Consider the following 72089-nt stretch of genomic DNA (forward strand, 5'->3'; position numbering starts at 1 on the left):
TAATATGTCGGATGCCAAATGGAAATGACTAAACAGGAGTTTTGTCAGTTTGTGATGCTGAACAACAATTAAATTAGTCTGTTCTCTATCAAATGGAGCACCATAATTAGCCTTCTGCACTATATTTGGCTTTTAGTGTTTTATATATATCAAAAATGGAATAATGTGCATGAAATGTTACTTATAATACTATTGCCCCCCCCCCTAAGATGACATCAATAAAACCAGGGGTAATCCAGACCAGGGAAGTGTCCTGTTTTTGCGGCTGTGCATGTGGATGCTTTCACCCAAAGGAGTTCCACTTCAGAGAGGAAGTGAATGTGGAGTCAGAGCCTGTTTTAGAAGTGGGAAAGTGGGTCCTTGTGGAATATGAGACAGAACTCTTCCCTGGGACCATCACACAGGTAAGTAGAACTTGTTAGAGGTTGTGACACTCCATGCAAATGTAACTTAAATGTTTAGTCCTATCCTGTAACTTTTGTTTTACGTATTTACTCTACAGATTGAAGGTGATCAGTATGAGGTGGACACAATGAATTGTGCCGGAGAAAACAAATTCCATGTTCCCTCTATGAAATTTGATGGGGAGAAAGTTTGGTACTTTTTGGAAGACATCAAAAGTATCATTCCAGAGCCACTACCTGTCGCATCCTCTGCACGACATTTCAGTGTTGCAGCTGAGATCTGGGCTAAACACACAAAGAAACGTATGTGAGTGAGTGAGTATTAAATAATTTCATGTTTGAATTGAAAGAGTTCACATGTTTTAAATGTTTCTCTTTTTTTGTTATTTGCAAGTGAAGTGCAAGGGGTTCATAGGATTCACAGTTTTGCACTTCTTTCAGCCCTTCTTTTATTGTGTATTGTGTTTTTAGCACGTTTTTACACTGAACAAAAATATAAACGCAACACTTTTGTTTTTGCTCCCATTTTTCATGAGATGAACTCAAAGATCTAAAACATTTTCAATATACACAAAATAACCATTTCTCTCAAATATTGTTCACAAATCTGAAAAAATCTGTGATAGTGATCACTTCTCCTTTGCCGAGATAATCCATCCCACCTCACAGGTGTGGCATATCAAGATGCTGATTATTGCACAGGTGTGCCTTAGGCTGGCCACAATAAAAGGCCACTCTGAAACGTGCAGTTTTGCTTTATTGGCGGGGTCAGGGGGGGTCCGAAAACCAGGCAGTATCTGGTGTGAGGGTTAGGGGTAGGGTTAGGGTTAGGGTAATGTTGTGAATCGAGTGGCCCATGGTGGGGTTATGGTATGGGCAGGCGTATGTTATGGACGACAAACACAGGCCACTCGATTCACAACATTACCCTACCCCTACCCATCACACCAGATACTGACTGGTTTTCGGACCCCCCCAGACCCCCCCAATAAAGCAAAACTACACGTTTCAGAGTGGCCTTTTATTGTGGCCAGCCTAAGGCACACCTGTGCAATAATCATGCTGTCTAATCAGCATCTTGATATGCCACACCTGTGAGGTGGGATGGATTATCTCGGCAAAGGAGAAGTGCTCACTATCACAGATTTTTTCAGATTTGTGAACAATATTTGAGAGAAATGGTTATTTTGTGTATATAGAAAAGGTTTTAGATCTTTGAGTTCATCTCATGAAAAATGGGAGCAAAAACAAAAGTGTTGCGTTTATATTTTTGTTCAGAGTATTTGTATAATGTTTTAATGCTTTGTCTATCATTTTGTGACTTGACGCTTGATACATTCATCTTATTTACTTATTATTAAATTACATTTTTGATTGTTTATTAAATATGATATTATTGTAAATTGTAATTGTTTGAGTTATATTGTTATATCCTCCTAAGAATGCAAGAATAAAATCTACCATATCAATTATCATTACCGAAATTGTGAAACTAATTTCCGAAACATGTGACAATTATAGGCTATTTATATAATTAACAAATTATATTTTGCGTGCATAATAAGTGAAAAAATGTATATCAGTGTAGCAGCAGGACTTTTAAAATATGTCAAGTTTCCACAAAATATTTAAAAAAAACAGCTTTTGGATCAAAGGGGTGGTTGCGGTAATGAGGTAAATGAGTTAAATGAAATAAATGCATTTATGTAAAAAAACAAAATTCCCTGGGTTTCATGCAAATCTGTACAGTCATATCAAGATTTAATTTTCAAAATTATAAATATTGTTTTGCTTTTCTAATGTTTTGGATGTTTTGTAAAGTTGCGGTAATGACATTTTTCAATTGCTTTTTTTGGCAAATGTGAAATAAATGTGACATACTGTCAATATATAGCTTCCATATTTATAGTCCAAATTACCTAAGATCTTGGTATTTTACTTTTAAAAAAAAAAATGATAATACATTTTTTTAAATTATTCATCTTTGAAATATTTGAAACCAGGATTTCGTGAGAATGACCCATGTACACATTAATTAATCAGGTAAATACCCGTTGCAACCAACAGAATAATGGCCTTCCATCACTTTATGCTGGGGAAACGAGCGTTTGTCCCTTAAACCACAGGTGATTGGGACAAATAAGCAAAAACAAAAATAATTAACTTACTCAAACTATTGGAAAGAATACACATGGAAGATTATGATAGAATATGTTAAGACCAGAGATGGGGTCGTTACTAAAAAAAAGTCATATTACATATTACTTTAAAAAAAAGTAATATATTACACTACTTCGTTACTCTCTACATAAAGTAACTCGTTACTTTACTCGTTACTTTACTCGCAGGGCCGGCCCGCCCCTCCCTACAGGCAGATCACGCAGACTGCGGCGCACCTACAGTGTAAGCGCGCCACAGTTTTGCCTCTGCGAGACTCCACTTGCCCCCCAATTACTATTGCATTAAGGAAGACATAACAAGTCTTTCTTTTTATATGCTCTAAAATAGGCTACCAGCCTACCACAACAAACTAACAGTCTGTCAAACGTCAAGACACTAATTAATGAAACCAGTTCAAGACGCATTATTCTTATCATTCTTTATGAGGGCAGTAACGGTAAGGTATCTAATTACTTATGTATTTAGTATTCCATAACTTAGTAACAGAGATGGTCAAACTAAAGTGGTAGAGACAGAATTCCTACAATGAAGCGGGACATTGAACTGTTCACCCGTGAGAGGGCGATCAAGAGAGCGAGCGGCCCCGTTGAGGGAGTTTACAGATGAAAAGACTCAGCCATGTTTATGCAGCACTGCACGTGGAGATGTGGTCTCGCAAGTCGCGCAGATTACATAGGCCTACATGTATATAAACCTGCGGCGGAAACCCCTCTAGTCTGTCAGTGAGTGTGATTATTTTATAAAAGTAACGAAGTAACGCGTGTCGGGGCAATGTTCGTAACTGTAGTGTGATTACTAAATTATAAAAGTAACGCGTTACACTACTCCGTTACCGACAAAAGTAATATTATTACAGTAACGCGTTACACCCAACTCTGGTTAAGACAACCCATATTCAAAATTAGAAGAAATAAAATGTAACATCAAGATGCTGCTTAGAAAATGTTTCCTGGTATAAAAAGACACTGTGCACACGCACAGATTACACAGTAAATCCATTTATCCCACGCGAGAGTGAAAGTTATGACCAGGATGTTTCATCTGACCATATGACATTCTCCCAATCCTCTTCTGGATCATCTAAATGCTCTCTAGCAAACTTCAGACGGGCCTGGAGTGGACATGTACTAGCTTAAGCAGGGGGACACGTCTGGCACTGCAGGATTTGAGTCCCTGGCGGCGTAGTGTGTTACTGATGGTAGCCTTTGTTACTTTGGTCCCAGCTCTCTGCAGGTCATTGACTAGGTCCCCCCGTGTGGTTCTGGGATTTTCGCTCACCGTTCTTGTGATCATTTTGACCCCACGGGGTGAGATCTTGCGTGGAGCCCCAGATCGAGGGAGATTATCAGTGGTCTTGTATGTCTTCCATTTTCTAATAATTGCTCCCACAGTTGATTTCTTCACACCAAGCTGCTTACCTATTGCAGATCTACAATTTAGTTTCTGGTGTCCTTTGACAGCTCTTTGGTCTTGGCCATAGTGGAGTTTGGAGTGTGACTGTTTGAGGTTGTGGACAGGTGTCTTTTATATTGATAACGAGTTCAAACAGGTGCCATTAATACAGTTAACGAGTGGAGGACAGAGGAGGCTCTTAAAGAAGAAGTTACAGGTCTGTGAGAGCCAGAAATCTTGTTTGTTTGTAGGTCACCAAATACTTATTTTACCGAGGAATTTACCAATTAATTCATTAAAAATCCTACAATGTGATTTCCTGGATTCTTTCCCCCCATTCTGTCTCTCATAGTTGAAGTGTACCTAGGATGAACATTACAGGCCTCATCTTTTTAAGTGGGAGAACTTGCACAATTGGTGGCTGACTAAATACATTTTTGCCCCACTGTATGTGACTGCCCCAATGGTACCATGTTCAAATCACTGATCAGAACTGCGTTTAATGCGTAATTAACGTTGTGTTTTATATATTTTAAGTATTTTGTTTTAACTATGTTTTTATGATTGTGTTCTCTGTAGAGTGTCTTTGAGTTTCTAGAAAAGCGCTCTATAAATAAAATGTATTATCATTAAACAAATGCCTTCTTTTTGACCTTAAAAAAGGTTCTGCTATGTTAAAAAGCAAAACAATACAAAGATTATGCAAAACTTTAGTGTTTCCATAGTAATCATTGTTGTTTAAACTGAAAATACATTGCAGGTCTAATTTCCCTGACCCTCCACATAGTCCTGGGTCTACCAGACCTTGAGGAGCCTGGCGTCCTTATCAGTGCACGTCCTACAGATGTTACAAGCCTCTCCTGTTCAAGAGGACACCAAAATCTTCAAGGAAGAATTCCATTTTCACTATCACTTCCTTTCTAACCCTATCTGCATCTTTGCCCACTAATAGACCAGAGGAGAGAGCTCCCCCTCGAGTTATCTGTATTCTGAGACCGACGTTGTGAAGCTTAAAACTGAAAGGGTTTTTCTTTTCACAAGTTTTCTTCAGTCCCCGAGGATTACGAGACCTCACACATGGGGTCATATTTGTCTTTGAATAGAGAGATTTAGCGGAGGATGTAAGTAATATACGAACAATGAACTATTCATCTTTTTCAAAGTACCTATGTCGCATAGATTGTAAAATCAATAAGGAACTCTCAAAGATTGATAAAGCACTGTTTCTCTTGACATGTCTTAGTACCTAAGGTGTTTTTACTGCTGGATGCTGCATATCTTTCGGCTGTTTACTAAATGAACACTTTTGTTGATTGGAATGCTTTTCCTAATCTTCTATTATACAAGACGTGATTATGGAATAATGGCTCTTTTCTTGGATAACCACTGGTATAATAATAAGAGTCTATGAATGTAACACAAATCTGTATTGGGGTTTCTACTGAAAGTGGGTGAGGCCTTTTACTGTTTTACAGTTGTTGTAGATGATTCACAATATGTTAAATGGTTTTTCTACTGACATTTATAGTCCTCATACATATATGTATACATTACATTTAGCTGCAGACAAAGCTGTATAAATTAAATAAGTATAAGGAGCCTAAATACACTGTTAAAGGTCCAAATGGATATTTATTGGGGGTTCATACAGTGGAAAAAAAATGAAAAATGAAAAATATTTTGATTATTAATATTTGAAAAACTCTTGGAAACATCAGTATTCACTGTTGAGGTACTCCTCTGTTCTCTGCTTTCCATCAAGTCACGCCCGGCAGATCATCCAGTAAAAATAACACCTGTGGAACATCAGACAAGCTCTATCCTGTGCTGCAGACAGTACTCCATGAATACTTGTTTACATTTTGACGTCTTAAAAATATCCTGGGGAGGAGAGGATCTCCTGACATAATTCACTCTGTTAGGTTCAGGAAAAGATTGTGTTTTGGGTTAAAAATTGAGAATCTCAGTATTCAGTTTGAGCTTCTAGTAATCCTTTGTTTGATTGGCCAAACCATCCCACGCAGACTTACTCTTCTCTTAAATAAAAATTAAATGATTATTAATACATGTTTTTTTGCAATAATCCAGTGTTTTAAGTATACATTTTTACATTTTGTGTTTGCTCTGAAGCTCTGAAGAAGTTTCTTGATTGGAAATGTTACTTCCCGTTAGTCAAAGTCGTTATAACTCAATATCAAAATTACCAAAATCGATCCAGTAGTTAAAATTCTGTGGTAAAATACTGGGTGTTTCTCAATGTCAAGGGAGGATCCTTCAGAGCCACTATCTCAAGGATGCTACGTCATCGAATCCCACCGAAGGACTGTTCAAATGTACATGTTCCTTGGAATTCTACTGAGGACATGTGTATCCTCGACGGTCTTAACATTTCCAAAATCTTTGGCGGAAAATGGCTGAATCCAGGCAGAAAGAACGAGATCGCGGATACAAGCGGCCGAGATGGGTTTTCTCCGCAGGGTGGCTGGCGTCTCCCTTAGGGATAAGGTGAGAAGTTCAGTCATCCGGGAGGGACTCGGAGTTGAACCGCTCCTCCTTCGCGTCAAAAGGAGCCAGTTGAGGTGGTTCGGGCACCTAGTTAGGATGTGTTAACTGTGATCGTTATTCTCGCGTCCAGGAAAGAGAAGCTTAAAAAGGAGACTAAATGGAGTCTCTGAGATGTTTTCAAATTGGTACTTTAATTAATAAAAAGCGTGGTAAAGTCACAAACAGGATATTGTTCGACAGAAAAGCAGCTGTCTCTGGCTCTCGCTAGCAGAGGGAAAAGAGGCCGAACCGCTCAGGTGCTGCTGTTATATAGCTTCTGCTGGCTCCTCCCTGCGGGCCGGCCCTCCACATCTTAATGTCCGTTGTTACGTTTAAACAGAGGATTCAGGCATTGTACATTCAATATATACTTAAACACGCCTCTTCTCCTCATATTGTCTTTCATCACTTTTCCTTTAACACATTCTAAACGTTGTAGTTAATATACTAAAAAATACAGAAAATACTTCACGGCTGGTTTGGTTCCTGGTCATTCCGGATGTTGTCACATCTTACCCACGTCTGTAAACAATAACTTTTTTCAAATAAACTGTACCTTCATTTAATATTCAGCAATAATAATACGTCTATAGTTGCAGTGTTAAAATCAGTAGGTTTCGGTGTGCATCACTCCATGTCATTTCGCTACTAAATTAACCTCTATAAGAAATGGTAAACTAGCCACATGCTAACTGCTAACCGGAGATGAACGATTTTCAGAATAAAAGCTTAACAACTGGTTGTGCACAAGAATTTTCTGGTTTTTCAGTATAAAACAGCATTTAACTGACGGTATGTTTAAACTACATATATACCATCAAAACATTGATTTTAATTTCTAACAGTCCCTCCTTACACACCTAAAAGGTGTGTATCTAATACTGAAATCAATGAGTTCTTCATCTGAACTTTGCATAGTACATAACTCATATTACAAACATACAATCAAAATGGAATGGTTCAATAGCCTTAACTTTACAAAAATACAAAAAATACTTTTACTGGACACAAACACAAAAGTTTTCCCTTGTGCTTAACTTCTAGTGTTTACATTCAATATGGTTCTTCAAATTAGCAGCAATGGCTTGGTATCAGAACATGTCTTCCTCCCTCCTTTCACAGAAACCGTTCTCATAATACGCTCAGTGTTAAGGCACTTGTTTTTACAAAGTGAAAAGAAACAACCCATTTTAGAATAGTAATGATTCTAAAATACATTAAATCTACCATATAGAACAGTGACAAATAATAAAAATGAAATAAACTATCTTGTACCAGTGTAATGTAATAATAAAAATAAAAATACACTATCTTGGAATAGTATAATGTAATAATAAAAAAATAAAAATAAACTCTTGTAATAGTATAAGTCAATTGAAATGGATTCACTCCATTTTAGCATTTTATTTTGCTCACTTCTTCACATGATTTCATCATTTAAAGAATCACATCGGCTGGACATCCATATCATTTAACATCATTCAAACTAACTCATCATTTTCCTCGTCATCTGTATACGGGGGTGGGTCGTCTTGTTCTACTAGCATTTGTAACTGTATCCTCATGAGAAATTTACCCTCCCTCCTTTCATACCATTTAAGGTATGAAAGTAATATGTTCTCTAGAAGAGGCCGTCGTGATCAATCGGTATTTTAGGACATGGAATTAATGCAACATTTAGGCCTCCCCTGGGCGCCCTTATGCTATCCTTGTACCCAGGAGTGGAGTGCACCAGCTGGTCGTAAGCTGTGCGTAACTCTACGTCCGACGTAGAACCGAAGGTTAAGACCAAACTAAAGTTATGACTAGTGCACCACTTAGACTTAAGCCCTGTATGCGTTGCGCCCGGGTGTAACTTTTACGCCTAGTATGGAGCAGGCGTAAATCGGAAAGACAGACTAGTATCCATAGTAACATAAAACAGGCAAGAAGGATATTAACGATGGCAGGGCGTCTTGTTTACATGTTTAACAATGAAAGGGCATTAAGAAGAGTCTCAATTTCTCCTTCTCCAGCTCAATTTGTTCGTGTTCTGCTCTCAATTTGACGGTCTCCACCTCCACACGAACGATTTCTTTCTCCGTCAGTTCCCGCTGTAGCTCTGACAAATCCCTCTTTCTCTTTCGGGGTGTGGCCATTTGGGATTCCCCTTGAGTCATCGATGACGCTGTGGGTGTGGGAATTCCCTCTTCTCTGCGGTCCTCTGAGTCTGTAAAATGGCGTTGCTTGGCAACAATTACTGTTTCGCGTGTATTCACGTGGACGTGCATCTTAAGACCAGGCGCAGCTACGCCCGAAACTAGTCAGGCTTGGTGCACTCGGTGTAAATTTGAATCACTACGTCGGACGTAGCTAAGCCCGACGTTAGAGTTAAGCCCTACTTTTTTACGCCCAGCTGGTGCACTCCACTCCAGGAGCCTAAACTCCCCCTGGGACTGGTCTCTTAGCCCTACTGGCTTTGGGGTGTTTCGCCATGTTGATTAAAAACATCACTGGCTGTGCTAGTGCACAGGTCCCAGCCCATTCCTGTGACAAGACTGAGTACAAGGTTTTAGTTCCAGAGTACCACCAAACATCTACTCTGGGATACGGCATTTTAGACGGTCATTTCTGGGAGAAGATTTTGGTCAGTTACAACAGTTGTAGAATTTCATCACTTAAAAGTCCCTACTTCAGTAGCTTTGGGTGGTCTGTTCTAATGCAGTGATAAAGTCCCTGAAATGGTGTGAAAACCGGTGGAATATCACTAACGCATTACACTAATTTATTTTCAATTCTGGTCTACTTAAATAACTATGCTGACCCCCTTTAACAGTGTGTGGAACCTTGGGTGCCCGAGCATGTGATAATTACTCCCTCCTTCATTCAACAAGGACTTTAAAAACAGAAGTCATTTCATTAATGGATTGTAGTTCAATTCAGGAATTTTCACTCATGGCAGATATGTTTCTCCTTTTTAAATAACATCTCTAAATTTCAGGTCATCACTGATTAAATGGATGAGCATTAGGAGGTGGTGGCACTTGTCTTTTAAAACTCATACTCTGGTGCCGTGCGCTCCCTCTGAAGCTGCAAGTAAGATTTAAAACATCTGCAGGGTGGGTTGAGCAACCCCTTCTCCCTGAACGATATTTGTTGTCGAAAATATGCACCATTAAAATGAGTGATCCAAGGCCCCGCATGTATTACTCCCAATTGTACTAGTTTTTTAAAAATTAAAATCTTCAATCGCTCTTTGCCTAGTGTCTTTTTAAAACTCTACATTTTGGACGACAAACAAAGGTTGTTTCCACCTTAACAGTTCTCCTATGGTAACAACTATGCTACAATGGTGAAACCAATACTCTAGATTGGAATACTTTCTTTGGCTTGGTTCCAGCTCTACCTCTTCTCTTTAACATCTACATGCTACCACTGGCTCAGATAATGAAAAACAACAAAATAAGTTACCATAGCTATGCAGATGACACACAAATGTACGTAACAATTTCTCCAGGAGACTATGCTCCAATTCAAACACTGAGTAAGTGCATTGAACACATCAATGACTGGATGTGTCAGAACTTTCTCCAATTAAACAAAGATAAAACTGAGGTAATGGTTTTTGGAGCCAAGGCAGAACGTATAAAAGTTAGCGCTGAGCTTCAGTGTGCAATGTTCAAAACAACAGATAAAGCCAGAAATCTAGGTGTAGTCATGGACTCTGACCTGAGTTTCAACAGTCACATTAAAACAGTTACTAAATCAGCCTACTATCACCTAAAGAATATATCTAGGATTAAAAGACTAATGTCACAGCAGTATTTGGAAAAACTTGTCCATGCTTTTATCTTCAGTAGACTGGACTACTGCAATGGTGTCTTCACAGGTCTCACTAAAACATCTATTAGGAAGCTGCAGCTGATTCAGAACGCCGCTGCTCGAGTCCTCACTAACACTAAGAAAGTGGATCACATCACTCCTGTTCTGAAGTCTTTACACTGGCTTCCTGTGTGTCAAAGAATAGATTTCAAAATACTGCTGCTGGTTTATAAAGCACTGAATGGTTTAGGCCCAAAATACATTTCTGACCTCCTGCTAAATTATGAACCATCCAGATCTCTCAGGTCTTCAGGGACTGGTCAGCTTTCTGTCCACAGAGTCAGAACTAAACATGGTAAAGCAGCGTTCAGTTATTATGCTCCAAATATCTGGAACAAACTCCCAGAAACCTGCAGGTCCGCTGCAACTCTGACTACTTTTAAATCCAGGCTGAAGACTTTTCTTTTTGTCGCTGCTTTTAATTGAACTATTAATATCTTAGACTGCACTGTAACTTTTATCCATGTATTTTTTCTTTTAATGTTTATTTTATTAGCTTTTCTTTTTAATGACTGATTTTAAATGCCATTTTCTTAATCTCTTTCATTTTTTGTAAAGCACTTTGAATTGCCTTGTGTTGAAAAGTGCTATATAAATAAACTTGCCTTGCCCTACCTTTAACATTTTCCATTCAAATAAAGATTTGCCTGCTATCTATATTGTAACAAATTAAATCTTCCCCAAATTCTCACATGAATAAGAATCTCTATAAGAATAGTAGCAGATGGGAATACATTGCAATCAGTTGAAAGCTATTTGCGTCCCTTTATGACGCTGAAGGAGCCTAGGAGCCTCACAACTGGACGCCACGGACACTGACCAAACGTCGCTCCTGGACGCTTAGGGAGTGAGAGTGTGTTGGTATTTACAGAAACTCAACACTTCTAATCTGTGTGACACAAATATGCACGATATGCCAAGCTCCCCCTGGCTCCCCCCCATTTCGAACACTGCTCATATCCCTCTATTCCAGCCCTGTTAGAGAAACGCAGATTTTGGGTCCTTAGCTTGAAAAAAGAGGAGGCGGAGCTAATGCCTAATCAGAATTCTTCCGGAGTTAAATTCTGCTGTGATAAAACGCCATCCTGTTCTAAAACACATCAAGGATTACTTCTGAAACAGTATGGAGCTCAAATGCTTTTTCTCTTGCAGGTTTATCACAAAGTGAGTTCCTTTTTTTATTTCCTGCTTTTTAAACACATGTGCTTTCCAGTACAGTGTTAGCGAGGCTTGCTAATGTAAACAAAGACGAGATTACGTCTAAAACACGTCAGGCATTGTTTCTGATAGCAACTCTCTGTGGGTCCCCCATCCAAAATTACGTAATATCGGCAGCAAATCTGTATCCGCTCGTTGTAACCCCGTTTTTTAAAGATGTGGGTGCGGAGGAAAAGAAAGGGTTTTACTTTCTGACGCTGCGTGAGTTCCCCGTCGCACCGGGGACATATTTATGTATAAAAGACATCAAAAAGTGCATTTTGGATGATAGGTCCCCTTTAATACGCGTCTCTGTATTAGTATGCAAGTGTCATGACTTTACGCTTTTATATGCACATGTACTTTTATGCATCCGTGTGATCAAGGCGAGCAGAGTTAACACTAAGCTTGCTACTGTCTGTCAAAGAGGCTAATCATGGGCTTAATAGAGCAAGAGGAGATATGTTTGATTTTATATACAGAAAGACCCACACACATTTACTACTCACACACACGTATTACATTATGGATTACCAGTTCACTTGCTTTAGATTAGAGTGTGGCACGAGGCAAATAATAGCCTCACTTCTTTAATATGCACAGTGCAGATAAACCATCCGTAATCAGATTCCTGGGAGCTTAGAGATGTAATTGGCCAACAATGACAGCGGGCTTCTACTTTACTTCATTTGAGATGCAGAAAACTTGCAGAATGTACATTTGCAGAGTTTAATGTTGTAGGCTGAGTCAAAGGCATGCAATCTAACATAATTAGACAACTAAAAGCAATAACATAAAAGGATTTCTACGTGCTTAGATCTATGGCAGTGAATTTACTATGTGCTCTCATTAGAGACAGCTGAGATAAGGCGAACCTCTGCATGTTATTTGAACTAGCTGCTGGTAGTCAATGTGTCTGTATTCCTTCACAGGCCAATATATAAAATGACCATGCCTTATAAATATAATGCCATAGTGTTGTTTTCAATTCCTGAAAGTGAGTAAGAGAGGGGTAAAATCAACTCATAAATGCCATCTACACTGGGAACATGTCCCCACCACTTCTTCAAACGGTGGATTTGTCTCCACTTATAACTAGGGCTGTCAAGTTAACGCAAAAAAAAATGAACGCCACTAATTATTTTAACGCGATTAACGCATGTGTATTTTTTTTCCTCGGCCGCACCCTAATTTCAGAGCGCATCGAGTTTAAAATACCATCTACAAGCTGATGCTGACAGCCCTGCTCCTGCCGCCCGCTTGTGGCAGACCACACTTCCACGCTCACCGGCAGGCACCGACTGGCTGTTGGGAGGACCAGGAGGGTGTGTGTATGTGTGGCCCGAGCGAGCGAGAGAGAGACCTTACAGACCACACTTCCACGCTCACCGGCAGGCACCGACTGGCTGTTGGGAGGACCAGGAGGGTGTGTGTATGTGTGGCCCGAGCGAGCGAGAGAGAGACCTTACGTGCATTGTTGTTGTTAGCATCTGGTGCTAGCTAGCTGCGCTAACGGATATGGAGCTGTTTAAATGAAAACAGAGGAGCGACATTTCGCCACAACTGCGCCGAGCACTTGACTTTATGCAGGAAGCCAGACAGTGGGACATTGTACGAACAGTCAGCACACTCCGCACGGATAGTGCGCAACATGATTGCAGCGTCCAGGCAGCTCCCGTTCGAGCATATGCCTTGAGTTGCACATAGCTCCAACGATCCATCACACACACACACACACACACACACACACACACACACACACACACACACACACACACACACACACACACACACACCATTTGTATTGTATTATTGAATGAGAGAGGTTCCAGGTTGAATTGAGGCGAATATTTGTAATATTCAGAAGTTGTTGTGTTTAATATTCATGATAATATTTGTCATTGTTCAAATGATAATAAACATTAGCATAAAGCATATTTGTCCACTCATATGTTGATAAGAGTATTAAAAACTTGAAAAATATTCCTCTAAGGTACATTTAGAACAGATAAAAAATGTGCGATTAATTTGCGATTAATCGCGATTAACTATGGACAATCATGCGATTAATCGCGCTTAAATATTTTAATCGACTGACAGCCCTACTTATAACATTTTTAAAAGTAGGCAGCAAGAAATGCGCTATGTGTTATTTTAGGGGTACAGTGTCCTCGAAGCAGGTAGTTACCACGGTAACTATCTGCTCTGTGTGTGTAGGTGGTGATGTATTAGAATTCAAATGGGAAAATATCTCCCTCTCTCTGTTTGATTCTTGCTCTGTTATTCCCTCTCTACATTTATAATGTAAAATATTTTCCAAGAAGTCTCAGAGCCACCATGAATCTCATTTTTTTAATTTATTTTTTTCACTTACATTTTTATTGACATACAAAACCACATATAGTTCAGTATACACTTGAATTAGAGACCCATTGAAGAAGAAAAAATAAAATACAAATAATAATAAAAACAAGCAAACCGTGACATGGAAGCTTTCTATCCTATTTTAATGCAACATCATGGTCTGGTTCCAACTCTCAATTTGTGGTGTCGTTCATTTTTCTTTTATATTCAACCCATTTTTCCCATTTGGACTCAAATTTCCCTTCCTGGATCCTCATCATGTGTGTGAATCTCTCCATATCAAATATTTCCTGTACTACTCCTAGCCATTGCTCCTTTGTAGGTGGATCTGCTTTGTACCATGCTCTGGTAATTGTTTTCTTGCTGGCAGCCAGCAGCACCTTAATCAGGTATCTGTCCCCACCCTGTGTGTTTTCCTGCACCAGATTCCCCAAGTATAACATCAGGCCGGTCTTAGGAACCTCATAGCCTAATATCCCCTTCAATACTCCCCACACTTCCTCCCAGTATCCCTTCATCTTTTGGCATTTAAAAAAAATGTGTGTGTGGTCTGCCCCCACCTCGCCGCATTGCCTCCAACATGCGTTCTGTTCCGGGGCATACCTCCCTTTTATCTTTGGGGTTATGAAGTATCTGATTATGTTTTTCCACCCAAATTCCCTCCATACCCTTGACCCAGTAGTTGAATGCTGCACTCTACATACATTATACCATTCTTCCTCTGTCATATCAATCCTGAGTTCTTTGTCCCACTTGTCTTTTATATATAGAGTTGAATTCCCCCTACTCTCCAACAGAGCTTGATATAGAGCTGAAATCACCCTGCCTTTCTTCCCTTCATATGCTTCAATCATCCCCATTTTGTTTATTGTTTTTATCCATTTTTATTTATTTTATATAATAGTCTCTCACCTGTAAGTATCTAAAATGGTCACCCCTTTCCAGATCGAACTTATCTTTTAGATATTGAAAACTCTGCATTTCCCCTTTTTCCTTCCACCATCCTACATATTGCTGTGATGCCCCCTCTGGCCCATCGCTTAAAACCTGCATCTTCTTTTCCCGGCTGGAATTTATTATCATTTGTTATCCATCTCAAAATCTTTGTCTGTTTTCCTATTTTGTATCTCTTCTATTACCGTGTTCCAAGTGTTTAAGGTGAATTTTGTGATTGGGTCTAATACGTTTTCCTGTGTCCTGAATAATTCTTTATCCCTGAGTAGTTTTTGAATCTGGTAGTTTTCCCCATTTGTTTCGATGTCCTTCCATTTAGCTACGTATTCCATATTACACCAGCATGCCACTGTTCTGATTTGTGCTGCATAATAATAATCCTGGAAACTCGGCACTGCCAATCCTCCTCTCCCTTTGGGTAGCTGCAGTGTCGCAAGCCTAATCCTGGGCCTTTCCCCCCCCCAAATAAACCTTGAAATCCATTTATCCCATTCCATAAATTGACTTTGTGGAATAGATATAGGTAGTGATTGGTAAAGGTACAGTAGCCTAGGCAGTATATTCATTTTAACTATTTCAATCCTTGAACTCAGGTCTAAGGTCTGTATTGTCCACCTACATAAATCCCTCTTGATATTCTGATTGATCTGCGTATAATTTGCATTGTACAATTTGTCTAATCCTTTTGTGATGTTAACCCTAAATATTTAATTGTATCCATGTCCCATCTAATTCTGTATTTGTCTTTGATCTCTGGTGTTGGTGTGTAGTTTAGTGCTAAAAATCTGTGTCTTTGTCACGTTTAGTTTGTACCCTGAGTATTGTCCATATTCCTCCAGTAAATCCATCAGTATCGGGAAGCCCACGTCTGGTTGCCCCATGTATGCTATCAAGTCGTCCGCAAATAGTCCCAATTTGTGTTCTAAACCTCCTGCCTCAACCCCCTTTATATTCTGGTTCTGCCTAATTGCTTGGGCCAATGGTTCGATGAAGATATCAAAAAGTGTTGGGGAGAGACAGCAGCCCTGTCTTGTCGACCTCTCATTTAATCCGATCCGTCAGACTACCGTTCACTTTCACTCTAGCTGTTGGTTCATGATACAATGATTTTATACATTTGATTGACTTTTCATTAAATCCAAACTTTTCTAAGACATTATACAAATAGACCCAGTTCACACTATCAAAAGCTTTTTCTGCATCTATACTCACTAAAATTGCACCGTCTCCCCTCCTTTGGGCCTCCTCCACTATATGAATTGTTTTCCTTATATTATCTTGTGTCTGTCTCCCTCTAATAAAACCAGTCTGGTCCTCATCTAATAATGTCGGGCATGAATGTCTCAAATCTTTTCGAAATTATGGACGTATACATCTTGTAGTCTACATTAAGTATGGATATTGGTCTAAAGCTACTACATCATTCTTTATCCTTGCCTTCCTTGGGAATTGTAGTAATGATAGCCTATTTCCATGACGGGGGAGTTTTGTTCTCTTTCATAGTATATTTAAATGATGCCAACAGTAAGGGGCTTAATTCCGGATGGCAGCCCGTCGCTGCCTGGTGACTTGCTATTTTTCATTCTACTAATTGCGTCCCCCATCTCTTTTTCTGTAATATCTGAGTTCAATAACCTATTCTGTTCTTCTCCTATCGATGGTAGGTCCAGCCCCTCTAAAAATGCCTTCATACTCTCTTCCTCTGCTGCAGTTGGTTGTGCGTATAGTGTCCTATAATAATCCTCAAATGCTCTCTCTATTTCCTCCGGCTCTCTTAGTAACTCATTGGTTTTAGGATTCCTAATCTTATGTATAGTGTTTAATGTTTGTTGTGCCCTTATCTTTCTAGCCAATAATCTATTTGCTTTGGGCCCCCCTTCATAATATGCTTGCTTTACAAACCTAGCTTTCTTCTCCACCTCTATTAATAATATATTTTCTATCTTCCCTCTAATGTCCTTAACCTTCCTAAGTGTCTCTGGGTCATTTGTATTGTTATGTTGCCTCTCTAATTCTTTTAGTTGCACAGTTACATTTTGATAGAGTTCCAGTCTGGTTCTCTTAAAGGAGACCTATCATGCTATATTTAAATGATATAGTGTATGACCATACATATATAAGGTATATTTATACATTTTATTTTTCAAAATACCAAACAGATCATTTTTTAGCCATGCCTCGTTTCACTCATTTTCGCTCTATTCCAAGCCTGTCTTTGAAAATTCTGAGCAGCAGCTGACCACGCCCCCCTGCAGAAGAGCGGGGCATGAGCCTGTGAGAGTCACGTTACCATGCTTGCTGTGATTACGTGTGGAATAAACATGTCATCTCAGAGCAATGCATGTGTTCAAGCGTATTATCAATTTGATCCAGAGACTGACCCTGAAGCAGCGGAGGTTTTGGTGGAGGTGCAAAGATCTCGGTTGCAGCAGGACGTTTCTGAATGGTTAGTTGACAAGCTGTTGTCCCTATTTATTTTACTCTGTTTGTTACGATGTGTGCTACTTATTCCGTTCATATGTTGGCTAATTAGCAAGAATGCAATGTGTACAGTTTGTAACTTATAGCTTGTAACGCAAAAACAGCAATACATATTTATAAAGGGAGACATTCATATTTTCAGCATATATACAATGGCCTCATTGCGTTTATTAATAGTTTACAGCCCTTTTCTTCCAACATCGTGCAACAACCGTTGGAAAGTTCAATAACTTAGGGTGATAAAAAGTATAACTCCAACAACACATCAGTTGTCAGCAGTGTGTGTAGTTTCATGTGTTTTTAAAAGCTGTTATTGACTTCTTTCTACAGGTGTACATGTGCAAATTGCGCCACGATGCCTTCTGAACGGAGAATGTGCTGCATGGAGATACCACAGGTAACATTTTTGATAGCTTCACTAAGTTGTCTGTTTAGAGAATACATTTTTCACATGTCATTCAATATCTTTATCACACTAGGTGTCAAGACGGATGCAGGAACTTGAAGACTCTGTTAACTGTATGGTGGACCATCCTGGATTGGAGCCTGTGTGCCTGAATGTGTTCTCCCTGCAGAATGCATTTAATATTTACAGAGCTGAACATGGTGGACTACAGTTGAGGCAAATAGAGCAGTGAGTGGTTTGTTTGTTTGTTTTGACTGAAATTGTAAAACGAATGCTAATATTGTTCATGGAAATAAATACTGGTGTATATGGCTGTATGCAATCTTTCATTGTACATGTACTATTATATATATATATATATTATTACACAGCAATGGCATAACACACCCATGTGTACGACAACAAAAGTCCACACACAACCTTATGCTTTTGAAATCAGAATATTCTTTACCCATCCAAACATGAATAATCACGACACATTTGATATCAACTCTGAACTTTATTGTCAAAATGAACGGTTCTTTGAACCCATAAAAAAAAACTAAATGTACTTGTATTATATATAAATGACACTAAATATATTTTTTAATGATTTCAGGCGTCACAGGTATCTAGCCTACAGAAGCTTTGTGAGCTGGTGCTGGAGCTTCCTTGGACGCAGGATCAGAGTGGTGATTCCGGCCTGCGTTGTCCTCAGGATTCGCAGAGAGTTTCCTGATCCGCGAAATATCTATGTTGGGTTCAGACAGCAGCCAAATTGAACCGAGTAGCATACCCGGAGATGACCTCCTCCCTGTCAGGTCGCTCATATTGGGAACACAGGTCCTCTGGGATGGGTATCTTCAGAAGCTCCTGTGTGAATGGTGCAGGGTCCACAAAGACTTGGTCGAAGATGAGGTCCATCAAGTTGGCCACGTAGCCTGTGCAATGTTAAAAAAAGCACAACAAAAAATGTGGTTTAGATTAGTATATGCATGTACAAAACTGAAAGTTCTTTTTAATTTATTTATTTTATATTTGTAAATAGTTGTATAATAAATATTTTAAACACTTACGGAATGTGGGGTCAGTCTTTACTGGTTTTGCTCTGCATTCTCCCTTCCTGGCCTTTGGGAACTGCAGTTTATACAGAGGCTTTCCAGTGGATGTAGTGGCTTGTGCACGCTCAGCGTTTTCATTGTAGTGCAGGGCTGCCAGGTACAGTCTTTCATATCCGCCATGAGTAAAAAAAAAGTAAATAATAGCAAAGAATGTACAAATTGTCACTAATTAGTAAGTAACTATGTTTTATTTTACCTGCACAACATTCCAAGAAATGGAAACACAACATTCTTTGGAGCAAAGCGCAGGATGACGGCATGGAATGACTCCAAAGATGAAGTCTGGTGGTGTGGGCTGAGTTTGGCCACAGCTTTCAAAATCCTCTTGGTTGAGAGAATTGTCTCCAGCTTGTGAAAGGCCGGCTTTCCTAAGAATTTGAAAATCAAAGTCATATTTAAATTGTCATGCTTTATAGATTGTGTCTGACAACATCCTGTATTCAATAGTTGTCCCTTACAAATATTTATAGAGGAGTAATGTAATATGGTTTATGAACAACATACCTGCAGCCATCCATTGGTATTGCGCAATGCGCAGTGGATGAAGGCACTTGGGGAACAGGGGGTCATCATGAGAGTGGATATCCTGCACGTCCATTTGGCCACTCTCTCAGGCCCGGTGGTGGAGGTTGCTGCAGTCCAGTATATGTGGTTTCTTATACTCTTCACCCACCCTCGAAGTTTTTCGCAGTCCTTCTTTTTTGCAGCCTTCTCCAGTTGCTTAGAAATCCCTAATAAATACATTTAACATGTAGTTAATATACATACAAGTTTACTCAAAATATTATTATACTAATGTGATTGTAGGAAGCCGGGTTTGTGTCTAAATAAAATAATGATTGTATTTACAATCGATTTATTTACATGGAAATTAATATAAAGAAAAATACCTTTTTCTATGTGCCACACATCAAAGAATTGGGTGATGCTGCTTTCCCTTAGGAATTTCTGAATTTGCAGATGTCTGTCCGTGACAATACAGTCCAGAGTCACACCACGTTCCTTTAACAACTCCAGACTCCTTTTCAGGCCCTCTAACTCCATGTGGTAGCTTCCACCAACCTCATTGCTCTGTTATGACACATACAAATAACCATTGATACACACATTTTAAATATAACGTGCAAACAGTGTTAAAGAAAAAAACATTGATATTTCATTTCACCCCACTTACCTGAACCAACTGGAGGTCAACGACTTTGTTGTTCTTCAGGTCCATCGTAGTGTAGCTTCCGAACTTTGCAGAGTGGCCTGTGAAAATATGTTTTACAGTAATTACTTTTCTCTGCGGATGGTGAATTTGTATTTTTGCTTGTAGTGTTTAGCATATGTTTTTCAGGAACCATTAATTGAACAAATCACACATAGTGAAACCCCTTTCTGAAATGTAAAATGTGAATTATATAAAAAATACATACCTGGGGAGTCAGCCCTCATATCACCACCAACTATCACTTTCTCCTCTGCATGGAGCTTCTGTAGCATGCCTTCCTGTGATTTTTGCCAGTAAGAAACAATCGCTGGCTCAATGAACATCCTGGCATGCCTTCGGAAGGTGTTGTATTTGCATAGCTGCATATTCATTGCTTTGAAGACCTAATGGTTGAAAGAAAACCGCAAGAATACATTTTAATCTCAAAGATCACCTGTAGATGTGTCAATGAGGAGAACCTGGAAAGTGCAAATGAGCTGCCCTTTTTTTAAACAGGGAAAGAGCTGAACATGTCATTAGGGGTGCTTACTCTACAGTGCCCCTTTCACATATCTTCTCTTTCTCCACACCACCCTCCCAAAAGATCTTTACATATTAGCATGGGTCGTTACCTAACAGTGCCCTATTCCCACCTTTTCTCACTCTTGTTATTGTTACCTTGTCCTATCTTATTCAACAACAACATTTGCATTTTCAAACATTGGCAAAACAATCTTCTGCAGTTAATTTACCTTTGAAAGTTTGTAGAAAGATGCTCCGTTGACATATGTTGCAACCAGTGGCGGCGGGTCATTAGGGGCAGAAGAAAGTATTACAAATAATGATTACAAAAAAATACTAAAAAATAAATAAAAAAACATATAAAATATATTTTAAGGTCATGTTTAATAATCTGATTCGTCTGTACATTTCTGTTTTAGTCTGTGTTCTTCTAATTAGTGTCTAGAGTGCCGTTTTGAGCTGTTTAGAGCCATGTGGGACAAAACCCGATCCTGCCCCTCCCTCTCACAGTCTAAGTGAACGGTGATTGTAAAAACTACACTGCGCATGCTCAGAGTATTTTTCTATTTAATGTGTGTGGCAAAAAAATAATGACCGTAGGGGCATAGTGCTCCCATCCCCACCATACGTCATCTCACATAATTCAGAATTGATTGGCTGTAAGTACTCACGTGTGCAGTGCTGCGAAACGTCACGTGTAGTTTGAAGAGGAGACGAGAGAGCAGCATATAGCTAACATCACCAGCGATTAAAAGAAGTAAAAAAAACTGAAAGAAAATGAATGAAGTTGACCATTTACTGGAGCACACATTTGAGACACTTAGTCTCGGAGAGAAACTGGAGGTAAAGCGCCTCGGTGCCCACCATCCACCGGATTTCCAAATGGTCCAGACTGCGGGCAAAGTTAAACGTGGGTTTAACGCTGAGTGGTTTGCTAAAAAGAAATGGCTAACGGCGAGCATCCAGAAGAATTCCCTCTTTTGCTTTCCTTGCCTGCTTTTTGGTGAAGATCAAGGTACTTGGTCGAGGACAGGTTACAAGGACTTAAAGCATCTTTCGGAGAGGACAATGAAGCATGAGAGCAGCAACAGTCATTTGGAAAATGCCGTAAAATTGGGATTACTTGGAAGGGTGAATGTTGCAGCTCAGATTGACAGCGCCTACAGACGCGGCATTGATTCTCATAATAGGAAGGTGGAAGAAAACAGGTACGTGCTTGGTGGGATCATCACCTGTATTAAACTGTGTGGGAAATGTGAGACAGCACTGCGGGGCCACAACGAGTCGGCGGACTCTCTGAATCCAGGGATATTCAGGTCAATTTTCGAGACAATGTGTGAGGGCGATTCCAGGCTTCAACGGCACTACGAAGCTCAGCTTGTTTTCAAAGGGACATCAAGCACCATACAGAATGAACTCTTGGACTGCATGTATGATGTGTACAGGGAGGAAATAGCCAAGCAAGTGGACAACACATCATTTGTTGCCGTTCAGGCCGACGAGACAACCGATGTCTCCTGTAAATCGCAAATGGTGATTGTGCTGCGATACATTATGCCTGACCTCACAGTTACAGAGCGTTTTTTGGAGTTTGTGAAAGTAAAGGACAAAACTGGTGTAGGTCTCTCTAACAGCATCAAGGCTGTTCTGGAACCCCTGAAGCTGAAAGAAAAGCTAATCGCTCAGACCTATGACGGGGCGGCCATCATGAGCGGTAACGTGCGCGGGGTACAGACGGTGATGAAGGAGACGTACCCAAACGCTCAGTTTGTTCACTGCTACGCCCACCAACTGAACATGACCCTGCAGCAACTGTGTTCAGCAAGGATGAGCATCCTGAAGGTGTTTTTTGCAGATCTAACTGCTTTTTCCACTTTTTTCTCCGGTGCTCCAAAACGTGTTGCAGCTCTTGCAGAGGCAACACAGAGACGCATCCCACGGCCACCGGCTGTGAGATGGAACTTTAAAAGCAGAACTGTGAACGCGGTTTGGGAGACCCGAGATGCACTACTTCAGTGTATGAAGCATATACGCGCACAACCAGGATGGGATGCGGTCACCATAAGTGAGGCATACGGCCTGTCAAAGAAACTGCGGGACCGAGCATTTATGCAGCTCCTGGAGTTTTTTTCGTTGCTTATGCCAGAAGTGGATGTTCTATACAACACTCTGCAAAAACGAAGCATCGATGCACCTGGGATCAACAGCGCGCTCTGCCGTTTCAAGGAAAATGTTCAGAAAATGAGGCAGAAAACTGATGCATTGGCCGCCACTGCTCATGATGGAACAGACGAGCCAGGCCGACGAGTCAGCAGCACAGCGCCGGTGATCAAGGAGGCTTGTGACACAGTCATCTCACAGGTGGAACAGAGGTTCTCACAGAGTGACCATTTGATCGCTGCAAAGCTTGTTGACAGCTCATTCTTCCCACAGCATGTCCTGTCATTTCCTACACCTGAGCTTGACTGCGCCGTGAAACTGTGGCCTGCGTTGGGAAACAAGGAGAAGTTGAAGTCTGAGCTGACCACGCTCTACCGCCACAGTGAGCTTCACACTGGAAACACTGCCCTGTCTCTGTTGAAATCCATTCACGAGAACAACTTGGAGGAAACGTTTGCTGAGACTGTTATTTTGGTCAAAATAATAGTGACAACTCCCGAGTCAGAGAGGAACTTTTCCACCCTCAAAAGGATAAAGACTTTCACTCGCAACACCATGGGACAGCCGCGACTTAACGCATTGGCCATGCTTTCAATTGAAAGCCAGTTGATCCAGCAACTACAGGACTTCATCCCCAAAGTGATAGACACATTCTGTCAGAGGAAGGACCGCAGTGCCGCTTTTCTTTTCAAGTGAGCCTTCAGCTTTGGTAAGTTCATTTATGTCATATATTTTGTTGATCTTCTGTGTTTTGCCTCTGCTGGATCGATTGATATTGTGACCTCGATGATGAGTGTCTGTGTTTTCCTTATATTTACAGTCTATGGTGTTTTAATGCTAAAGCATTACGGTTGTTGTTATTGTTAAGAATTACTTTGTGATGGTGACCTTTACTCCATGTATGAAGGTGCATTACTATGACATCCCCACGCTGTGTACGTAAATGTATGCGCTCACAGTGTTGCTCCTGTGGTCTTCAGTATGTAATTTGACACTCCCCCTCTCTCTCTCCTCCCCCCCTCTCTCTGTCCCCCCCCTCTCTCTCTCTCTCTCTCTCTCCCCCGACCTCTTTCTGCCCCCCCAGTTTTGTACACCTAGAAACGCCACTGGTTGCAACTGATAGCTGCAGGTTTCCAACTGGAGTACTCCCAAGAACAGGCTGGCTATTCCAGTTTCTTGTAAACTGACAATGGGGGCACAGCTGCTGCACTGATATGAATGTACCGATCCTTCTGGTTTGTACATCACACACACGCTTGCACACAGGACATGATTCAAAAAGCTCCATGAGGCAGGTCTCATACACGATGTATGTGTTGATCGTCTGGGGGGGGTTTTGTTCTTGACCACTAAAACAAAAAAATAGAAGTTAATATCCATCACACAGATTGTTGCTTTAGAGATCTTTGGTGTTTCCCTATTATCAATGTTTGAATTATATACAGCAACAAATACAATACATAGACAAACTCACACAGTGATATTTCAGTAACTTACGACATGGCTGTTGTTTCTGTAGCATTTGTTATGGATTCTGCTGGATCCAGGGTCGGCTCTAGAACAAATCGAATGGGGGGGCAATCATTTACCAAGGGGGGGCACACACTGCCGTCAACAACCAACACACAAACACCAACGCAACTTCAAAAAACATGCTGTAAAGTCTATTGTCTTTCACACACATTGCAGGGTGTAGTGCTATTTTATAGCGCACCTATGACTTGTGCATACATGCACGGTTGTGGCACGACCACCAAAACAGAAACATATGGACATAGGCCACCATACAAAAAAAGTGTGCAAATGTATTTAGTATCCTATCCATGTGAACATGTTTTAGGTGGGGGTGGACCTAACCTCCTCTAGGAGGGTCTGGGGGCATGCTCCCCCGGGAAGATTATTTTTAAAATATTGAAGTTAAATGCATCAATCTGGTGCACTTTGAGAGCAAAATGAAGAGATCTATGGATAGCCTACATCTCTCAGCATCCACATGAAACAGAACTGTACACACATGTACTTTTTCTTTATGGATATTTTACTAATCACTCCCCTTTTAAACTGTATTCTTGTGTTACTGTCCTATAGTATTTCATACCCGTTTTTCATTTATTCTCTTATTCTTTAATAACTATAATGATCATAAAGGTATTCCTCGCAAATACTTGTTTACATAAATGGTGACCAAACCGTTTGAGACTCACTGAGATAAGTTAAGTTAACCTACACTAAAGTTTACTATCTAAACACTAAGAGAGTCCTTACCTCACTGAGCTGACGTTATTGAGCCTCTCAGTCTGACAGGAGAGGACTCTCCTCCACCTTGGTGTAGAAACAGCTCTTTATATCCGTTAGCATAGCTAGCTAACCAGATGCTAACAACAACATTCCACGTTACCGCTCGCGCACTCACAAAATGCGCTCGTGCCACACACACACAGAGCCGAGCTTGAATGAAACAGAGACCCAGAAGTAGGCTACTTGTACTGTACTGTATATCGTATTATTTTCGATGGCTTTACTGTATAATCAGTGTAACAGATGAACAGATCGCCACTGGGCTTTCATCTAAACACACAGCCACGTAATGATAACAAAACAAAGGTCGGGGGTCATTGGTCAAGCAACACACCAATCAGAGAGCAGCAGTGAGCACACCTCAGGCTGTGTTTTATATTTGTATTCTTTATTTCTGATGTATTTCACACAAAACTTTTTCACTTATATGATTTAAAAAATGGCAAAGTGACAAGGCTTGCCCACCCTGCGTTGGGGGGGCACAGTGACTCATTTGGGGGGGAATGGCCCGCGAATGACCCCCCATGACGCCGACCCTGGCTGGATCATAAGTTGCATCCTGGCCTTCGGAAAACACCAAAGAAGAGCTTCCCTCAAATGGATCTTCGTATTCCTCTTCAAAATCCACACAGGGCCTCTTTGGTGGTCTCTTTAAGGGGGTGGATGTTAAAAAGGGCACTGGCACTTCCAACGGAAGTGTTTCGACACCAACGCTTCTGCAGGGAATTTTAGCCTGGACAGCTGTAACATAATTGTATTTGACATTAAAAACAAAACAAAAGATAAAACAAAAATATTTTTACAACAATTAGAAGCACACAAATTAAAGGCTACAACATCAGAATGTCAAGATGTATCCAAAGAACATTTGAAAAACGTGCTTCTAACCTGTACTTCGATGTGAACCAAGAGTCCTCGAGGATAGCTGTGTACGAACAGTACGGTACTTGGGTGGGTCTGTCATCACAGGTAATCTGCTGGTAGCATGTGAGGTGCTGGCCTGTAAAGAAGAAAACAAAATCATCTCAATTTAGTATTCAGGATGAGAAAATACTATTTGGATAAATATCGTCTGAAATCCCAAAAGATGGGGGCTAAAACTCTCTATTTAGCAAAGCTCTTTGCTTAGCCTTTTCCAATCTGAGTTAGTTTTGAACCGTAACGTGCATGCTGTGTTTCTGACTCAATACAGATGATGTGTTGGAGAGGGGCTGAGCTCAGTAGACTGACTGTAATGAGTGCTAGCCACTAATTAGCCTGTTGCTAGGTAAGGCCTCGTCAACAACAACAGACCAACGGGGCTTTAGTTCTGTTTTACTCGTGGTGTGTGTCCCCCCTCACATACATACACACAGTGTTGTATCCTAACACATCCCCATTTATATTCATGTGCGTAAACAAGTAAACATACAAAAGCTTTTACATATAACGCTGGAAAAAACGGCATGTCTCATTAGCGTAGCGTAGCTTAGCTTACAGATCTGATCGTTCTTACAGACTACAATCACAAAAGCTTTTACATATAACGCTGGAAAAAACGGCACTTACCTACAGAAGATTACGTTTGTTATTATAACTTACTCAATAGGATTTTAGAGGATACAAAATACTAATAAATAGGAGAATAAATACTTGTGTTATCGGCTAGGGCGTGGCTTTACAGCCTTCACACAGATCGCCATTACGGCAGTATGTCTGAACATGTTTGCAAATGCCTGATAATTAAAATAAAAGACAAAGCAAAGACTGCGGAGCGTACAATATAAAATGTTATAAACACCTAACCGATTACTATTTGGGTTTGAGGCGACATTGATACGGCGAAGCTACATGCTACATGCTACATACTACAAGCTAGAGATAGCTTTATCAGGAAAAACACCGCTAAATAAAAACGTACAGCTTCAAAATTGGATGTGTCCTCACTGGCCTGGTCCCGGATGGTTGGTATTGATCCCGGGTTTAGCATTAGCTTGGAGGCATATCCGTGTTGGACTTGAGAGAAGTTCATAAACATGTCCGTGGTAAAATGTTTGGAACACACAAACAGAAATCTGCCGTGGTCTTCTGGCACATGTCCCTTGAAAATGAAGTCTAGCCACAGATTATTTTCTTTTTCCACTGATGGCATTGCATGCAGTCCCCCTTCTCGAGTCTTGCAGCCAACAACAGCACAAAGTTTAACTCGCTTAGACATCCTGGCAAGACCAGGCAAAAACACAGATGTGACTGGAGTTGATTTAGCCTGCCGATAGCCTATATGCGAATGAGAGGTTTGGCAATGCACGTGGCCGTGGCTCATTCCCCTGATAGGTGGAGAGTTGACCAATAAGCGGAGCACGTCTCTTTGTGACGTAGGAAAGTGTTGAAATCTGGATCCGTTTTTTTCAGATCCGTTTCAGCCCGTTTTTTAGAGATTTGGCGAAGGAGGAAAATAGAGAGGGTTGTGTTTTCTGACACTTGGTGAGTTCCCTGGAACACCGGGGACACATATTCATGTATAAAAGACGTCCAAAGGTGCATTTTGCATGATAGGTCCCCTTTAAGGTGTGCCGTTTGTGCTATTATTTTCCCCCTTAATACTGCCTTTAGTGCATCCCACAGAATAGTTGGGTCTACTTCCCCGTTATCATTTTCCTCCTTATATCTGATTATCTCTCTCTTTATTTCGTCCACTAACCCCTTATTGTTTAATAGACCCACATTCAATCTCCAGACGGTGTTCTTCCTCCTACCATTTAGATTCAATGTTAGATATATTGCACTATGGTCAGACAGGTCTGTAACACCTATTCTACAGTCTTCTACCCTATATTTATTTCCCTTTGACATAAAAAAGTAATCTATCCTAGAATAGACTGAGTGTGGGTGTGAGTAGTGTGTGTAGTCTCTATCTAGTATGTGTATATCTCTCCATATATCTGTGATTCCTAGTTTCTTCAGTTGTATGTTCATGTATCTGACAATATGCGTCCTAGCCTTCCTTGTACTTGTTGTATCTAAATCATAGTTTAGTACCACATTGAAGTCCCCCCCGCAAATCAGGATTCCTTCCATTTCCACAGCTATGATATCAAACAATTCCTTAAAAAAAGTCTTATCGCTGTCCGGTGGGGCGTACACATTAATTAGTGTAACCATTTGTCCTTCCATTTTCCCCTTGATCACCACATACCTCCCCTCTCTGTCATATATTTCTTTGTTTATTTCAAATTTTACTGAGTTCCCAATTAGTGTAGCCACCCCTCTCCTACCTTGCTTAAATGAACTATAAAATGTGTTGTTATATCCATACCTTTTCAGTTTTTCATGTTCTTGTACTGATAGGTGAGTTTCTTGCAATAAGATAACCTGCATCTCCTCCTTTCTAAATGTGGTTAATACTTTCCCCCTTTTAATCGGATTGTTCAAACCATTGACATTTAACGACACCATTTTGATTCCCCTACGTTGCATTATATTTCCCTTCAAAGCATATTTTCGTTCCCTCCATGTCACAAAACACAATATATATAGTAGCAGCAACCGCTAAGCTAAACAAATACAAATTAAACATCAGAACTTGGTCTTCCAAGGTTTTCGGGGGTTTCAAAAATATCCCCCTTTCCCCCGCTGGTGGGTGGAAGGTAAGGCCTCTCCTAGTGAGAGGGCCCCCCCTAGTGGCGGAGATCTCTCCTGTGGCTGATCTCCCAAGCTCACTATAATTGTCCAGCGTGTGGTTTAAACTCCGGAGCTCCCGGCCGGAACTTTGTGAACATTTTTCATATAGTCTTTAAACCCCTGGTCTCTGTATTGGCGATGGAGGTGATTCTATGTTTCTAGTGAATTAGCACTTCTTTAAATTAGTCCGAATCAAATCGTAAAATGTTATAGATAAATAATTCCCCAGCCTGCATACATGTCCATACAGGTTCCTTTTATAAAAACAAATAACAATCTTTCTTACTCACCCACTGCAGTATTTCAAAGGTATTTTCGGGGCACAAAATAAAAGGCTATAGCAAGTAATTTGGTTAAATCTGTTTGTGTCTGTGCTCTGTCTTTTTCTGATCGCCGTGGCCCGTCACCTCTCATCCTTCTGTCTTTTCAACGCCGTATCTTGTTCCCTCATAGACTACTCATCAACACCCTCGATACGGTCTTCCCTCATTCCCATCTCGTTGTTGTCTCCCCGCTCTCGTCTCCGAAGTCTGGTCCACTTGCGCGCTGCCTCCAGTCTCTGCAGCAGCGTAGGTCTCTCTACTCCCGGGTCCGGCACCTGCCAGCCTCTCTGCCGCATCGCCCTCGCCGCGTCCTGAGCACTCTTATACACTATCGTTCCTTCGTTCCAGTAAACCCTCAGTGTGTCCATTGGAGATTGAAAACGAATCCCCTTATCTTTGAGAATTCTCTTGAGCTCCGCATATTTCCGACGTTTAACCGCCACCTCAGAAGAATAATCGTGGTCGAATGTCACTCTCCGTCCCTTCACTTCCATCGCCAGGCTGTCTTAATGACGTTCTCCTTGACCTCGAACCTAAAGAAGTTGACAATAATGGCTCTTGGGGGTTTGTCTGGTTGTGGTTTTGGGGCAGGTGCCCTGTGCGCCGTTTGAATCTCCAACTTAATATCCTCCGACATTCCCAGCTCCTTGTGAATTAACCTGTCGACGTACTCGGAGACCGAGTCTCCCTCTATTCCCTCCTTCAACCCCCAGATTCGTATATTATTTCTTCTCGACCTCCCTTCTATGTCGGACAGCTTATCTTGGAGCTTGGTTTGTTGTTCAAGAGAGGCCGTAATAATGTCCTGGACGTCGGTACTCCACTCCTCGACCCAGCCGTACGCTCTTCTAGGATCTCCATATCATTCTTTTGGGCCCGCAACTCCGCCTCAGCGGTCTCGAAGTTTCTATTTGTTTCCTCTCTGAAGCTATCAAGCCCTTGCTTCATATCTTCTCCGTGTTTGTCCATATATTCTCTCAGTTGTCCCATTTCTTCACGTACTCCTCTTAGATTGTCTTCCATCCGGCTGCCAATTTGATCCAGTTTAGCATCCATGTTGTGCTGGGCTTTCTCGAGTTTATCCCGCATGGCATCTAAGCTAGTCTGCAGCGCCGACACCCAGCTAGGTTGCTCGTCGTTGCTAGCTTTAGCATTAGCCGTTAGCGGCTGACTGTGTTCCGTCTGGACCTGCATCTCTCCCAGCTGTTTTTCGGCTTTCGTCTTTTTCTCCGTTCCTTTCTTATTTACTAATTTGCTCATGACCTATTCTTCCAACTTCGAATCACATTTATCGGGGTTTTCTTCCTTTTTGAACGTGTTTGGCCGGGAGCTCCTCTTCTTAGCTGCTTATCGCCTCATGTGTAAACCGGAAGTCCAACCCCTCCATGAATCTCATTTTATATGTTGATATACGACTCAAAAAGGTTTTTTCAGCCCAGCCTATGTTTAAAGAATATGATAATTGTCTTTATTATATTTTATTCTTTCCAACATGAGGGTTACAATAATCTCTGCTCACAATCTCTTTCAAACTAACAAAGTTCTTTGATATATAAGATATTAAACACTGAACTATCTGAGAATGGTGAAAAGCTGACAGTTTATAAGGACGTAGCAACTATGATAATACCCATTGGTGGTGGATTATGCCATCTTTTTTTGTTTGGAATTTACCCAACAGTGCGGCGCTTAGTTTTTAACCACACGTAACAAACGTTTTGCAGATAACTTTTATGAGCTGAAAATACACTTTGAAAGGGTTAAAGTTGAAAGACAAAACAACTTACAGACAACACAATGAAGTAGCGTCCTGTAGCCCCAGCTCAAGTATTCCCTTCTTTTATCATTTTTCCAAATTGGACCGACACAAAATGTCATGCTAATAACATTTGAAAAAAGTAATTGAGTCTGTTTACTTATTAGAAAAATCAAGTGAGAAGTCATTTTGTCATAGACTTATACAAAATGGGACTTTGTTTGCAACCAGTGGAGCCGCCCCCGGCTGAATATTAGAGTAAATACAGGTACTTTCACATTGGCTTCACTTTTCAGACATTCAAGTACATATGACAAAAGTGACACGCAACTTTCATATCATAATCATTTATCCTTGCACACTGTCAGATCGATCTGCAGCGCAGATAGAGAGAAAGAGATTAAACCAGAGGACAATTTTCTCTGCTTTTCTTATTTGTAAACCAAATAACCTTCTGTGCCATATCGAAGGTATTATAAGTCACCTTGGGTTCTGGCAAATAATAATGGGCATTTTCTAGAAAAAAAAAGGTAAAACAAATATTCAACAGGCTAATAAAACGAATCCTTAGATGCAGCCCTTAACCCAAAATATATGGATTTTAGCCCTTATTCGGGGCCATAAACAGCGCACCAGGGGCCTGCATGAATTTCTCTTTGGAAATGTCAGTCACACATGCATTTATAAAATGAAAAATGAGGCAAGACTACTTCCTTGCAAATTGTTAGAAATTAAAATCAATGTTGATATGGCGTAATTTGAATTAAATACACTGTATTTAATTTAAATCTGTTTAATTCTAAAAACCGAAGATGACTTCCGGTTTTCCGCTGGTGAATTTCGTCATTTCCGGTTAGCATTAGCATGTGGCGAAATGCTACGTTTTCAAAACCGTGAAATGAAGGTTAAATGACATGTGATGTTGTACACTAAACACACTGGGATTAACTCTCATTTGTTGACACTGAATAACGTTTATCAGGGAATGTTTAAATAACCACAGACACCAGAATGATATAATTTAGCAACAGAAAAAGGCTGGAATTGCATTGGACCCGCCCCCCGATGACGCCGGCCAATAGGAGAAGACCTCAGATGACAACAGGAAGAGCCAGCCAAGAATCGATCTCTTTTTCCTGGGCTGACCGGACGCATGGGGAGAGCGCCTCCACTCGCACATTCCATTTGTACACCACCGCATCTTTTGTGTAATTAAATGTTGTTAACTTTTATAAGCTTCCCTTGACTCTTTTCAGTCTCTCCTGCCTTCAGGGTTCTAGAATACACTAACAAAATCCACTTAGTGAGTTAGTTTGTAGCCCCTTACAGTCGTGGGTCCTCATATGAATGTATGTCTAAATATTGTATTGAGTGGTTCTAGTAAAAATGTGTATTTGGGTGTGCATGAGGTGTCATCTCATGAAGGCTTCACTCTGAGCACGAACAACACTGCTGTATTTCAAATATTTTAGTATATAAAGAGATTGTATTGGATGTCTGACGCAATTAAATGCTCAAAATCATAAGCTCCTGTCTCCAGTCTCTTAAGATATCCAGAAATTCTAAATTACACAACACCATGTTCCTTGATGTTCATAACATCCAGACAATGTGTACTTTCAACAAAGAACTTTCTTAATTTTGACTGAGTATCTAATTAAACAGTTAATAGACATAAAAGCAGCACTGCTAGAAGAACCACCTCAAATTCAAAGATTCACATTACTGGTGAGTTTTAGGAAAATATCATGGTTTGCTCTCATAGTAGTTTGTTCTTAAGTAGAATATGTTTCGTATGGTCTTGACCCTAACCCTGCGCAGACAATGTTGTTTGTATATGTGACCGATATTGATTCGTTGCTCAAGTCATACTTATATTGGGCATTTAAGGTTGTAGCCTAACCATTTCAAATGTAACTGCAATGGTCAAGCATTTGAATAGATAACAAGGGCCTACTGAGCCGATTAGAAAGTAGACTATTGCAATACCACCTTAAATCTTTGCTCCTCATGACAACTTATGTCCATTTAATTGACTGATAACATTCAGTGTATCTCAACCAAACACACTGTTAATATGTGGATGTTCCATCCCCTGCTAAATGAACCATGGTAGACCATGGTCTACCATGGTAGAACATGGTTCATTTAACCATGGTATAACCATGGTTGACCATGGTAGACCATGGTTGGGATATGGCACCACAGTCAACCATGGTAGAGCACTGATATAAACCATGGTCTACCATGGTCACAATAAACCATGGTCTACCATGGACATAAACCATGGTCCACCAGACTGGAAATAATATAAATTAATACAAGCTTTTCAATAGTTTCAAGCATTTAATTTTAAAATATTTGTATAGATCATGTTAATTGCACTTAATTTCATCTACAGTACACTGTCACTCTATAGTTGCACACACACTCATTAAATGCTCATTAAACAGTTGGTGACAATGTAAAGACTATTTTATATACATTCATCAGGTGACGGTGCCTGCATGAGCCTCATTAGAATGATTGTCGACCATGGTTTCTGTAGACCATGGTTTCTTGAGACCATGGTTCAAATATTCAAATGGCTGACCATGGTTTCTGGAGATGACATTGTGACCATGGTAGGCTGACCATGGTAGACCATGGTTTCTTCCCCATGGTACTGAGACCATGGCAGGCTGACCATGGTTGACCATGGTGGACCATGGTTTCCGGAGTTGACATTGTGACCATGGTAGGCTGACCATGGTAGACCATGGTTTCTTCCCCATGGTACTGTGACCATCATGGTATTTTGTGGTCAACCATGGTATTACCATGGTTGGCAATGGAATACCATGGTGACCATGGTCAACCATGGTTACCATTTGCAGGGGATCATAGGATGTTTGGAATAGATCCAAATTGTTAGAGCTTTATTGCATTACCAATTGATCTGCAGCGGTCATGTAGGGTAATCTTTGCATATTTTCTTTGCGTTTAGCAAAGACATCACACATGGTGCTCATTTCACTGGTGTGGGAGGCAAATTAATGTTGTGAAAGACACTCAAAGCACGCACTACTCTCCACACATGTACTATTATTAATAAAGTGGTATAAGTGAGCTGAATCTAATCGATCAGAGTGGCACAGAGGGGATTTGGAGACTCAATGCATTCAGTACATCTTGCCTATTAGCTATTTACGGTTTCACATTATAAAATATACAGGTCTGTTATTAACATACTTCTCTGAGAACATTTCGTCCACAATCATGCATTAATGTTTGAATGGCCCACGATAACACGTACTGTGAAATGCATGTCTGCCTGTTCATTTGTTGGCTGCTTTTCAAAGGGCATTGCTAATGCAAGATGAAGCAGAAAACATCATTTTCTTTTTGTGGAACATGAATTATAAGGTTAGTGTTTATGACCATTACATCTAACGTTGTTGACAGGCTACATGTAGGACTGGCTATTATACTTGCACACAATATTTAATGCAAGTCGCAATTCTTTATAGATCTAATGAAAATGCTTCTGTAATTTTTGGCCTTTAATCCACATTTATAGTTCCGGCTGCAGGCTCTTTGGAACAGAATGTGGGGCTGAGGCCCACACTTTGTAATATAACAGAACAGTTGGCAGGGCACTGAGCTTAGTATTTTTATTCAGAGTATGAGCGAAGGACTGATAGATGTAGGAAAGTGTGCTGGGAGTTGATCCTTGGCCTCCGGGGGTACAAGATGCTCAAAAGGAGCAAACCTTTTTATTTTATTCACACTGCAGCTCAGACTGTCCCAATTTAGATTATTTACAGCTACACTCTGTGATTCAATTCACATCTGAACTGCCAGATCAATGAAAGCTGTATTTCTTGATCTTTATTTCAAGAACAGATTCAAATGACACTAATTGAATACTTTTTCCAAAACCACTGAATCATTTATGTAACTGTATGTAATACATTACAAGAGGGCACTTCGCCATGTGTAGTGTATTCTAGTAACATTAACAGTGTAGCTAGCTTTAGCTAATATTATTGGTGTGATTTTGATTTCTCTGTGTAATACATGTAATACATTACATACAGTTGAGTAACGATTAGCATGAATGATAACTTAACATTACAATTGCCATTGACAAGCTACTGTAGCTCAATTAGCAATCCCAATGTTCTAAAGTTTTCAACTATATTTAAAAACTGTTGCAGGTAACTATTTAAATAAAAATATAGCAGACTCTTTAAAGAGCAAAAACAACAGGTTTGCTTCATACTCTTCATAGAAAGAAAGAAACTATGGTAAGCCAATATGGACAAACAACGGCATACAGGGAACACTCTGTCCCTTTTTAAAGGGCCAGCACAAATGAAAGAAATTAAGGACAGGGACTCAGGACAACTTTATTGGTTAGAGTCTATTAACAATATATGAGTAACTCAGTGCTTCTTGTGATGAACACAGAGAACAATTGCCAACAGAAAATGTAAACAGCATTTCCAATCAAACATAATTGTTACGATGAAGAGGCTACATGTAATCCAAGAACTTTGGCCCTATTTATAGGGTGCTTATAATTTCAAGTGTCTTGTATCCAGATCAAATTCAGACAAGAGGGCACTTCACCACGTGTAGTGTGTGTGTCTCTGTTGGTCCGATCACAAGTCTGATTGCAATCTGTCTTTGTTTTCCCGGGCTTCACAATATCATCACACTGCAGAGGTAGGGAATTGAGGATTTATTTTTTACTCTAGAGAAAGACTGCTTTCCTTTCATTCTCATTTCAAAGGCAAGGCAAGTTTATTTATATAGCACTTTTCAACACAAGGCAATTCAAAGTGCTTTACAAAAAATGAAAGAGATTAAGAAAATGGCATTTAAAATCAGTCATTAAAAAGAAAAGCTAATAAAATAAACATTAAAAGAAAAAAAATACATGGCAGTCAATTAAACATTAAAAGAAAAAAGTACATGGATAAAAGTTACAGTGCAGTCTAAGATATGAATAGTTCAATTAAAAGCAGCGACAAAAAGAAAAGTCTTCAGCCTGGATTTAAAAGTAGTAAGAGTTGCAGCGGACCTGCAGGTTTCTGGGAGTTTGTTCCAGATATTTGGAGCATAATAACTGAACGCTGCTTCTCCATGTTTAGTTCTGACTCTGGGGACAGAAAGCTGACCAGTCCCTGAAGACCTGAGAGATCTGGATGGTTCATAATTTAGCAGGAGGTCAGAAATGTATTTTGGGCCTAAACCATTCAGTGCTTTATAAACCAGCAGCAGTATTTTGAAATCTATTCTTTGACACACAGGAAGCCAGTGTAAAGACTTCAGAACTGGAGTGATGTGATCCACTTTCTTAGTGTTAGTGAGGACTCGAGCAGCAGCGTTCTGAATTAGCTGCAGCTTTCTAATAGATTTTTTAGTGAGACCTGTGAATACACCATTGCAGTAGTCGAGTCTACTGAAGATAAAAGCATGGACAAGTTTTTCCAAATCCTGCTGTGACATTAGTCTTTTAATCCTAGATATATTCTTTAGGTGATAGTAGGCTGATTTAGTAACTGTTTTAATGTGACTGTTGAAACTCAGGTCAGAGTCCATGACTACACCTAGATTTCTGGCTTTATCTGTTGTTTTGAACATTGCACACTGAAGCTCAGTGCTAACTTTTATACGTTCTGACTTGGCTCCAAAAACCATTACCTCAGTTTTATCTTTGTTTAATTGGAGAAAGTTCTGACACATCCAGTCATTGATTTGTTCAATGCACTTACTCAGTGTTTGAATTGGAGCATAGTCTCCTGGTGAAATTGTCACGTAAATTTGTGTGTCATCTGCATAGCTATTAGGGGTGTAACGGTTCACAAACATTTCGGTTCGGTACGTACCTCGGTTTTTTGGTCACGGTTCGGTTCGGTACGTTTTCGGTACAGCAGAATTTTTTTTCACAAAACAAAACATATATATATATTTTTTTATTATTATTATTAAACTGTGAATAATGTATTCACTCAAATAAATAGAAAATATAATAAAATAAACATTAAGGTGCAGCATTTCGATGAACTGAAATAATCTGTATTTGAACTTTACTGTACTAGTACTCACAAAACATAAACTATTAGTTTTGGGTTTTTAATTATTATTAAACTGTGAATATTCACTCAAATAAATACAAAATATAATAAAATGAACATTAAGGTGCAGCATTTCGATGAACTGAAATAATCTGTATTTGAACTGTACTGTACTAGTACCTAAGCAGCCAGTTTGACATTAGGACTTGCTTGTCATTGTATTTTCATGTTTTTTTAAAGAAAAATTAACTTGTCCACATTGCTTGCCGAAAGGGCAGATCTGCTGGCACTAACAATGTCTCCTGATGTGGAGAAAACCCTCTCGCTAGGGACAGAGGTAGCCGATACAGCCAGGTAGCGCTTTGCTAACATGGCAACATAAGGATATTTGGTGTTTGTAATAGCTTTGGCTCGGTCTGATCTTTCTGTGAGTGGTGGAGGCTTACATGCTAGTGGGAGTTGGGTTGGGTGCACTTCAGTCTTTTTTCTTTTGGTACCGGTGATATTCACGTTCGGGTGATGCCTTTTCAAGAGTGTGCAAGTTTGATGTATTGCCAGCCGCGTAACCAATGTTAGTTGAACAATGCCGACAAACAGCTTTGGTTCGGTCCACCTGTCTTTGTCCGTCATCCTTGTACGTAACTGCGAAACCAAAATGTTCCCAAACCGGAGACTTCAATGATGCTGGAGGATTTTCGAGCTCAACTTTATCTGCGTTCGCCATTAATTTTTGACAGTTCCTCAAATTACTGACTACATTTGAACGCATCCCTCTGACCAGCTCTCATAGTATGCCTCTCGTCCAATGAAATGACTTGGTCGCTCTATGACGCGTTGAACCCAATGTGAGCAAATTACTCTGAATGCTGCGACGCAGCACCTGAGATTACTTCCAAGAAGTTATTCACGTTCTCAATTTTTTACGTTTAACGTTATATTCGTTCGGTACACTTCGGTACACACCTGTACCGAACCGAAGGGCACGTACCGAATAATTTCGGTACGGGTACGTGTACCGTTACACCCCTAATAGCTATGGTAACTTATTTTGTTGTTCTTCATTATCTGAGCCAGTGGTAGCATGTAGATGTTAAAGAGAAGAGGCCCCAAGATGGAGCCTTGAGGAACCCCACATGTCATATTTGTCAACTCAGATGTGTATTTACCTATAGAAACAAAGTTGTTTCTGTCCTTTAAGTAGGATTCAAACCAATTCAGAACTGTTTCCGAAAGTCCCACCCAGTTTTCCAGTCGGTCTAGTAATATGCTGTGGTCAACAGTGTCAAACGCAGCACTGAGATCTAATAATACTAACACTGAAGTTCTGCCACTGTCTGTGTTTAAGTGGATGTCGTTAAAGACCTTTACAAGAGCAGTCTCAGTGCTGTGGTTTGGACGAAAGCCTGACTGGAACACATCAAAACAGTTATTTAAATGCAAGAAATTACTCAACTGTTGAAAAACAACTTTTTCAATGATTTTACCTAGAAATGGCAGGTTTGATATGGGCCTGTAATTGTTCATTACTGAAGCATCTAGATTATTCTTTTTTAAGAGCGGTTTAATGACTGCAGTTTTCAGGGCCTGTGGAAAAATACCTGAGTGAAGAGATTTGTTTACTATATGAAGTAGATCTGAGGCCATGCAAGGCAAAACATCTTTGAAAAATCCTGTTGGAATAATATCAAGGCAGCAGGAGGAGGATTTCAGAAGTTGAATAATGTCCTCTAGGTTTTTATCATTAATCTGATGGAATTGTGTCATGATGTCTGAATTGATGTTAAGTGGAGATAGGGACAACACATTTGCTGTTCCTGATGCAGAGGCACTGACTGCTTGTCTGATTTTCTGAATTTTGTCAGTGAAAAAGGAGGCAAAATCATTGCACGCCCTGGTGGATAGAAATTCAGAGGCTACTGACACTGGGGGGTTAGTTAGTCTGTCGACGGTAGCAAACAAGGCCCTTGCGTTGTTTTTGTTTTTGGTAATGATGTCAGAGAAGAACGATTGTCGTGCGTTTTTCAATTCCAAATTATAAAGGCCAAGTCTCTCTTTATAGATTTCAAAGTGAACCTGGAGATTTGTTTTTCGCCACCTGCGTTCAGCTTTTCGACATTCTCTTTTTTCTGTTTTCACGGTCATGGCCTTTCTCCATGGAGATATTTTCTTGACAGACACTTCCTTTAACCTAGTTGGAGCAATGGCATCTATAACATTTTTTATTTTTGAATTAAAATGATCTACTAGCTCATTTACTGAGATGTTGGCAGGGGCAAGTGTGGAAGAGAAATTCTGAGTAAACATTTCCCTAGTATTTTCAGTTAAATATCGCTTTGTGGTTACCTCTTTTTGAACATTTTTGTGAACAGAAATAGAGCTCTCAAAGAAAACACAGGAATGGTCAGAGAGTGCAACATCAGTCACCACAACCTTAGAGATATTCACACCCTTTGAGATAATTAAGTCCAGAGTGTGCCCCTTATTGTGCGTGGGCTCCGTCACATGCTGAGTCAGTCCATAGCTATCAAGAACACAAAACAGTTCTTTAGCCCCTCTGTCCTGGGGGTTGTCAACATGGATGTTAAAATCACCAACAATGACTAGACGGTCAAAGTCAATACACACTATAGACAGCAGTTCAGTAAAGTCATCAAAAAAGCTTGCACAGTATTTGGGTGGTCTATAGATATTTAGGAACAGAGCTCGAGAGGAGCATTTCAGCCGAAGGGCCACATATTCAAAAGAATCAAAGTTTCCATACGCTGTCTTCCTGCATTGAAGGGAATCATTGAACAGAATAGCAACTCCACCCCCTTTCTTATGCATTCTTTCCTGACTCATAAAACTAAAGTTGGGAGGGGTTGATTCGATAAGAACAGCTGCACTGTTATTTTGTTCAATCCAAGTTTCTGTTAAAAACATAAAATCGAGATTGTGCTCAGTGATAAAATCATTGATTAAAAATGTTTTTCCTGCCAAAGACCTGACATTTAATAAAGCTAGTTTAAGTTTGTTAAACACACTATCAGTCATGTTTTTTGTAACAAGCTGTGGCTGACATGGAATCACTGCTAAATTAGATAAACTCACACAAACGTTTGAGCGCTTCCTGTTTCTATGATTCACCGCTCTTAATCTATTACCTATCAACACAGATATCGGCAAAGCTACTGGCAGGCAGGGCCCCGACATGTCCTGGAAAGAGTTGAGTGCCATACGCCCTTGAGCCTGGACCCATCACATATCAGTAAGAGTTTGTTGTGTTTTGTACACACACATACTTATCAGGCTTCGGAGACTGCAGATGCCCCTCGAAGGGAGGGGAGGTGGTTGACGTAGGCGCGGTGATGAGGACGGGGGAGATGGTGCGCGTCTCCGCGGTGATTTTGGTGGGCGTCGTTGAGGAGCGGGGGTAAAGGACATGGTGCCAGTCCTGCGTATCGCCTTTGTTTGGTCTTTGAACTCCAGGAAGGAATCGGTGCCAACCCTCTGTATCTCCTTTGTGTGTTCATCGATCTCCAGGAGGGTGGGCGAGGGTGAAAGGGTGAACGGAGTATCCTCAAAGGCGTTGACAGGGGGTGGGGGGGGGGGGGGGACGGGCAGTGGAGACTCCTCCATTTGTCTCATAGGTCTCCCATAATCAGAACATTCCTCAGGCGGGGGCAGTGATAATTCTTCAGGGTTTTCTGCGTGATGTGTTGTGTCTTTCTCCTGTTTTGATTCCTCTTGCCGCTTGTCCTTGGCAGAGGGAACAGATTGATGACGCAGGCAGTTGAATATGTTAGAGATAAACAATTTCACTCCTGACTTGTTCAGGCAAACTCCATTTGCCTTGAAAAGATGTCTGCGATCCCAGAAAAAGTTAAAATTGTCAATAAAATGAACAGAATGGTCAGTACAGGCCGTTGAAAGCCAGGTGTTCAGTGCAAACAATCTGCTGAATCTCTCCACTCCTCTTCTGACTGGCGGTAGAGGGCCACTGATGAACACCTCTGCATTTAGAGAGCTGGCAGTTTCCAACAAACATTTAAAGTCTTCTTTCAGCACTTCTGACTGTTGTTTCACAACATCATTTGTTCCAATGTGCAGTACCACATTCTTCACAGTCGGATGTTCAGCCCCAATATGCAGGATCTTCTCAGCCAAGTCAGAGACTGAGTAGAGGTGAGTCAGAAAAAGAAGAGAGAATATCAACCTTTTTTTCAAAGTGGTTAACAAAGTCGCTTGACAGAAGGGAGAAGGGGGAAGGGGCTTTGGGGGGGTCCAGGAGGGAGGAGAAGATGGAAAATAGTTTTTTAGGATTGGAATAGGAAGATTGGATCTTATCTTGAAAGAAAGTGCTTTTTGCCTGAGAGATCGAAGCAGAGAAAGAGGAGAGGAGAGCCTGATAGGTTAGGAGGTCGTCACGGTGTTTGGATTTCCACCATTTCCGCTCTGCTGCCCGAGGGACGGTTCTATTAGCACGCAGTGCGTCATTCAGCCAGGGAGCAGGAGGGGACTGACGAGCCTGCCGAGATGTGAGAGGACAGAGAGAGTCCAGAGAGGATGAGAGAGTAGAGAGGAGAGTTTCTGCAGCAGAGTTTGGAGGTAGGAGTTGGAACGAGTCAGAGGAAGGGAGGGCTGAGAGCGCCGATGAGGCAAAGGTAGAGGGGGAGAGGGAACGAAGGTTACGGCGGACAGGTGCAGGATGGGAAGAGATTAGTTTGTTATGTTTGGAAAGGGGTAAAGAGAATGAAATTAAGAAGTGATCGGATGTGTGGAGCGGGTTTACAGAGAGGTTAGAAGTAGTGCAGTTCCTTGAGAATATGAGATCCAGGACATTGCCAGCTTTATGAGTTGGTGGGGACGGAGACAGTGAGAAAGCAAAGGCGGTTAACAGAGATGTTAGTTCGTCTATCTTCCCCGTCTGGAGGTTGAAGTCTCCGAGAAGTACAGCGGGAGGACCAGTTTCAGGGATGTGTGAGAGGAGATGATCTAATAACTCCAAGAAGTCCCCCAAGGCGCCTGGTGGACGGTAGAGAACAACAATGGTTAATTGTATAGGATGGGTTACTGTGACGGCATGGAATTCAAAGGTGGAAGGAGTGAAGTTAGGTAGCTTGAAGAGGGAAAAGCTCCATTTGGGAGAGAGCTGGAGACCAGTGCCACCTCCTCTGCCAGTGGGTCTGGGTGTATGGGAGAAGGAATATGCTGTGGAGAGAGCTGCTGGGGTGGATGTGTTGGATGGAGTAATCCACGTCTCAGTGAGAGCAAGGAAATCCAGAGACTGCAGGGAAGCATAGCCAGAGATGAAGTCAGCCTTAGGAGCAGCTGACTGGCAGTTCCACAGGCCGCCTGAAACTAGATGTTGGATCTCAGTGGAGCATGTGGGAGAGACGAGAGCAGGCCGGTTATATCGATTACGAGATACACGGGGCCAGTGATAATTGCGAGAAGACACATAAACAGGAATGGAGAAAATACACATGATTATAGCATAAGGGGCTAAACAACCAAAGAAAACAAAACACCAGCGATACTTAGCTCAATCAGAGTAGAATTTGCCTCCTCTTTGCCTCCCTCGTGACTCCTGCAGGACTCTAATGTCTTTGCCAGTCTTTGACTCCTGCAGGACTCTAATGTATTTGCCAGTCTGACGCTCCAGGAAAGTGCTACCTAAAATGGACACCTGATTGCTGAGTTCTCACAGCTGTGGGGCAACGTCCCTTTAATTAGTTAACTCTCTGCAGCTGGTGGCCCTCAAAAGGAAATCTAGACTGGCTTCCTCCTGATTTGTTATTGTCTTAACAACACATCCACCCCAGCAGCTCTCTCCACAGCATATTCCTTCTCCCATACACCCAGACCCACTGGCAGAGGAGGTGGCACTGGTCTCCAGCTCTCTCCCAAATGGAGCTTTTCCCTCTTCAAGCTACCTAACTTCACTCCTTCCACCTTTGAATTCCATGCCGTCACAGTAACCCATCCTATACAATTAACCATTGTTGTTCTCTACCGTCCACCAGGCGCCTTGGGGGACTTCTTGGAGTTATTAGATCATCTCCTCTCACACATCCCTGAAACTGGTCCTCCCGCTGTACTTCTCGGAGACTTCAACCTCCAGACGGGGAAGATAGACGAACTAACATCTCTGTTAACCGCCTTTGCTTTCTCACTGTCTCCGTCCCCACCAACTCATAAAGCTGGCAATGTCCTGGATCTCATATTCTCAAGGAACTGCACTACTTCTAACCTCTCTGTAAAACCGCTCCACACATCCGATCACTTCTTAATTTCATTCTCTTTACCCCTTTCCAAACATAACAAACTAATCTCTTCCCATCCTGCACCTGTCCGCCGTAACCTTCGTTCCCTCTCCCCCTCTACCTTTGCCTCATCGGTGCTCTCAGCCCTCCCTTCCTCTGACTCGTTCCAACTCCTACCTCCAAACTCTGCTGCAGAAACTCTCCTCTCTACTCTCTCATCCTCTCTGGACTCTCTCTGTCCTCTCACATCTCGGCAGGCTCGTCAGTCCCCTCCTGCTCCCTGGCTGAATGACGCACTGCGTGCTAATAGAACCGTCCCTCGGGCAGCAGAGCGGAAATGGTGGAAATCCAAACACCGTGACGACCTCCAAACCTATCAGGCTCTCCTCTCCTCTTTCTCTGCTTCGATCTCTCAGGCAAAAAGCACTTTCTTTCAAGATAAGATCCAATCTTCCTATTCCAATCCTAAAAAACTATTTTCCATCTTCTCCACCCTCTTGGACCCCCCCAAAGCCTCTCCCTTCTGTCAAGCGACTTTGTTAACCACTTTGAAAAAAAGGTTGATATTCTCTCTTCTTTTTCTGACTCACCTCTACTCACCGCTGGGTCACCAGACCCTCCTTTTCCCCTCTCTCTCCAAGTGAGGTTCTTACCCTCATTACCTCTGCCCGCCCTACCACCTGTCCTCTGGACCCTATCCCTTCAAACCTCCTTCAGACTATCGCTCCTGATATTCTACCGTTTCTCACCCATTTCATCAACACTTCTCTAACTTCTGGTCACTTTCCAAACAGTCTCAAGGAGGCAAGAGTAAACCCTCTCCTAAAGAAACCCACTCTCAACCCGTCAGATGTTATAAACTACAGGCCTGTCTCTCTCCTCCCGTTCCTGTCTAAAACACTTGAACGCGCTGTCTTTAGACAACTCTCCTGCTATCTCCATCAGAACAACCTTCTGGATCCGTACCAGTCTGGTTTCAAGGCAGGTCACTCCACAGAAACTGCCCTCCTTGCTGTCACTGAGGAACTGCACACTGCTAAAGCAGCCTCCCTCTCCTCTGTCATCATCCTTTTGGACCTGTCTGCTGCATTTGACACGGTGAATCATCAGATCCTCCTTCGCACTCTCCAAGCACTTGGAGTTTCAGGCTCTGCACTTTCCCTCCTCACCTCATACCTCAAAGACCGCACCTACAGGGTTACTTGGAGAGGGTCCGAGTCCGACCCTTGTCAATTAACTACAGGGGTCCCTCAGGGCTCTGTTCTTGGTCCCCTCCTCTTCTCCTTGTACACAAACTCGCTCGGATCAGTCATTAGCCCGCATGGTTTTTCATACCACTGCTACGCTGACGACACCCAATTAGTTCTGTCCTTTCCCCGCTCAGAGACCCAGGTCGTCGCACGCATCTCTGCTTGTCTAGCTGACATCTCTCAGTGGATGTCTGATCATCACCTCAAGCTCAACCTTGACAAGACTGAACTGCTCTTCCTTCCGGGAAAAGATTGTCCCACTCTTGACCTAACAATCAACATTGGCACCTCTGTTGTTTCCCCGACTCAGACTGCAAGGAATCTGGGTGTGACCCTAGATAACAACCTGTCCTTCACTGCAAACATAGCTGCTACAACCCGCTGCTGCAGATACACGCTTTACAACATCAGGAGGATGCGTCCCCAGCTGACCCAGAAAGCGACGCAGGTTCTGGTCCAGGCTCTCGTCATCTCACGCCTAGACTACTGTAACTCCCTCCTGGCTGGTCTACCTGCATGTGCCATCCGACCTTTGCAGCTCATCCAGAATGCAGCTGCTCGCCTGGTCTTCAACCTTCCTAAATTCTCCCACACCTCCGCTGCCTTCACTGGCTTCCGATAACTGCTAGAATCCACTTACCATGCTGCGAATGGATCTGGCCCTTCCTACATCCAGGACATGGTTAAACCGTACACCCCAGCACGTGCACTCCGCTCTGCATCAACCAAACGGCTCGCTGCACCCTCGCTGCGAAGGGGACCCAAGTTCCCATCAGCAAAAACACGTGGGTTTGCTATCCTGGCTCCTAAATGGTGGAATGAGCTCCCCATTGACATCAGGACAGCAGATAGCTTACACACCTTCCGGCGCAGACTGAAAACTCATCTCTTTCGACTCCACTTTGAGCGATAGAACTATTAACAAAGCACTTATATACTAATAAAGGACTGGCTTATCTAAAGCCAGTTGAGTAGCACTTAAAATGTTTTTGCTCTATGAAACCTGATGTACTTATATGATTCTGTTTTCTTCAAGTTTGTATTTTGTTGGTCGAACGCACTTATTGTAAGTCGCTTTGGATAAAAGCGTCAGCTAAATGTAATGTAATGTAATGAAAAATAGGTATACAATACTATATGACAGTACAAAAAAGTTGTTATTAATAAACAAGAATACAGTTTGAAAGGGGAGTGATTTGTAAAATATCCATAAAGAAAAATAAATCTGTTTACAGTTCTGTTTCATCTGGGTGTTGAGAGATGTATCCATAGATCTCTTCATGTCGCTCTCAAAGTGCACCAGATTGATGCTTTTAACTTCAACATTTAAAAATCTTCCCGGTGGAGCATGCCCCCGGACCCCCCTAGAGGATGTTAGGTCCACCCCCTACTTTAATCATGTTCACTTGGATAGGAAACTAAATACATTTGCACACAACTTGTGTCCATATCTTTCTGTTTTGGTGGTCATGCCACACCGTGCACGAGTCATGGTTAGATATCTGGATTAAGAGGTTGCTTTTTCTTTGCACAGCATGAAAGAAAGGCCAAATGAATGGGCTGTGATTTTTGTATTTTTAAGCAGAGGTCAATAATTTGTACGGTGTAAGAAATTAAAATTAATGTTGATATGGCGTATTTGAATTAAATACACTGTATTTAATTCAGTGTTGTAGTCAAGTCGCCAATTCACGAGTCCAAGTCACTCTCGAGTCACCACTCTTCGAGTCCAAGTCGCGCGTCAATCAGTGCGCGAGTCCGAGTCGAGTCATGAGTCCCGAAAATCGGCACTCGAGTCCGAGTCCAGGACTCGAGTACTCTATCTTTGATTTAATTTAAATCTGTTTTATTCAAAAAACCGAATATTCACACTTGACTTCCGGTTGTCCGCTAGTGACCGTCATTTCTGGTTAGCATTAACATGTGGTTAGCATTAGCATGTGGCAAAATGCTACGTTTTCAAACCGTAAAATGAAGGTGAAATGACATGTGATGTTGTACCCTAAACACACTGGGTTTAACACTCATTTATTGACGCTGAATAACATTTATTAGGGAATGTTTAAATAACCACAGACACCAGAATGATGTAATTCAGCAGCGGAAACCGGCAGGAATTGCATTGGACCCGCCCCTGTCGACGCCGGCCAATAGGAGAAGACCACAGATGACGACAGGAAGAACACATGGGGAGAGAGCCTCCACTCGCACATTCTATTTGTACACTGTTGTGGAATATTTTCCAAGGCCCATAACTTTGACCCAGTGTATCAGTTCAAACTGTCCTGACTGAGCACAGGCACCTGTAACCTTGGCTGCTGTGCTCTCAGTGTTTTGTCTCCCTGTTCCTGCCTGTTGGCGTCAGCTGATAGAGGTGTTATCATTCTATCTTGTTATGCAGCATGTTGATGATGCTCTCTGAACTAGATAAATACATGGGTCTGGGGTAGAGTTCTTCAGAATTGATGTGGCAACTCTACCGTGAAGTCAGAACCTCTGACTCTTGGACTTGTGATGTGAATCCTCCGGCCGTTAACTCCAAATAAACCATCATGTGTTTGACATCAAAGCTACTGCTCTTCCCGTGTCTCCTTCCTGAGTCGGTGACTCCCACTGCATAGCTACACAGAAGTTTCCTCTACATACACCACCGCATCTTTTGTGTAATTAAATTAGACCCTGCAGAACAACGCGGGCAAAAAATCCTTGATTATGCGATCAAACATGCAGGGTTTTATGTAATTTTATGCGGTGAAATTGCGGGAAGTTGCGAAATATGCTAAATATGCGGAACAAATAAATATTGGGCTGTCTTATTTATTTATTCTCTCTCACACACAACCTGCCACTAACGTTAAACCCCTTTACTATTTAATTAAACACATTCAATGTTTATTTATTGTAAAAGCAATTGGGCTATTTTAATCACACTCTCTCTCTCTCTCACACACACACACAAACTTACTTCTCTGCCTCATTCTGTTTTCATTTACTCGTTCGTTATCTGACCAGCTTCAATCTTGTAGGCTTCTCACCTCGTTTCTTGTAGCCCTCGAAAGGGTTTTGGAGGTTGATGCCTCGGTGAATGTGAGTTGTTTGGCTTTCTTGTCCGCAGCAGCAGAAAGCATTTTAGAATCTTTGAATGAATCAAAGTGGGTCGTCCCTGTCGATGTTCTTTTATGCTCCAACACACAGTTGCACGGGGTGCAGAATAGTTTTCACCCACTTTCGTGCAAGACATCGGGGTACTGCTTTGCCCGGTCTTTAGCAGAAATGTTTGTCGGTAAATGAGATGGATTAGATTTTTTCATCTTGGTGTTTTCTCTCTCGTGTGAGCTCCACACGTTCACTCTACGGTGTTGTTTACCTTCTGTGATGCGCGAGCTGATGACGTCGCATCATCATCATCATCACTTCAAGACGAGTTAACTTTTTTTCCCCTCAACTTTGTGTGGAAAAATGCGGAGATTATGCATTTGGCGCAGATTTTTAAAAGGCTGCGCCATTTTGCTGATTATGCGGTAAATTCTGCGATCGCAGAATCGCGTTTTTCTGGACGGTCTATTAAATGCTATTAAGCTTCCATTGACTCTTTTCAGTCTGTCCTCTCAGGATCCACAGCGGCAGCAGAGGCCGCAAGCGGAGAGACGCCCACGGCAACCGCCTCGGTGTCAGGCTCGCCCTTCGGCAGCTGCAGGGGCTCCGTCCCTCTGGTTTACAGAAAAATAAAAAGAAGATAAATAATTTGACACTGTCCTTATCCTGCTTAATGTAATGATTTCATTTGTATTACCACTGTAACACGCTTGAACAGAAACTGAAAATTAAGTCAGATCAAATAAGGAGACTAAAAGAAGGTAAGACTGTACTATGTGGTTTTAGGTGAATACAGTTTATTGCAAATGCGTTTTAAAAAAAAAAAAACATGCTGCAATGTTCTGGAATTTAAAAAATATCAGTGATTTTCACAATCCTTTAGGTCAGTGGTTCTCAACCTTTTTACACCAAGTACCACCTGAGAATATAGTTGGCTCTCCAAGTACCACCATATGACCAATGTTAAAATACAGTCTATGCACAGTTCATGCAGGACTCGGAGGCAAATGTATTCATAATAACATTATTTATTGTCAGCAACAGCTACTTGTACAAAGGGCAGTCCCTCTCCCCCTCACTCATCACTCACTCACTCACACACTACAAGTGAGAACATAAAGAACAAAATAATAACTTATTCTCACACAACAAATGACAACTGTACAGTACTTCAATTACACACACACTCAATTAAATGCAATAGCTTTAATAGCATGACCATAGTGACATATATTGCCAAAGCTCTAAGTTGCAACATCTATACACAAATACACACAAACAGTTATAAACAAACTGCTTAGAATTTGGCTCAGTTTGATTCTCTCAAACTGTGGCAGGCAGAGACAAACTGTCCTGCAACAATGCAGCTCTCTTTATATTCCCAGAGTAGTATTTTTAGTTTTTCATTTTGAAATATTTGAGGCCACACACGCACGCACGCACGTGAGAACAGAACCAAATAATAACAAATGACAACTGTACAGTACTTCATTCATACACACACTCTCACTCTCTCTCTGCCACACGTTGGTGTCCATTGACAACTCACCTAAATATAATGAGAAGGTTGCGCCTGTCTCCGTGAACACAGTCCTTTGATGTCTGGGGCAATCGAGGTGAGCTTCAGTCTCAGGTCTGGCCCAGCATTCAGCCTGCTTCTGTATTTGGTTTTAATAACAGCAAGGGAAGAGAAGCCTTTCTCGCACAGATATGTGGTCGCAAAAGGAAGGAGAAAGCGCACAGCTTTGTCAGACAGGGCGCGGTATTCTCTGTGTTGCTTTATCCAAAAGTCCACTAAAGACTGCTTTCTGAAAGCAGGCTTTAGTGTTTCATCACAAGACAACTCTATTAAACTCTCCTGCTCAGCCACAGTTAAGTTCTTTGGCAGTCCAGAGGCTTCCATGCTGAACGGGCTTCTCATCCAGCTGTTGTCTTCGGTCATCACTGGGAAATACTGGCGGAACTGTTGTCTGAGCGAGACAAGGTGTGCAACCATGTTGTCCCTCACTCCTTCATCAAGGGTCAGCTCGTTCTCAGACAGAAAACTCTCTAAAGCAGGGAAAGCTGAAACATCAACTGCCTTGACTTTGATTTCGAATAACTCCAACTTTTTCAGCATTGTATTGATTTTGTCCTGCACATCAAACACATTGATGGAGAGTCCCTGTAGTCCCAAATTCAGGTCGTTTAAACGGGAGAAAATGTCTGACAAGTATGCCAACTGGCTGAGCCACACTGTATCATCAAACACATCTGATAAGCGGAAGTTTTTGTCCTGTAAGAAGACTTGGACTTCTCTGTGCAATTCAAAAAGCCTTGAAAGCACTTTCCCTCTTGATAGCCATCTTACTTCTGTATGGAGCAGAAGTTGGACATGCTCGCTGCCCATCTCATCACAGAGCACTTGGAATAGGCGAGACTGCATCGGTCGGGCCTTTATGAAGTTCACACTCTTCACAGCAGAGTCCAGCACAGACTTCAAGCCATCGGGCATCTTCTTCACCGCCAGCAGAGATGTTCACAAGTCTTTTTTTGCAAGTCCAAGTCAAGTCTCAAGTCTTTGGTCACGAGTCCAAGTCAAGTCTCAAGTCTTTGTGGGGTGAGACTTGATCAAGTCTCAAGTCTTTGGTCACGAGTCCAAGTCAAGTCTCAAGTCTCTAAAAAATAAAAGTCTCATGTCTCTTCTGGTTGTAATAAGCCTTCTATTGTCTGCTGCTATCCAGTCTGTTAAGAATACTGCACAGCTATATCTAAGACATTCAAAGCATTTACTGTATTATTATCACTCCTATATCTATTAGCATACAGTATCAGTACTGATTAGTTGTTTGTTATATGATCACTTTAAACAGGCTATTGCAATGCAATATGAGGACAAATATCACAGTTTAGCTAAATGCAAACAACTTATAAGCAAAACACTTCAGAATCAGAAATCAGTATCACAAATACTTTATTAATCCCCCGCAGGGAAACTGTGTTAAAAGTACTTAAAAGTAAACATTTGTTCTGTGCCATTTGCAACTAAAAAACTATTGCTGCAATATTATCTGAAATATACTGAACTGGTGATATTAAAACATGACCTGTTCCAAAAGAGATATCTACCATTAACACCATTTACCAGCCAAATGCTGGTAAATCATGCAAGTGGCTGGTACTGTATGTTGCGCGCACCAGCCAAAAATAACAATGGCAATCTATTGAGTGGCTGGTAACATTTCAACATTCACTAGGCTAGCCATTTGGCCAGTGGACAAAAATGTTAAAATGTGACCTCTGCAACCGTATTGTTTAATTATACTGGGTCTCTAATGACATCTTTTAAGTCTACTATAAATAAACATATTCCTCTATCCTCTCACTCAAACCCAGTGCAATGGTAACCTGATAAACCTGTAACATTAACGTTACGTGGTCAACAATAAACCTGTAACCTGATGTATTTATGTATGTAACGATGTATTTTTCTACGTTTAACGTTAGCCAGTAGATGGTGGCAGCGGAACGTAATGATTAACGTTACCGACCTTTTTTATGTCATGTCAAGAGTTGGATGTCAACGCCACTCAACGCAAACAAGTGTGACAAGCAAACATTCACTCATCTTTTCAAATATTCAGTTACAAAGCTAGTAGCAAGCTAAGTTAACATTATATAGCTGATGCTGAGCTAAACATGTTTGCTAACCGTCCATATGCGTTAATGTGACTGACCTCTCCGGGTGAGTTTTCAAGTGCCTGATGAAATTTGACGTTGTTGCACCAGCATCCTTGATTTTAATATTGCAGACTTTGCAGTGTGCGCTCCTTTTGTTGGTGCCGCCGGCGTTTTTGTTCGAAGTTTTTATAGTTGAACCTAATTACAAGCGGGACAGCTGCAGGTGTGCCGCCGGTCGCCATGGTGTTACCATGATGTTAATGTTAAAGGTGGGGTAGGTAAGTTTGAGAAACCGGCTCGAGATACACTTTTTGTTATATTCCATGGAATGCTCTTAACATCCCGATAGCCGGCCCGGCTAAAATAACTGGATGGCCTACCTGCCTGTCAGCCTCCCATCGGGGCACAAACGTATCTCGTGCCCTCATTGGTCATGTGCGCGTTCGTGTGTGTTGGAGGAGGGGCTCTGTGAGGAAGTGGCAGATTTTCTCCGGTTGTGTATTTTCAAATTCTAGCGATCTCGAGCCGGTTTCTCAAACTTACCTACCCCACCTTTAATACGCCAAAAATAGAAAACACAATGATTGTTCACGAGTCCCAAAACACGAGTCCAAGTCGAGTCCGAAGTCTTTTGAGCAGGAGTCCAAGTCAAGTCTGAAGTCTCTGTGTGTGCGACTTAAGTGTGACTCGAGTCCGAGTCACAGACTCGAGTCCCCATCTCTGACCGCCAGTGTGTCCATCGCATCTCCGGTGCGACCTCTTTGATCCGAGCTGCTACTCCGCTGTGGCGGCCAGTCATAGCCCTCGCGCCGTCTGTGCAGACTCCAACACACTTTTTCCATTCAAGTCCATTCTCTTGCACAAACGCATCTAGGAGCTGGAATATGTGCTCAGCTGTTGTTCTGGTCTCCAGTGGTTGACAGAACAGAAAGTCTTCCTGAGCTGCACCATCATGTTCATATCTGACATAAACCATCAAATTGGCCAAATCTGCAACATCAGTAGTCTCGTCCAGCTGGATGGAATAATAGCTACTACTTTTAATGCGCTCAATCAATGTATTTTTAACATCGTCTGCCATCTCTACTATTCTCCGTGACACAGTGTCATTTGAAAGTGACACCAAATTTAACTGTTTGGCAGCCTTCTCGCCACACATGATTTCTGTCATTTCTTTTGCGAGTGGGAGACAAAGTTTTTCGCCAATTGTGTGTGGCTTACCGGCTTTTGCAATGCGGAGGCTGGCACGATACGAGGCTTCCTGGGCCTTGGCTATGGGTGTACAGCTGGATTGGATCGTTGACTTGCACTTATTCAGTAGATCACATTTTCTTGTAAAGAATTCCGCTGGCTTGTCTTGCAGGTGGGCGTGTTTAGTTGTAAGGTGCCGTTGGAGGTGCGATGGTTTCATAGAATTATTACTTAACACTTCACCACAAATCACGCACTGTGGTCTGGGCTCATTATCTGTCCCACTGCAGCTGAATCCAACTTTAATGTAACCCTGGTGGTTGTATTTCCGAACTGGTTTGTGTCTCTTTTTTATGGACTCACTTGCGCTGCTGCTGATGGAGTCACTCGCAGCTACGTTAGCAGCGTTAGCACTGGGCGGCGTTGTGGCTGCGCATATCACTGTTGCGTTGCTGGTGGAGCCTGCACTTGCGCTCGCTTGACTGTCCTCCTCCTCCTCATTCACTTGTTCCCTTTCGCTGGTAATGTTCTCCTCTCTACCTCTCTTTCGTATACCTCCCGTTTTGAGCCACGTTTTTAGCATAATTCAGCTTTCTTCTTTCTTTCATAGCTTGCTTGCAACGTTTTAATCTTTCGCGGGTAGTATGGTCGTCATAGCAACGCCAAAAATAAATAAAAACATTTTTTTTCGTTTCTAAATCTAAAAACAACAATAGCCTATTACAGGGGTCGGCAACCTTTTTGATATGAAGTGCCATTTAAAAAAAAAAAAAATTATCAGCGTGCTCAACAAGATCGAGAATTATCAACGGGGGGGGGGGTTGAGGAGCTTGACGCTCGTCAACTATCAGCAGGAGGGCGGGGGAGCCTCGCTGCGGGGAAGCAGTGTGTGGACCTGTCAGCGCAACTTACATGATGCCGAATTTAACAAGCACATTTAAATAATTGGTTTAAACGGCATAATAATAAGGACGATCGTCCATTCTGTGATTCTCCAGAGCACACATGTTGTGATATTAGGGTCATGCAGAGTGAGATGAGATCGCTGTCCCTTTAAGAGAGACAGTGAGAGAGAGAGGGGTGTGGCTTGTGCATGTGGGTTTGTGGATGGTAGAGCGACAGTGAGAGAACCTATGGAGAGAACGTGTGTATGTTTCTGGAAGTGAAACGAGGAAGCAGAAAAACAGAGGTCTGTGATGTAACAGAAGAACAGCTAAATAAATGCAACGGCCTCCCAAGAAGAGCTCGCCTCTCTCCAGTCATTTAAGCTAAAGTGGGTTATTGAACCTGAAGCTTGTTGCTTCTGCCCTCCTCGACTACGGTCTGGGAGCCGACAGGAAAGTTCAACACACAGATGGCCAGTCCGCTCCTTTGTAGCATATTATTTCTATGAGAGATGAGCAGATCGCCACTGGGCTTTCAACTAAATACACAGCCACGCAAAAACTGCGGCATTTGTACAGCTCCTTTTGGGTACCGCAATTTGTGAAGTGCTTTCCTCTGTGGTGAAACGATACGCGTACCACAGGTTGAGAACCACTGCTTTAGGTAATTCTACCAATTATAAAATAGTTGCCTAAGCAATGGCATGTTTTTTCAGAGTAGTGAATTGCTCTCATTTCCAACGTTTTTCTTTATGATTTTTAGGCAAATTTAACTCAAGCTAGGGTGAAACTGTGCAGTGTGTATTGTGTCCCATACGTCTTTAATCAAATGTCCTTCTTTCCAGAGCTGCTGAAGAAAGCAGAAGAAGAACATTAATAAAGAATGACCACTTGTGTTTTTTTATTTTTTGTCTACCAATTATAAAATAGTTGCCTATTACCTTCTTGCAAAAATATTACTGGTATGGTTTGATGATTGGTTTTTCATATTTGGAAATCTCTTTTCAGGGTCTCCAATAGAGAGGAAGCTGTTCCCAGACACTGGCAGTCAATGCAACATAATTCCCACCCCAAAGAAAGAGGCATCACCTCCATCACCAGGGCCCAAGAGTTCAAAGCTTTTAATCTCAATCAGATCAGATTTTGAAATCCCATTTTTTGTGATCCAGGATCAGACAAGTCGGCCAAATTTTGTCCCTGGAATTCAAAGCAATTCAGGATAGGATCAGTCTGATCCAGATTACGATTTTTCAAGATGACTAGATCCTGAATATCAGTGCTTTAATCCTACCGATCGCCATTTAGTGGATATGAAAAAGAATACAAGGAAGACAAGAGACCACATTTTAGAGACATCTATAATGTTTAATTATATTTTTAAATACATAAAGGACATCAAAAAAATACTCCCACTAGGGTAACAACAATAAAGCATTCATTCAAAGGCAGCTGGATCATCCAGGCGTGCTTTGAGGAGCTGAATTCTCAGTGAGGTTTCAGTTTGCTGAAGCCGGCACAGCTGTATTTGTTCTTCGGCCAGACGGATCTGCATCTCTGCCCTCTCCGTTTCACGGCTCAACAGAGTCTCAAAGGCATCATCCCTCTACTCTGGTTTTCTGGTGCGCTTGCATTTTCTCTTTAGAGGTAGCTCTTGCAGTGTGTCATCAGGCCTGGCTGAAGGTCCAGCTTCTGGATCCACATGGGTCAGGAGGACCTCATCTTCAATGGTGTGTGTCACATCAGGTGCATTGACGACCTGAAATGAAAGTGTATCAATATACTTTATACCCCTTAATAAGATGATCACAAGCATGCAACCTGGAAAATTGTAGTACTAGGATGCTATGTAAGACATGTAGCCATTGTAGTACTATGAAAATAACAATTATACAAGATAATAATTGTAGTTCTATAGGAACAAGGATACAATCACACATACTTGCGACTCACCATCCAGTACAACGTTTGGTATTCCATGTAAAGATTGTGACTGCTGACCACCAATGATATCAAGTACCACATCTGTGTATTGTCCCCTTTTATGTGGTTTGTTACCCGTCTGTGGGTTTTAGCCTGGCTGTGGTCTTTGGTAGCTTGCTGCTTCAAATTCTTCCACCTCAACCTCACTTGGTCCACCGTCCTCTTGTGTCCAGATCCTGTGGCATTCACATTGTCTGTAACTTCCATCCATATTCCGCTCTTTACTTTAGTCGCTCCACCCTCTCTGTTAAAGCTACCAACTATGGAGTCATAATTGTTCCTTACACCCAGCAGCAGTGCATGGGTCTCAGCAGATGTAAAATTAGGCCCCTTTTTGTCCATCTTTCCAACTCAATGGTTTGGTCAGGTCAGCAATTAGTTGTATAGGTCTGGCCTTGCTATTAATTACATAATTAACCACAGGCCCTAACCAATCTGGACATTCATTCCAGGTGTGTATTTGAAATTAGTTGTTATTCAGAGACTGATGTAGACTGACTGAAACAACAGTCAGAACATAGTCATGGCAGGGATTGTTCACATCTTCCATGCTGGAAGGAGAGGTTACCGCCAAAGGGTCCACACCGAGCGCCCCAAACCTCTCCAACAGTACACAACAGAAGAACTGTACAATCGTTTTCGATTTGGACTTGCTGATCTGGTCAGGCCACAACTGCAGTGCAGAACCTTGCGGAGTCATGTTCTGACTGTAGAGGAACAGGCCCTCATTGCCCTGCGCTTTTACGCATGTGGAACATTCTATGAGGTCATAGCTGACAGCATGGGAGTCCACAGGACAACAGTGGGTGAAGTGGTGACAGCTGTGTCTGATGCACTGGCTCGCCTGCTGGATCACTTTGTGACTTTTCCCACTGATGGCCAGATTGCCAAAGTGAAGCAGAAGTTTTTTCTTCTGGGAGACATGCCCAATACCATTTGGGTGATCGACTGCACCCATGTACATATTCAAGCACCTCGTCAGAGGGAGTGGGAATATGTCAACAGGAAAGGGAGGCATCAATGTGCAACTTGTGGGAGATGCTGACCTTGCCATCACCAACTGTGTTGTGAGATGGCCTGGGTCAGTCCACGATGCACGTATCTTCAGAGAGCCGGTTATTCACTGAATTCCAAACCAACAGGCCGGATGGAGTTATATTAGCCGACAGTGCCTACCCACTCCTACCATGGGTGATGACACCTTTTCCCACGGTCAACACTCCCTCACAGATGCGCTACAACAATGCCCATGGAAGAACAAGGTGTGCCATTGAGCGCTTGAATGGAGTACTGAAGAGGCGTTTTGCATGCCTCAACTATCTGAGAGTGGAACCCCAAGGAGCATGCCAAATAACACTGGCTTGTATTGTGCTACACAATATCGCTGTCCATCGCAGAGTCCCCCTCTCTGACATCGATGATCCCCCAGAGCCCCTCGCACCTGCTGATGATCTAGGCCCACCTATGGATTTCCCTCTAAATGAGAGACTGAGTGGTGGTGCAAGGCGAGATGCTATTGTCTGCAATTACTTTTGAAAGGTGATGACAGATGGACTTTTTTTTGTTGAAGATATTTTTAATTTAATCTAAATTGCATTTGTGATTGACAATCTTTGTTGTGATACTTTTATGAGCATAAACATTTATGTCATCAACATTTGGTTGAAAACAAAATAGGCCACCACAAACGTGAGCAAAAAATGGAAAAATAAAATGTATTTCCCATGAAGGCTAAAAATTGTGTATTATTTCAGTTAACAAACTTTGCCATCTAATTTAAATTGAAACATATTTTAAAATAAATTGTACAGTACATTTTGCTCTGGTAATCCACTGGAAATCCACCCCTCTGGTGGGATCAGGATAATCCAGTTTTTTGGGATCAAATTGATCCCAATCCTGTGTTGTCGGTTTGAACTACCCGTTTTGAAGATTTGATCCAGATTAAAGCTTGGATTGGATTTCCTGATCTGATCGGATATCAAAGTGATCCTAATCCTGTTTTTTGGTTTTGAACTCCCCAAAATCCAAATCTGATTTGATCAGATAGGGATTAAAAGTTTTGAACTCCTGGGCCCAGAAGATGACTACCAGAAGAACAGTGAGCCGGATATGGATGAGCCTGTCACACCCATCCACAAGAAGAAGAAGTGTATTGTCTTCATGACTTGCCTCACGAGGTTGCTCAGCTGGTGCCACTGCCCCGACTGTGGTTCAGTTGACATTTGCCACAATGTCATTGGCTCACTCCTAGTCATTACGTTGTCATGTGCATCTTGCTACAAGAAAGTGACATGGAACAGCCAACCCTACATCGGCAGCACACCAGCGGGCAACATTCTCTTGTCCACTTCAATTTTGTTGGCAGGTGCCACTGCAGGAAAGGCTCTGCGGGTTATGAGAACCATGGCATTGGCGACCATATCTTCACGGACATATTTCCGGCACCAGAGAAGTGTTTTGTTGCCAGATGTCCAGCGAGTATGGAACATGAGACAGACATTCTTGCTTGCCACATTTCAGGCAGAGGGAAGGGACCTGGTCCTGGGAGGTGATGGCCGGGCCGATAGCCCGGGACATTGTGCAAAGTTTGGGAGTCACACCATGTTGGAGCTGCATGCCAATGTAGTAATAGATATTCAGCTAGTTTAGGTGGGTTACCGGTATCTGAAGAAGTTTATGAGCAGGGTTGAAATCACTTGACTGATATATTTTGTATATGCAAAACACTGATATTAAGTGTATTTTTTAAATATTTATTATTACATTTGTTGACAATTTTTCAAAAATAATTAGCCATATGTCCAATTCAAACCAGCTGCATTGGACATATGGACAAAATAGATTTAGAATAAAACCACAGCTAGGTAGGGTTGGGTATCGTTTGAATTTCCACGATTCTGATTCCGATTCCGGTTCTTAACGGTTCTCAATTCCGATTCTTTGAGGGGCAGGGTAAAAAAATTATAAATGGCTTCTTCCACCAAAAAAAGTACATTTATTCGAGAAACATTTACACAAATATTCACATTAATGTAACTGTAACCTGAGAACCACTGAAGCTACAACAGTGCAACTTTTAAAGGAAACCTCCCCCCCATTTAAAAACAGTTCTTGTTGAGAAAAACAAGCATATCTGCCTTCTCAGGCATACCGGGAAGAAATGTTTGAACATTTTAAAGTAAAATGCTTCAATCTGGTGCACTTTAAGCAGAATTACTAGAGACTAGATCTCGGGGGTACAACTCTAAACACCCATATGAAAAAGATCGGTTTACATTTTAATAATCAAATAAGTATGTGAACATAACCAATAACCTACCATAGCCAATAACAAATACATGTAACGTATTTTATTTGTATTGTTCATTCATATCTTATTATTTTATTTATGCATATTTTTGTATCTCTCCAGTTTAAAAGGATATGTCTGGTTTACTGTCCTATAGTATACATTGGAATGATTTCAAACCTGTTTTATCCCAATAATTATAAAGGAGTGCCTTGGAAATATGTGTTTACATAAATTGTGATCAAAACGTTTGAGACCCACTGAGATAACTTAGACTAAAGTGAACTATCTAAACACTCAGTCCTTTACCTCACTGAGCTGTAGTTATTAGCCACTCAGTCTGACTGGAGAGGACTCTCCCTCCACATCATTGTAGAAACATCTTCTTCTTCCGTTAGAGCAGCTAGCACCAGATGCTAATAACAACAGCGTCCTCCCTTTCTCCCTCGCTCACTCGCACTTTGGCTGTGAGCTGCGGGTGCCAGATAAGCCAACATCCCCCATTTTAATCACTTACAGCACCCATCGTACAGGGCAAATGAAAAGTGTAACCGGGATGAAAAGGGTGTTACATTTACTTAATTATGAATGTTGTTACATCAAGGCCGAAAATTAGGATGAGCCCCAACGGTCAAAACTTTTTTTTTCCCTCCCAGAGCTGTCAGCGCAGCGCCTCCACAGATCTGGCGCCCTAGGCGAACATCTATAACGCCAGTGCAACGGGCCGGCCCTGGTCTCAGGTTACGCTGTAGGAAGTGTAGGGACAACGCTACATTACCCGCCCCGCCGCAGTCATACAGTAGGCTACGGAGAGCGGCGAGAAACATTTACTCAGGCATCGAAAAGCGGAACCGAAATTCACATGTCTAAATGATGCCGTTGGAATCGAAATGTTGGAACCCAACCCTACAGCTAGGTTTGCATAATTGTTTTTCTTGTGGTTTCCAATGATTCTATTTACAAAATGTCTAGGTGCTTTAATCCACAAATGAGTTTTAAATAATAAAAAATTGTATATACCAATTTGAAAATGAAATAAAATATATTAACTTAGGACATTAATTATTTTGGATTATTACTAGGGCCGGGACCCGATTAAAAAAATTAATCTAATTAATTAGAGGCTTTGTAATTAATTAATCGAAATGAATCGCATTTTTTATCACATATAAATATTTGACCTAAGAACAGTGAGAAGCAATTTTTTTCACATGGATTTTAGTATACCATTAGGCGCATTCACACCGCAGTACTTTTCCCACAAAGGTTCATGAGAATTTAGTTCATGAGAACTCTTTGAACCTGGGGGTGGATTAGTCAAATTAAGCCGCTGACGTCACTTCTTCTTCTTCTGCTTTGTGTTTACTGGCAGGCCGCAAACCACTTCACGGCGTATACTGCCGCCCAAAGTCCCCGGCCGGAAGTCCCCGGAGTTGGGGACTGGCTTCAGTAGAAGCTGCTGGGAGTCCCAGCAGCCTTCCGAGTAAATCGCCAGAACGCCGACACCTCCTCATCTCCACCGCTCCCATGTTTTATTTTGTGTTGCCATAAGTTAGTCTCTCTGCGTTTCTGCGCTGGGCTAATGCTAATAATGCTAATGCGAGGATAATAAAATGGCGGCTTCACAAAACTTTTTGGGAGTTTTACGGGGCGTGGTTTGCAATCCGCCCAGCCAATCAGAAATATAGCTCTTTTCTCACAAGAGAGCCGTACGAAAGTCCCTGCTCTCTAGCAGCTCTCTGCTCTCTAGCAGGGACTTTCGTGGGGGTAAAAAGGTTCTCATGAACTCATTTTAGTACCGGCTCTTTTTGGTGTGAACGCGATAAAAGAGGCTAACGTCCACGCTAGCTGCTATATGTTTTGCATTGAGGTGATACTTGAGGCTTGATGTGCTGCGGTGATATGCGAATTCCTTTTTGCATAATTTGCACACAACCGTGCTCTTATCGACGCTTCCATCCGTCCGTTTTTTAAAACAACATTTCCCACTGTTGTTCACTGTGGTTTGTTGTTGTCTGAAGTCATGAACGTTAGTTGGTGCTCCAGTATAATCGGTACGCCTGAAACTCATCCAGTGAGAAACGTTCCGCGGTGCAAAAATAAGTGCGATTAAAATGCGTTAATTTTTTTAATTAAAGTTAAAGTCCCGGCCCTAATTATTACATATTAAACCTGTTATCTATTACATTTACTGCAGGTCTAAGTGTAGTTATATTTGCATTGTATACATTTGTCTAATACCTATGTATCTGTTTTCTGCTGTTTTAGAGCAATGAATGTGGTGGTAGCTACCATATGGAGAAAACTGGGTTGGAGCGCTCCCTGGCTCATCTTGAGCGGCAGGGACTTGCAAGTTGGCACGATGGTCACCGACCGACACCGGCAAATAGCCAAGTGGCTCAGAGAGACCTAGCCCCACATTGAGCACCTCTATGATATCTGGCATGTAGCAAAAGGTTTGTGTTTGACACTTGAGTAAACATTTCTTAGTATGTTTAGCACTTGGCTCTCTGAGCTCTCTTATATGTGATGGAATTCTTAACACACAGATATGATATAAATGTAGACACATGTAGGATTATAAATGCAATTATGTAATTGTTTTGTGGCTTGGTTATGCATTTGTAAAATAGATAAATATTTACTTTCTACATTTTCTTTGCAGATACTGAACCTGATAACAGGGTATATGCAGGAATCCTGAAGTCAAATATAATACCTTTTAAGACCCTTTCCATACATTTTAAGACCTCATCGCAACTTCGAGTTCTAAGCGGTTACATTGGCGACTCACATTTACTATATTGATTGTAAGATAGCACAACTAAACAGAGTGCAGACAGACAACTGAAGCCTACTTTCCACATGAACTTCAACCTCTCTGTGAAGGTCAGGTTTAATGCAGTATGCTGCTTTGTTGCTTCTGTACTCTGTGCTCTTTCATTCCAGTAAAACTCCTTTGAAACCATTAGAAACCAGTATTTGACCAATAAACAAAACAATTGACAAAACGTTGAACTATGAAATATATTCAACTTTGGTGAGCTTCAGCGGGGTAATGCCATATAGGAGCTCCCTCACAAATACCCAGGGGTTAAATTGGGCTGGGGCTTTCCGGGGCTAAGCCCGGCACATAGGACGATGCTCTGACGTCATCACCCTCACACATTTGTCATGTTTACAAAAAACGATATATATGTTAAGACTTTTCTCGTTCTTAATATAGACTATATTTAGGGTCGATATGTGTTGACCTTACTTTAAAATAGCAGATCTCTGTGACCGGATATAGTTTGGCTTAGACCCCGGCCCCACGAGGACGCATACGCAAACGCAAAAAAGTCTTCCGTTCACACGCATTCGATTAATTAACGTGTCCGTTCACACTAGACCGCTGGAAACGCTGTAGTACATATGCCAGGCCTGTAAGTGACGCTGCTGCCGCCACAAAATACACCAAAAGCAGCGAAGAAGACCCCGGAGCATGGTTGTCATGGTTGCCCTTCTGTTTATTCTCCACGGTGGACGGCGTGTTCTCCTGCTGTATATCTCTCAGGTAGTCCACCAGCAGATAAACCCCCCTCCCCCACAGAGCGGAGCAAGGCAACGAAACTTAAAATAAGAAGCAGCATTTTATGGCACGCTATGCATGGGGCCACCTTGAGGGGGTTTCCCGACATGTTGTTTCAGTAAATTAAAGGGTGTTTCATGTTGTCGTTGCTGTGGACCTTCTTAATACCTTGGAAAATGCCGTTTAATACTTTTTAATAGCCTTAATTTTCGCTAAATTGATTTATCAACTTTTAATAGTTTTTAAGACCCCGCGGACACCCTGGATAACAAGTCTAGTCTATACAGCTGTGCTAAGTTTGTGAACATATTGATGTCCTTTAGATTTAAATTATTTATTTAATGCAAACATCTGTTTGTGCCTTGTAGGAGCAAACACAATAGTGGTGGCTTAAAGCCCACCTCTGCTCCGCGCCGTCCTTTAGATGAGCCTGGTCAGATTTAATAAAAGGAGTTCAAAACACCGGCATAAAACTTATAACAATAATCTGATTTTAATACAGTAAAAAACACAATACGAAATACAGAGTGCCCTGTAACAGAGCACTCCGGGCTCCCCGCTCCACTGCCGTGTGATACAGATACCGTTCCCCTAGCTCAGGAGAGGTGTGCTCCGGACGACAGACGGTCAGGAGTGACCTGATCTGGCCACGCTTCCCCGCCATCAGGAGGGGGCGGCGGCGAATCTGAGGACCCTGAAGGCTCCGGTGGCCACATTTGTTCCCCTCACCCAGGTGGAGGGGTTCACAGATGCTGGTTTCCCAGCCACCCCTTCTCTGGAGCCGAGCCTGACGGCGTTTTTTGGGGTAAGACAGGCCAACACGATCGCCGGACAGCGCCCTACGTTGGCCTCCCCCAGGGACCAGTATGTCGCCCGCCAGGCCGACTGGGTGCACCACACGTGTGCCTTTCAGGCGTCGGCGGCAGCGAATAACATCGCGCTGCTCTCCAACTCGGTGGTGACGCTGGTGGAGCGGTCCACCACCTTGGCCGCTGACGAGGCAGAAGAGATCAGCAAGGCGGCCAGCACAGCGCTCACTCTGTGTGCGTCCGTCGCTGTCTCCCAGGCGAGGATTGCCGCGTGGGTGACACAGATCCAGCGCCACCTCTGGCTGCACAAGCCAGAGCGGCACCAACACCCGCAGCAGCCGCAGCGTCCACACCGGCCAGTGGCAGCAGAGGCCGCAAGCGGATAGACGCCCACAGCAACCGCCTCGGCGTCAGACTCGCCCTTCGGCGGCTGCAGGGGCTCCGTCCCACGTCTCCGCTCCCCCGCCACCCCAGAGACAGGGTGTCCCGGGGGCGATTCAAAGGGGAGTGAGGCTCCCCCGCTCCTGGTCTGCTCCGCGAGAGCCTCCGAGGCGGTCATAATAAACCCATGAGCGCCGTTATAACGCCTCATGTGAACAGCACTGCACACACCTCCATTCATCCCCTGAGCGTGTACGCGCCTCATGATTAGAGCCGGAGTGAAACGCAGCGTGTGGAGGCTTCCTCGCAGCCCTTTCGCCTCACGGGCAGCGGCGGCGAGGGCAATGGCGTGGCTCGTCACCATGACGACCATTATAGCACAAAACAGAGAAGCCAGAACGGGGGAATGAGACACATCCTTGATCTGTCAGTATTCCAGGCTGAGCGCCCGCAGCGCCACGGCGCCAGGGCTCGCTGCAGAAGCCTGCCGGTTTTAACCTCGGTTAATAACCTGCAGAGCTCGCGGCATTCCTCTATCCGAGATACGCCTCCTACACACGGTCATAATAAATCCACGAGCACCGTTATAACGCCTCGTGTGGACAGCATACACACACCTCTCATCCTCTGGGCGTGTATGCGCCTCATGATGAGAGTGAAATGCAGCGTGTGGAAACTCCCTCGCAGCCCTTTTGCCTCACAGGCAGCGGCGGCGATGGCGTGGCTCCCCACCATGACGGCACATCACAGAGAAGCCTCTCCCCCCAGCAGTTCCATGGGATACAAGAAACACTCCTGTCATCCCAGGAACAGTGTCTTGCGCTCCATTCAGCGCTGCTGGAACTCCTGTTGAAAAAGGCATTTTTTCAAAAGGGAGGAAAATCAGGGTTTTTACTCCCGCTATTTTCTAAATCCCAGAAAAGAACGGGGGAGTCGCCCCGTTGCTGTACAATCAAACATGTGTTGATTTGCACAGACAACAGGCCACGGCTATGGAAGCAGCCTACCTCAATCGCCAGGGAGAAGTACGATCTGCGCACAGGGCCGCCTTAATGCACGGGCTGATCTGGGCTGAAGCCCAGGGGCCTACGGAGATTGGGGGCCTATCATGAGCCAAACATTTTTTTTTAAATTCATTTTATTTTATATTTCGGGTGTTTATTTTTTTATTTTAAATAAACCAAGTCTTGGCTTTCAGAATATGAAATTGTATTTGCAAAATCACACGATAAATACATTTTTGAAGCTTGTAAAGGGAAGAAGAGAGCTCTCCCTCGCCACTCTGCTCTTCCACAGCTCCGCTTCGCCTCCCTCCGCTGAAATTATGAATGTGAGGCATATAGTAATCATAGATAACACGGCAGGGTCCGTTAGTTTGTTTTCATCTGATTTCAAATAAAAAAAGTCTTGGCTTTCAGAATATTAAACTTGTTTCGGCAAATTCAGATGATAAATACAGCTTTGAAGCTTGTAACGGCATAATTACAAGCGGAGAACGGAGTAACTTTACGTCACAGCAGGCATAACAACAGCATCAAAAATGATGACTCCGTAACAGTCAGTGGGCACCACTTAACAGCCAATCAGAATGAGAATATGTATTGCGAGTGATTGAGTGACAGATGAAGGTTGTTTAGGAGAAAATGTCGGAGAAGAAAAAGTTTGAGAGTGGCGCTCAGAAAATGAAATTGTTGAGGGAAAAGGAGTTTTGAGACAAGCAGCTATTACAAAACATGCCGAAGCTTACAGGTTATTTTAAACCTGTAGGCCAGGATGAGGAGGAAGGACAGATTAGTTATGTACCGAGCGGCAGCGGTGCCGGCCGCGGGGCCAAGTAGGCCGTCTGGTTCTGATAGCGATGGAGTAGCGGGAGAGCAAAAACAGACAGGAGGGACGTTATCTGTTGGAGGAGATGGAGAGGAAGACGAGGACTTGCTATGTGGAGGGGAGCGAACGGCATCCGGACAAATACACGAGGGAGGCCCGATACGTCACTCACCTGGAGGAGAGGACCAGGCGTGCGTAGAGCAGAGTGGAGAAGACAAGCGGGAAAATGAGGATACAGGAGAACTAGACGACCCCTACAGCACTGACCCAGGTCTCTGGGGCAACAACATGGACAAACAGGTGCTTCTCTCTACTGGGCGAAAATGGGTCCAGAATTGTGTCAAAACAGAGAAGCTGACCTCTCTGCCTCAGAGCAGCAGTACAAGCATCAGAAGAGATACTTCTCCAGAAGCTTATTCAAGCGCAAGCTGGGTAACGGGGAGTATGATCAGGGAGTGGCTATGTTACTCACCATCCCGAGGTAGTGTCTTGTGCTTTGCATGCAAACTATTTGGCGATAAGAGAGACACGTCTTCTGGCAGCGTGGGATAATCTAATTGGAAGCACGCAAATGAACGGATAGCTGAACATGAAAGCTGTGACATGCACAGGAAAGCCATGGTATCCTTCATTAATCAGACAGCTGACCGTGGAACAGTGGATTCAGAACTAAAAAAAACAGTTTAATGAGGTGCTGCAGAGGGTTGTCACTGTAGTCAAGTATCTGGCAGAGCGGAGATTTGCTTTTAGGGGTGACAGCCACAGGTTTGGGGACACCAACAATGGCAACTATTTGGGTAGCATGGAGCTGATGAGTCAGTTTGATCCTTTTTTAAATGCCCATATTCAGAAATACGGAAATGCCGGCAGAAGAAATCCATCCTACCTCTCACTAAATGTGTGTGAGGAATTCATACAGCTGATGGGACAGGGATTGCTGGATGAAGTCATCAGCAGAGTAAAACTGGCTAAGTATTTCTCTGTCAGTGTGGACTCCACGCCAGATATCACACATTTGGACCAGCTGACATTCAACCTGAGGTATGTATCACCAGAGGGCTGTATAGAGGAGCGTTTTGTCAAATTCCTCCCCATTTCCAGTCACACCGGAGAAGCGCTGTTCAATTCAGTAATTGGTGTTTTAGGAGACATGGGCATTGACATCAATAACTGTAGTAGAGGACAGTGTTATGACAATGCTAGCAACAGGTCAGGCACATACAAAGGCGTGCAGGCCCGCATCAAACAGATTAACCCACTGGCAGAGTGGGTTCCCTGCGCAGCGCACACCTTAAATCTGGTGGGGATTAACAGCGTAAACTGTTGTGGAGAGACTGAACAGTTTTTTAGTGTTGTGCAAGCGTTGTTTAACTTTGCATCAAAGAGCACTTCACGGTGGTAGAGGATCAAGGCGGGTTTGCAACATGTGGAATGCCATTCTCCAACGTTTCCAGGGCGTGAGCGCTGCACTGCAGACAGTGGAATTGGACCTCTGCAATGCTGTGGATCTAGTCAGGTCATAACGTGAATATGTAGCAGGCCTACGGGATCAGTTTGACAACTTTGAGACAGCAGCAAAGAACATGTCCCCCACCGTGTCCGATGAGTACAGAGCGAAACGAAAGAGAAAAATAAAGAGCCAGGCTGATGATTCATCTGAGCCTGAGTGCGAGCTGTCAAATCAAATCAAGTTGTATTTATATAGCACGTGTGTGTTGTGTGCGATCACTGAGCCTGCCGAGGCTATAAATGACTTTGATTTGTTGTTTAAATACAATAAAAAAAAATAGGGGGCCTACAAATCCTATCAGCCCCAGGGCCTGAGGGCAGGTTAAGGCGGGCCTGTCTGCGCAGCTTCTGAACGCAGCCAGGCGGCTGCTGTTCTGGGCACGCACACACACACGTTGCTCTCCATCAGAGCAATGTATATTCCCGGCGAATTGAACCGAGGGGCTCGCAGAACGCAGCAGCCGTGTTATGCGAGGAGTATGGAGACTCAGACCTGTGTCACGCACACTGGCGCCTCAGAGGGATTTGGCTTTGGTGTTACGCGCACTGAAGCAAAGCCCCATTTGAACCTGAGCAGGTTCCCCTTAACTGTATTCAGCCAAAGTAGTACTGCTTTTGGCTCTATCAGAGAAAAGGGTGAGTGATTTGTCTGCTCTCTCTGTGGCTCCGTCATGCCTCCGGATCCAAGGAGATGGCAATTCAGCTGTTTTACGCCCTAACCGGCTTCATGCCTAAGGTCATCACAACTCTTTTAGGTCGAGAGTGATCACCCTGGCTGCTTATTCCCCCCTCCTTACAGGTCGGAGGAAGAAGCCACGTCTCATCTCCTCTGTCCGGTGCTCGCGCTGTCCTGCTATGTGGCGCGCACGGCTGCCTTGCGCCGTTCTCAGCGCCTGTTTGTGCACTATAGAGAGCGCTCGATCGGGCAGCCTCTGTCTGCACAACGGCTGTCACACTGGCTGTGTGAGGCTGTGTCACAGGCATATGTCTCCTCTAGGGTAGAGCCCCCGGAGAACATCAATGCGCACTCCACCAGAGGAATTACCTCCTCCACGGCTTTGAACGCTGCATCTTGGTCTTCCCCCTGTTCCTTTATTCAATTGTATTTGAGGGATGTCTCCCTTTCCTCTCTGACACACCCTGTACTAAGTGTCCTGTCAGAGTGAGTGACGTCAGGGATCCAGCTGTGCGCCTCTCTCCTGCCTGTCTGCACGCAGAGAGCTGCTGTTCCCCCTCTTTTTGTCACTGGGCAAAGTGTGACCTTCGTCTCTACTTTCTCACAGCAGGAGGGTTGTATTGTTCCCAGCCTTCGTCCCCTCATGGAGAATATTCATGTTATGCTATATTCCAGGGACTGTGATGCGCCATTACGCCTGGCGCAATAGGCATGGGTTATTGTCTGAGCAGGTCTGATTGTGCCGTGCGGAAGTTTATGAAGAGTATTATGCAGAAGATGTGATGCAGCATATTTTTGGTATATTCATTTTAATCTCACCAATATATAAGAGGTGTATTGCATCATGTTATCCCTAAATATATGTGTGGGTATATACATTCCTGTGTATTAATAGTTGAAGGAACAAAATACATTTTTCCTCTTAAATATAGAGAGGTTTTTTATAGATTCCTGAAACAATGTTCCCTTTTTCTTGAAAGTAGATTAGCGCAATAGTCTTTTTCTTTCACTTTTACCCTTTTCATCAAAAGGCTATTTTTGAGGGGTAAAATGCAGAATTACTTGTGAGTTCTGTTTTGAGTGAAAAGATTACCCTTTTGAGTGTTTTTCTTGGTTAACCATTAGATATAGTGGCTAAATTCGTTCTAAGTTAATTATGCGCATCCTGCAGGCCTTGAGAACTTAGTCACACAGTTAAGAGAGACAATGGTCCTTTTAGACTAAGGGTGAGCTTACTTCGGGTGAATAAAAGTTCAGAGATGATTGGGGGGGGGTATGAAGACAGTTAGGCTTGTTGGTGAGCTAGTTCTGAGGATGTCATGGGATAATGACTGTTATATTCCCAACAAGTATGGCTTTCATAAAGAAACACATGACTTGGGTGATAAGATGTGTTTTGTTGTAAAATGGGCCCGTTTGGTTTTCTGCTGGCCAGCGCTGGGTCACTGTGACAAAGCATATTTTGCGTCTGCCAATGAGAGGACCTGAAAAGATGACCAGCTGACCTCACCCCTTCCTTCTGTCTTCTGGTATATATTCTGTCGATTCCTGAGTTCGGCCTCTCTTCACATGCTGTCAGGACCGGAAGGATCTCCGCAGCACGCGAACCAGGGCAGAAGTGGCCGGCTACTTCTTAAAACATTACAATATGATTTTAGTATATTGTATTATATGGTGTTGTAATGTATTATAGTGCATTGCATTGTGAATTTTGTGCTATTTGTCATTAGGTAGTTTTTGTAATATCATTAGTAGACATTAATTGTGTTTATGAAGAAAGAGTAAGTAAACAGGAGGGATCTGTTCATGTTTAAACATGACAGAGGTGCTGCACGAGGCTAAAAGCACACTGTTGGCTAAACACAGAGAGGTGATTGATGAGAGAAGCTTGTGCAGGAGCAGCTGCAGGGCACAGAGAGAGAGAGACAGGAGAAGTAGATGTTTTGAAGAGTTCAGAGAGAGTACAACTTATATAAAGTTAACTACTAGTCTGAAGAATGTCATATTGTTTTGTGAGTAAACATGAAGTAAAAATATAAGAACAACATGCTTATCTAGGTTAACAGAAAGCTGCTATTAACCAGTTTCAGCAGCTACTGTCCTATCTGTGTTCCAAAGAGAACATACGTTGCATTTACAATTCATATTAAGAAAGTTCACAATTGATACCATTAAAGGCCGTTTTGGATTAATAGGGCGTGTCTGTCATAAACATTCGTGCTCGGATGGAATAAAGTGTTGAGATGTTCTCAAGAGTGGGAGTTTTCACAACGCTTTTTAGTTTGTATTGAAACAATTAAGTGGTAAGGACAGAAAACTGTTCCGTGATGATTTCTTTAGGTTTTAGCTTTAGTAATGGAGATTACATTTTGTGAGGAAACTTTTCCACCAATAATAACTGTTCAAAATATATATTCATTAACTGTAATCAGATTACTTGTTTTTCAAATATAGCGCTAAATACAGTTAGTTTTGTGTTCTGTTACAAATCTAACCTGCTTGTAACACAAGTTAGATAAACAATTAAAAAAATAATAGAATAAGCAAGTGGTTAAGGAGGTTTTCCTGTTTGGCTCATTTGATTTGGAAATCAAGTAAGGAAGAATAGTGTTTTATGAGAACTGTCATTCCTCATGGTTTTTAAAGATAAATCATCAGTTTGTTTGGACTTTGATGTAGAAATAGGATCATGGTGGAGAAGGAAGACCTTTTTTGGTTTCAAATTAAAAAAAGATTTTAAAGATGAAGTTTATTTTATTTTTTTCTGACTAGAATTTTAGAAGCAGGACTTCAACTAGACAAGATATTTTACGATGTGGTTTTATTACTTTTAATGGAGTAAATAATCTGGGTAGACTACTGCCATTGGTTTGTTTTAACATTCACATGTTTCAGCATTCCTGACCATATAGACACTCAGCCGTTTTATTTTGTAACCCTTTGGGGGAGAGATTTCAATTGAGTTTTTCTCCAGTTGCTGATTTGCTGTGATTATAGCAGCACTGGATAGTTGTGCGCCACCTTTGGGTTGTACTCTGAATCAGTGTGTTGGTGAAGAGTTGCTCACTACAGAAACAGAAGAACTGTGCAAAGAACGCATCTCTGAGGAGGGTTTGGCATTTTGCTTGGGCCTTGTTGCCGAGGCAACAGTGGTGTGAAGAGGAACTGCAGTTTTTGGGGATTCCTGCTGTGCAGAGGACAACGTGTGTCTGCTGATTGTACCACATTGATCCAGAGGTTCCTTCCCCCTCAGGACATCCCAGTGCCAAACAAGAGTTTCATTGATCCAATTCACTACAGCTGCAGAAGACAACACATCACTGACTGTTCACATTATGACAAGTTCTGAGACAGGCTTGTCTCAGATTGTTCAGACTCTGAAGAAATTATGCGATGATTTTACAGCATAACTGTGCAAGAGTTTTCCAGAGGGTGGTGTACAACAATAGGTTTAGTGTTTGAGAAGGGAGGCTGATTGTTTAAACGATGGTCTGGAATACTGAAAAGATTAAAGTTTAATATCCTTGTTTAGCAAACAACACATCTGATTATTAGGTCACACCTAATAATCTTGACATATAAACTAACTATGAGTAAAAAGATGAATGGATTTTATATCCTAGAGAGGGTTGGTTATGTTGCGAATACTTCACAAGGTATTTGCTAATGTATTTTGAAGAACAAATAACAAGGACACAAGTCCAATTTTGTTTTGTTTTTAGGTTAAATTGTCCATTACCAAAACTGTTCACCTTATGTCTAGATTTGGACTTTGATGGTAAGGGAGTATTTAGGCTTATTTTTATACATCTGACATTTTCAAATATGTTGGCTATTCACTAGATAGACTTTGGTTAAGAACTTTTCTGAAGATTGAATATTTGTTCCATTTCTAAATATTCCTATTTAAAGAGTAATTTTAGAGTAAAGAAGACTGATGCTGAAATGGGACATAATGTGAGGCCTTCAATCACCCATTGTAATGGTGCATATTATTGACGACTAATAGGGAGGAGGGGTCACTCGACCCACCCTGCAGTGGTTTTTAAAATCTTATGCAGCTTCACAGGAAGCGCACGGCACCAGATTATGAGTTTGGAAGACTAGCGTCACCACCTCCTAATGGACATCTATTTAGTTAGTAATTAACTGACATTTAGAGATGTTAAAGAGTAAAAACATATCTACCATAAGTGATAATTCCTAAATTTAGCTACAAACCATTGATGAAATGACTTCTGTTTTTAGAATCCTTGATAAAGGAAGGAGTGATTGTTACATATTCGGACACCCAAGGTTCCACGCACTGTTAAAGAGGTTAGCATTGTTCTTTAAGTGGACCAGATTTGAAGATAAATGAATATGAGTTATGAAATACATAGCAGAGCTTTACAGATCCTAGTAATGGTTTGACTCAAGATGATAATTATGTGCACAAGTTTCTGAAATAGATCTATTAGACATTTGAATATAGATTAGGTGTTGATAAACTGCAGTAGTAGTACAATAAGGAAGTGACATTTTTTGGCTAAACACTTTTCGGGGAATGTGGGAAGCAGCTGTTCCGATGAAAAGTTAGAGATATCTTGAACATTATAGTTGTAATTGTGAATTAATAAATGATGGCGCTCCATATATACATATTTGTGTAGACAAAGGATACTGGCCTATGCTGAAATGTCAAAGTCTCTGCAGAGCACGACACATGGCCAAAAAAGACTGAGACCAACTGACCTTTGACCCTGACCGACAGTGTGACTTGACAAGGCACTGTGAATGACTGACTCTGGGGTGGACCTGACCAAACTTGACTTTACAACCTGACAGTGTGAGTGTGAATGTGAGTGTATGTCTGCAT

The 72089-nt window shown here is 42.1% G+C and overlaps 2 protein-coding genes across 3 annotated transcripts; both read right to left on the bottom strand.

Annotated features, from left to right (window-relative positions):
* Positions 1–18407: 18407 nt before the first annotated feature.
* Positions 18408–24296, bottom strand: LOC117550477. Of its 2 annotated transcripts, XR_004569652.1 has the most exons (9): positions 24256–24296; positions 23876–24107; positions 20829–20873; positions 20303–20480; positions 20059–20135; positions 19775–19955; positions 19389–19615; positions 19081–19252; positions 18929–18988 (listed from the first exon to the last, which is right to left on the bottom strand). XR_004569652.1 is itself a non-coding variant. In XM_034222916.1 (8 exons), exons 1-8 carry the CDS (start codon positions 24258–24260, stop codon positions 18687–18689), a joined length of 963 nt encoding a protein of 320 aa, XP_034078807.1. In that variant the 5' UTR covers positions 24261–24296; the 3' UTR covers positions 18408–18686. The 2 variants fall into 2 exon arrangements, 1 of the variants encoding a protein (XP_034078807.1); XM_034222916.1 differs by lacking the exons at positions 18929–18988; positions 19081–19252 and adding an exon at positions 18408–18704.
* A 23654-nt stretch (positions 24297–47950) lies between these two features.
* On the bottom strand, positions 47951–52885 carry LOC117550447 (zinc finger BED domain-containing protein 5-like). Its single transcript, XM_034222885.1, has 3 exons — positions 51837–52885; positions 49041–49676; positions 47951–48065 (listed from the first exon to the last, which is right to left on the bottom strand). Exons 1-3 carry the CDS (start codon positions 52883–52885, stop codon positions 47951–47953), a joined length of 1800 nt encoding a protein of 599 aa, XP_034078776.1.
* Between the last annotated feature and the right edge of the window lie 19204 nt (positions 52886–72089).

This window comes from Gymnodraco acuticeps, unplaced genomic scaffold (genome assembly GCF_902827175.1).
Source record: "Gymnodraco acuticeps unplaced genomic scaffold, fGymAcu1.1, whole genome shotgun sequence".
NCBI lineage: Eukaryota > Metazoa > Chordata > Actinopteri > Perciformes > Bathydraconidae > Gymnodraco > Gymnodraco acuticeps.

Excerpts from the sequence above, each read along its gene's own strand:
- LOC117550477 (XM_034222916.1), bottom strand. Across the intron at positions 20,874-23,875 it reads TTGGAAACCTGCAGCTATCA|GTTGCAACATATGTCAACGG; the intron begins GTTGCAACCAGT and ends CCGCCGCCACTG. Across the intron at positions 20,481-20,828 it reads CTTTCTACAAACTTTCAAAG|GTCTTCAAAGCAATGAATAT; the intron begins GTAAATTAACTG and ends TTCAACCATTAG.
- LOC117550447 (XM_034222885.1), bottom strand. The coding sequence starts at position 52,885 with ATGCTAAAAACGTGGCTCAAAACGGGAGGTATACGAAAGAGAGGTAGA. Across the intron at positions 49,677-51,836 it reads ATGCGATGGACACACTGGCG|CCAGTTGGCATACTTGTCAG; the intron begins GTCAGAGATGGG and ends AGTGTGGCTCAG. Across the intron at positions 48,066-49,040 it reads GCCCCAGACATCAAAGGACT|AGGGACGGAGCCCCTGCAGC; the intron begins GTGTTCACGGAG and ends TCTGTAAACCAG.